The 71,311-nt window shown below is 40.2% G+C and overlaps 3 protein-coding genes and 1 long non-coding RNA gene across 7 annotated transcripts in view; 3 read left to right on the top strand and 1 right to left on the bottom strand.

The window, feature by feature from the left end:
• Window positions 1-11,017, top strand: part of MYLK3 (myosin light chain kinase 3) — a 40,680-nt gene extending 29,663 nt beyond the window's left edge. For both annotated transcript variants that reach the window (XM_059383822.1, XM_059383821.1), the window contains exons 10-13: window positions 6,590-6,718; window positions 7,682-7,834; window positions 8,793-8,925; window positions 9,874-11,017. In XM_059383822.1, coding sequence (XP_059239805.1) covers window positions 6,590-6,718; window positions 7,682-7,834; window positions 8,793-8,925; window positions 9,874-9,933 — 475 coding nt within the window. In that variant the 3' untranslated portion in view covers window positions 9,934-11,017. The remainder of the gene's footprint in view (window positions 1-6,589; window positions 6,719-7,681; window positions 7,835-8,792; window positions 8,926-9,873) is intronic.
• A 5,409-nt stretch (window positions 11,018-16,426) lies between these two features.
• On the bottom strand, window positions 16,427-23,755 carry ORC6 (origin recognition complex subunit 6). Of its 2 annotated transcripts, XM_059383516.1 has the most exons (7): window positions 23,317-23,755; window positions 21,679-21,808; window positions 20,320-20,483; window positions 20,018-20,107; window positions 18,128-18,240; window positions 17,589-17,657; window positions 16,427-16,988 (listed from the first exon to the last, which is right to left on the bottom strand). In XM_059383516.1, the coding sequence occupies exons 1-7, from the start codon at window positions 23,379-23,381 to the stop codon at window positions 16,861-16,863; spliced, it is 759 nt and encodes a 252-aa protein (XP_059239499.1). In that variant the 5' UTR covers window positions 23,382-23,755; the 3' UTR covers window positions 16,427-16,860. The 2 variants fall into 2 exon arrangements, with proteins under 2 accessions (XP_059239499.1, XP_059239500.1); XM_059383517.1 differs by lacking the exon at window positions 17,589-17,657.
• A 97-nt stretch (window positions 23,756-23,852) lies between these two features.
• On the top strand, window positions 23,853-52,555 carry VPS35 (VPS35 retromer complex component). Its single transcript, XM_059383515.1, has 17 exons — window positions 23,853-23,950; window positions 30,117-30,215; window positions 31,497-31,593; window positions 32,617-32,740; window positions 33,319-33,501; window positions 35,471-35,684; window positions 36,910-36,993; window positions 37,668-37,777; window positions 41,681-41,777; window positions 41,884-42,032; window positions 43,762-43,969; window positions 45,320-45,475; window positions 47,253-47,375; window positions 49,457-49,636; window positions 50,146-50,385; window positions 50,853-50,996; window positions 51,584-52,555. Exons 1-17 carry the CDS (start codon window positions 23,948-23,950, stop codon window positions 51,761-51,763), a joined length of 2,391 nt encoding a protein of 796 aa, XP_059239498.1. The 5' UTR covers window positions 23,853-23,947; the 3' UTR covers window positions 51,764-52,555.
• Window positions 52,556-58,129: 5,574 nt separating this feature from the next.
• On the top strand, window positions 58,130-59,575 carry LOC132005761 (uncharacterized). 2 transcript variants are annotated; one of them, XR_009400904.1, is made up of 3 exons: window positions 58,130-58,290; window positions 59,105-59,216; window positions 59,333-59,575. It is a non-coding gene; the product is annotated as an uncharacterized LOC132005761 (long non-coding RNA). The 2 variants fall into 2 exon arrangements; XR_009400905.1 differs by having other exon boundaries at window positions 58,283-58,371.
• The last annotated feature ends 11,736 nt before the right edge of the window (window positions 59,576-71,311 follow it).

Here is a 71,311-nt window from a genome sequence, read left to right as displayed (position 1 = left end):
CTGTACCTTTAGGATCCCTATTACACTGTGTACTGTTTTTCATGAACGGTATGCCAAAGCCCCCAACCCAAAGGCTTCAAAATCACATTCAATCCATGATGTAAAAAATTACTTAATATTTTCCTAAATAACGTCTTATCAAGTTGGGAGACATCTTATATGCTTGCGTTCTTATATGCTATAGCAATGTCTCTGAATCTATTTTATTATTATCATTGCTTGCCTTCCAAAGTGTCTTTTTCGACATTTCTTTCCTAAGCATCAGGCCCCCTTCTCATGGAAGTAAATGCTGCAGTTGTCCTTTGTATCTGTTTATGTATCATAGCCCTTTGGAGAGCCACAAAACATTGCCCTTCCAGGAACCAACGCTCACGTAGGTGGGGCAAACTGAGAATGCACAGCCTCCCACAGTGTGTATGTGGTACCCTCCCAACTGCCAGATGTCCGATTGCCAAATGAGTATTTACAGTGACAAACTGAATTCAGAGCAAGGATTTACCAGTTGAGGCAACTGGATTCTGGGAAGTCTTCTCTGAGCAGCTGGAAGGGAGGGTTGTTATCTGCAGGCAGTAGTATGCTGGCAAAGGTTTATCAGCTCTGGGTGGGGGGGCTGGATGGAGATGGGGTTCGACTTGTAGCCTTTGCTAATTGCAGCTGAGTTCAACCTACCAACACAACATCACTGAATGCAGATTGGGAGGAGATGTACACTCCTGTAATCTTGAGAACCAGCTCCAGCACATGGGGGTGGGGGTGGGAGTGGTGGGGGGGTGTGGGTGATGGGGGCTGGTAGAGGATGTACACCAGGCCCACACAGGAAGGGAGGAGCTGGGGTGGGATGGGGGGGGGGAGGCAGATACAGTGAAGATGGGGGTGTTACTAGGGAGTCCTGAATGTCCTGCTAAGAACTTGAACATTATCCTATCAGGCATCGAGTTACCTAGTGGGGAGGTGAAAAAGGCTGTAGGACAGCCTACCAAACATGTTAGTCCAAATCTATCCCCAAACTCCCAGGCAGTCCATCTCAAACTGTCAGATAAATTCATTAACCTGGTCAAAGGCATCGATGACAATAATTTTGCTGATGGCCCAGAGGCAGAGGGCAAGGCAAGTTCAAGACAATAAACACGGGGAACCACATTGAAGAGAAGGCCACCCACGTGAAACTGCTGGGCACGGGGGAAATGCTGGTGTCTAAAGCACATGGTGCTCAGGAAACCGCACTCAGCAGAGATGGGCTGACAGAGGCACTGGCTCCAGCTGGAGGTAAAAGGAAAACATCGGAAACATCCTCAGCAGTCTGGCAACCTGGCCATTGGGCAAAAGGATTATTTGGCAAGTTGGATTTTGCCAGATTGGCCTGCATGTCCTTCTAAGAGGAGGAATCTGTGGGGGGAATGTGCAGGTTGAGAGAGCCTATTTTATATGCCAGAAGAAGCAGTGTTTGTAGAGAAGAAGGAAAAGCCAATTTCCCCCTAGAATACAAACTGTAGGAAGTAAAGTGGTATTTCTGGGTGGAGCTATTAAAGATGCTGAGGTGTACAGTCTGGGGATGGCCACCATCATGTAGGCAGGGGTGGGGGTCTGGGGGGTTGGCACACACAGATCCTCAGAGGCCAAAACATCCAGCCAGAGGAACCAGTGTTAAACCAGTGGGCAGTGAGACCCATCAGTGGGTCTAAGTAGGGGCCTATGGGTCAAGGATGGGGGCAGGATAGGAAGTATTTTGTTTAAGTTTGGTCTCCAGAATGTTGGGTGCAGGGTTAGGCTTCCTGACTACCAGTCCGGTACTCAGATTCAAATACAAACCTATTTCATCAGATCCTTTGCCAGGGCAAGGAAGTGCCTGCCCCAGCCTCCGTGAGGCTGCAACCTCATATGTGACCCTATGGTCACAGAGTGCCTTAGGAATTTGGAGAGGAGGTCTTGGTGATATATTGAAACAGCTTTGGTGTTAGTTAACTGCCACAGTACTGCTGTGTGACAAACCCCTCCAAACTGCAGAGGCTTAAAGCTGTCATTTATTCTCATCCACTCATTTGCGAGTCATCTGGGGGTGTGGTATGCTGGATCCACTCATAGCCGCTCAAGATAAGGAACCTCGTAAACAGTTGTTAAAATGTACCATTAATTAACGATTACATTGTATGAACTTACAATTAAAGAACTTGTATTTTCAAACGTTATCACTTCCTAATTATTTTACTGCTCTTGCAATTATTGGTGCTTGTTGAAAGACCATGGGATGGCGTGCTACAGCCCGTTGCTTCCCAGCTCTGCATCCAGACATTCATCATGTTTGAAATCGGCCATCATTAAATCAGTATTTATACCACTACAAATGGCAAATGCTGCAAATCAGGACCTTTTTTTTTTTTTCTTAATCAGATAGCTGGTTGTTAAACATTTACCCATGGGCCAATGGTTGGGAATCACTGATTCCTGACCACCAAGGGGACTCGGGCTTGGATCTAAGACGCAGGTCAGTGAGGGCAGAGCTACTCTATGTGTCTCCCGTTCTCTCCTCATGGTGGCGGCGGAGGAACCAGGAGGCAAGCTATAACGGTCTAGCTTGGATGGGCCCCGCTATCATACCCCCTGCATCTCACGTGGCCGAGCCAGTGTCAGTGGGGTGGGGCGAGTGAGTGACAAAGTCACAGGACACAGGATGTGGCTCGGGGGCGAGATGAAGCAGTGAGAACAAGGCAGCCTCTGGGAAAGTGGCTTCTAGGGGCTGAGAGCCTGGGTCTTCGCTCCTCTCTCTTTTCTTCTCTCCTTTTATGCGGGGGCGGGAGGGAGGTTTCAGATCTTTTATTGTGAAACACCAAACATGCATTTTAAAAGCGAAAGTACACTTAAAAACGTATATTTATATCACAAAGCCCTGACCACATCATAGTTGCAAATACATTTGCTAGAATGTGTGTATCTACACTAGTATGCAAGACAAACCGATTTCTACACTAATATTAATATACTATCAGTAGTGATAGATATTTTGTACATTTTCAAAAGAAAACAACACACTGTTTTACAACAAAACCATAATTAAGATCTTCATCAAGGCTTCTGGATCCATTTTCTTTCTTTCTTTTTTTTTTTTTAAAGATTTTTATTTATTTATTGAGAGAGAGGTAGTGAGAGAGAGCATGAGCGAGGAGAAATCAGAGGGAGAAGCAGACTCCCCATGGAGCTGGGAGCCCAACACGGGACTCGATCCCAGGACTCCGGGATCATGACCTGAGCCGAAGGCAGTCGTCCAACCAACTGAGCCACCCAGGCATCCCCTGGATCCATTTCCTTAACCAAAGATTCTTTCCCTACACAATGAATCAAATACTGTATTGTCCTCTTCTTCTTATCGGTCCTGAGATGCTGGAGGACGCTGTGGCATTCCCTGGGGACTTGTCTGAGCAGAGTAGCTGCTTGTTGTCCAGGGGAAAGATGTCCCTTTCAGCTCGGCCGCTTGGCCGTGAGTCAGTAGTTGCCAGGGTCTGCCAGAGGGGGGATCCTGCTCTCTCCTTGCTTCGCGCTCAATGAGGCTACCAAGATGATCCTTGTAGCTCCTTTACTGGATGAAGTTAGGCTGTGTTGGCACAAGCCTGCGTTTATCTGGCTCTCAGTAAATTTGGAAGAGAAAGCTCTTTAACAAGTCACCTCCCTGGTTTAAGGGAAGCAGGACACATTGGCAGGATTTTAATTTTATTCTCAATTGCCTTATCTGTAAGATGAGGAGGGTAATCTTAGAGACTTCATGGGGGCTATTGTAAGAATGAGAAGAGATTACATATATATGGAAAACCTTTAGCCTGGCAAATAGGATGTGTCCATTATATTTTATAAATTAATACTTTAGGGGCGCCTGTGTGGTTCAGTAGGTTAAAGCCTCTACCTTGGGCTCAGGTCATGATCCCAGGGTCCTGGGGTCAAGCCCTGCATCAGGCTCTCTGCTCAGCAGGGACCCTGCTTCCTCTTCTCTCTGTCTGCCTCTCTGCCTACTTGTAATCTCTATCTGTCAAATGAATGAATAAAATCTTTAAAAAAAATACTTTATTTTCTTTTTTTAGGAACAATCTTAGGTTCACAATAAAATTGAAGGGAAGGTGCAGAGATTTTCCATGTACTCCTTACTCCCAGTCAAGCTCCCCCCGCCCCCAACCAGGGTAGTACAGGGCAGTACATTTGCTACCCATGATGAACCTACACTGACATATTATCACTCAAAGTCCATACTTTACATTACCATTCACTCTTGGGTTGGGACAAATGTGTAATGACATGTATTCATCATTTCGGCATCATATGGAGTATTTCCAAGCCCTACAGATCCATTGTTCTCTCACCTCTGTATCCCTCCCTTCCTCTCCCCACCCCAGGCCCTGGCCCCCACTGATCTTTTTAATATACTATCCATAATTTTGCTATCCATAGGTCTCCATAGTTTTGCTTTTTTTGGAATGACATTAGACTCATACAGTTTGTAGCCCCTTCAGACTGGCTTCTTTCACTTAGTGCTGTGGGCTTGTTTCCTCTATGTCTTTTCATGGCTTGATAATTTGTTTCTTTTTAGCTTTGAGTACTACTTCATTGTCTGGATGTACCACAGTTTATTTATCTACTCACCTACTAAAGGCCACCTTTTTTTTTTTTTTTTAAGATTTTATTTATTTATTTGACACAGAGAGATCACGAGTAGGCAGAGAGGCAGACAGAGAGAGAGAGAGAGGGAAGCAGGCTCCCTGCTGTGCAGAGAGCCCGATGCGGGACTCGATCCCAGGACCCTGAGATCAGGACTTGAACTGAAGGAAGCGGCTTAACCCACTGAGCCACCCAGGCGCCCTAAAGGCCATCTTTGATGTTGCTCATTACATTTTAGCTAGAGACTTTCTGAAAGTCCACAAATTCTAAAAACCGCCTTTGGCCACCCCCTTTCCCATTCATCCATCAACTCTCTTCCTAACCTTTATTAATCTTCCTATTCAGAACCATTTTTCTCTTTTCTTTTTTTTAAAGATTTTATTTATTGGGGTGTCTGGGTGGCTCAGTCGTTGGGCACCTGCCTTCAGCCCAGGTCATGATCCCAACATCCTGGGATCAGGCCCCGAGTCGGCCTGCTTCTCCCTCTGCCCTTCCCCTCCCCCTGCTTGTGTGCTCTCTCTCATTCCGCACATGCTCTCTCTCTGTCTCTCTCTCAAATAAATCAATACGATCTTTAGGTTTTATGGATTTATTTGACAGAGAGAGGGACAGCATGAGCAGGAGGTAGGGGCAGAGGGAGAGGGAGAAGCAGACTCCTCGCTGAGCTGGGAGCCCATCTGAGGCTCAGTCCAGACCCCTGGGATCATGACCTGAGCCAAAGGCATCTGTTTAACTGACTGAGCCACCCAGACACCCCAGAACCTTTTTCCTCATTCTTATTCTTTTTGTAATTATGTAAAACACACATGAAACTTATCATCTTAACTGTTTTTGAATTAATTCATTAGTGTTAAGTATTACTCATTGTTGTGCAACCGATCTCCAGAACCCTTTTCATCTTGCAAAACTTAAATTCTGTACCTGTTAAACAGTAACTGGTCACTTTCCCCCTACCTCCAGCCCCTGGAAACCACCATTCTACCCACTGTCTCTGACTGTGACTAGTCTAGGGGTGCCTTTTCAAGGTGGAACCATACCAAAACACAAAAGCATTTGTCTTTTGTGACGACTTGTTTCACTTAGCAGAACGTCCTGGAGGTTCATCCATATAGTAGCACGAGTCAGAATTGCCTTATATAGTAAGACCGAAGAATATTCCACTGTATGTGTCTACCGCATTTTACTTTTGCAGTCATCCATCAGTAGACACTTACTTTATTTCCTCCATTTGGCTGTTATGAATAATGCTGCTATGAATATGGGTGTATGCATATCTCCTCAAGTTTCTGCTTTCAATTCTTTTGGATATATATGTAGGAGTGGGATTGCTGGATCATATGGTAGTTCTATTTTTATTTTTAATTTTTTTTAGGAACTGCCATACTGTTTCCATAGCAACTGCACTATTCTACATTCCCACCAGCGAGGGTTCCAGTTTCTCTACATCCTAGCCAACTCTTGCTATTTTCTGGTCTTTCGTTTGTTTGCTTGTTTTATAGCAGTCATGATGTGCAGTGATATCTCCTTGTGGTTTTGAGTTGTATTTTCCTGATGATTAGTGATCTTGAGCACATTTGCTTTTTCTAATTCTTACTGTCATCTCACCAACCAAATGGCTCACACCACAAGAGCAGGCCTCCACAGACAGCTGCTCTCCAATTTGTGCTTCTTCGTGTGGCTGCATGATGAATAAGATATATTGACTTTCTCTCCTTTTCACGTTGCAGTTGCCTGGAGGAAGAGTGCTGTGGTTTTCTGATTCTCCCTACTGACTTAGGAAAGTCTGAAGTTGGGGCAGAGTTATGATGCTTATGTGGTGATATGTGAGGTCTAGACAACATGGCAGACAGGAAGGGCTGGGAATGTCTAGCTCCAACCTGGAACTAGTCCCAGCCTCCACATCTTCTCTCCGGGCTCACTCCCATGGTCCTCTGCACCCTCTCTTCGCTAGGTACAAGCCTCGGGAGAAGCTGAAGGTGAACTTCGGCACTCCAGAGTTCCTGGCCCCGGAAGTGGTCAACTATGAATTTGTGTCCTTCCCTACGGACATGTGGAGTGTGGGAGTCATTACCTACATGTTGTGAGTGCCCAGGAGCCTGGCTCCCATCGTGGAACAGCCCTTCACAATTACTCTGTCTGAGCAGGGAGGGACTTAGGGTATTTATACACCAACTCTTATCAGTTGTTGCTTGTGTGCTGATGCCGAGGACCTTGGTTCCCTGAAACTTCTGGGCGGATAAAGCAGCTTCCACTGGAGAGAAAGCTCTCTAGCAAGGAAATGCAGGTGCTGCAGTACAACAGAGTGCTAAGGAGAGGAGATGCACAGGGCAGGACACGGGCTGCTGCATCATCTAACCTTGTCCTTCCTGCCCTGCACTGTTTTCTCTGGACTGAGGAAAGCAGAGTTAGGATGGACTGAGATGAGATATGTGCACTGACTAAGCATTCTCATCTCTGTGACCTCTCTGGCTTTTTTCCTCAGAGGCCCAATCAAGTCATGCTTTGCTCCCAGACTTATCATTACAGTGCAGTTGCTACTGTGCATCCCCACACTTTGTTTGGGTGTACTGCATCAGGTGGGGGGAATTTGAGGCCCAAGGCCAGCCAGTTAGAGTATCCTGTCCCTCTGCCCTCACTCTAGAGGGACATAATGAGCCAGTTTTCCTTTGGCCCCCAAGGCCTGGGGTAGTTTCTGAGCTCACCAGGTTGTCTCGGAGACATGTTAAGGTATTTTAAAATTAAGTCAATATGTACCTGATAAATGGACATACTGGACTGGGTCTCAGTTTATTCTTCACTTCAGGCTTAAAGGAAAATAGGTGAGCATGACTGGGGATTTATTCAAACCCTCTTCATGCCTCTAAATTTTCAGTCCTGCCGCTTGTTCCCCTAACAGAACACACTGGACTATCTCCTGTAGAGAAGAAATGGGGGAGCCTCTTGGTTCTGGCTAATGGTCTTGAACCTTGTAAGACCTCTAACTCTTGTTGCATGTTGGCATATATGGCTTCTACACACTGATGGTCCTTTCTCTCCTCTGTAGACTCAGTGGTTTGTCCCCATTTCTAGGGGAAACAGATGCAGAGACCATGAATTTCATTGTGAACTGTAGCTGGGACTTTGACGCTGATACCTTTGAAGGGCTGTCGGAGGAGGCCAAAGACTTTGTTTCCCGTCTGCTCGTCAAAGAGAAGAGGTACCCTTCATTGCTTGTCATTCTGAAGCCATTCTGACCATGACCACCCATCTGGGTGCTGTGAAGGTCAGGCTGATGCTGGGTTTCCTCTGGACCAATTCTGTCCAAGATTTCTTAGTCTGCCACTTCATTGGAGCTAAAAAAGTAGCAGGGGAAGAGATGAAGGAAATCGTTAAAAAAATAAACAACTAGGAGCATAAAATCTAGACAGAGTTTTAGAAAGGACCACACATATAAATTAGTCCTACTACTAAGTTATCACTTCTAATGGGCTAATGTTGAAAGAAAGTTGAGACATGCAGATGTTATTCCCCAGAATAAAGGCCAGAAAACCTTTTGTTGATAATGAAGGCCGACTTCGTTTTCAGCAGCCCTATCCAATTCATGGGTGGAACCATGGAGTTTTATGATAATCAGACACTAAGAAATAATTGCAAACAACCCAGGGCGAGGTCCAAGAATCTGAGCTCTGAGACAGCTATGTTCCTTGGCTTTTCCTATTTTATTCTTTCCGATTGTGAAAAGTTATGAGAGGAAAAATATTTTTAATTCAGATGAACAAAACTGACATTTTTCTCTGGAAGGAGAGACAAGCTTCTTTCAAGGAGAGACAAGCTTCTTTCAAGGCTCATGTTCATAAGAGCAACTTCTTAAGAGCAATTCTAGGCCCAGCTGGCCTTTCTACTCCCTGCCTTGATTCCCCAGCAAACTCTGAGAGAGATGATTAATCACTGGGCTACTTTCCCTCTGTAGAGGGCAGGGGCATTTTGCCGATGACTTTCTCATACTTTTAAGGAGGGGAATTTTAGGCATGAGGAGTTCCTTTTTAGTACGTGGCACAATCTGCCCGAATGATTAATCTGTTCCATTGACTCAGACTTCTTAGCCCCCGAACTATCTTCTGGACAACCAGAAAAGGCAACCCTAACTAAGTTTCAACTTCTCTTTGATTTCACAGCTGCAGAATGAGTGCCGCACAGTGCCTGAAACATGAGTGGTTGAATAATTTGCCTGCCAAAGCTTCAAAATCCAAAGTTCGTCTCAAATCCCAGTTATTACTGCAGAAATACATGGCTCAGAGAAAATGGAAGGTATCTGTTTTTTCTTAGGAAGGCAGAATGTGTCTTTAATGAGTCCTTTGAGAGAAGTGTAGCTGTTTTTACTTACATTTTCATTCTAAATAGATTTAGGAGAAAAAAAAGTGTCTTATGTCAAAACCTGTTATCTTGATTAAAAATGCCACCTACCACAAACATCTGGCATAAAAGTGGCATTAAGTTCATACTTAGGTGGACACTTGTAATGACAGAATGAAGTTTGAGCATATGTTCCCAACGACAATAGTAGTAAAGTGCCTGGAACTTACTGCCTGCAGCTTGAGATCTGATTCCTGCATGTTTCAGGAAAAAGGGCTGGGAAACCCTATTAGGTTTTAAAAGCTTCATAATTTTGTTTACAAACCAAACACTTTGGTTCTATGGACATAAAATCTGTCTCAAAAACATTTGTCCTCCAGGAAATTGGCTTTCCTGCATCTTAATATCAACTCAGATCCTCACTAAAGAACAAAAAACAAAAGCCTTTACTTAGAAAGCCAGCCAGTATACAAATACACATACACATACATACTCTATGAAATAAAAATACCCCAACATTGGCTAAATAGAGTGTGATGCACTCAGATATTTTCTATTCTGTGGTATTTGTTTTCATTCAAAAAAGTGCGGGTCATAACCCACCAATTTGACTTCATGACCCTGTGGTGGATTGTGAATCGCAACTTGAAAAACAGTATTCCAATGGACTCCATTTTTCATATGAAAAGGGCAGGATAACCTATTTTCTCACTTCATACTTGCTCCAGAATGCCCCCAAATCATGTGGCTTCTGCTAGAAGTTTGCCACAAACTTGTTTTCTCCATTAAGTTCTCAGTTTTGAACAAGCCCAAGTGGCTAAACTTGGTTAAGTCCTTTTATTGTTCTTAAAGCAATTGGTCTAAAAATATATTTTTTTCTTCTTTTCTCTCCTTAACGTCAAGAAACATTTCTACGTGGTGACAGCTGCCAACAGGCTAAGGAAATTTCCAACTAGTCCCTAATTCTCAACACTGCGGCTCCCATGGGCCCAGAAATTTTTGAGACTGGTGATGAAGTGATAACTCAAGATTTTTAATAATTCAGTCTTGTACTAATATTGATTCCTCTTATTTCGTAAGGAAATGTTATAGCTGTTGCCTTCCTTCTGGATGAAAAGTGGCTGTAAGGAAAGTGACCTACAAACTTTTTTTTCTGCCTTATAAGATCATACTATGTTGAAATGCTGTGTTTACTTTTCAAGTATAACTACTTTGGGTGATAAGCGTAGGCATGCTTTAGGTAGGTAGGAAAGCTTCTACTTTGTATATGTCAAATTTAAAGTCTAAACTTACTCTGATTAAAGAACTAAATAGACTATTACACGGGGCATGTTATTCAGTGCTATTCCCTCCAGTACAAAGAATTCTTAGAATTTTGATTTGCTCGAGAGTGAGCTGACATTTTACTATTCTACCCTGCTCTTGTGGAAAGCAATGTGGATTTAGGGCAATGGTCCTCAAACTTGTTTTAACTTGTGTTCTCTTTTGAGAATCAAAATATGCATCCTTTAATATTCTTTGAAACTTCAAAATATACCATCTATCCTGGCTAAATCAGAACTATGATTATTTTGAATGTGCTTTTTAAATCTCTACACACCTCCACCCTCTCCTAATTGACCCTGTCCTGGCATTGGTAGTCTCACTCCTGAACTCCCTTCTACAATAAGAGCTTAGGGTCTAGTAAATCTGGAACTGACAGGCAATATGTAAAAGAGGGATAAGAGTGTAATGATGTTCAGCTTTCTGAGAGAAACACAAATGGTATATCATGAGACAATAAACTGCTCTGCTACAGCTTTATTAAGGATATACCACTTTCAGGGGTGCCTGGGAGGCTCAGTGGGTTAAGCCTCTGCCTTCAGCTCAGGTCATGATCTCAGGGTCCTGGGATCAAGTCCCCCCATTGCATGGGGCTCTCTGCTCAGCAGGAGCCTGCTCTACCCCGCCCCCCAGCCTACTTGTGAACTCTGTCAAATAAATAAATAAAATCCTTAAAAAAAAAAAAAAAAGGATATGCCACTTTCAGTGTTGTCATTTAACTTATAAAATTAGTAACAAGAAGTACTTTATTATTTGAAAGTAACAAATGCTTTTAATTTCCTTGCTTCTAACCTGATTTTTGTGCTATCCTCATGAACTTCTCAGGTCAGCAGTTTTAATTACCTTTAGCTTAGTTTTTTCTTTGTTGGTTTTTTTTTTAGTTTTTTAAAAATTTTTTTTATTTTAAGTTTTTAATTACCCATGCAACAGTTTCACAGCCTTTCAGGATTTTTGTTCAAATAAAGACCCTGCTTTTTTTGGCAGAGGGCTTGGGTGTCGGGAGGGAGGCAGAAGGAGGCGAGGGGACTCCTACTGCTGCAGTTCTCAAGTTGTAACTTTTCTCCAGAAGGCTAACTTTTGTCGAGAACTAAGATTTTTCAGTACCAGCGTATCCAGGCCTGCTCCAAGCTGCCCAGCTAGTGGATGAATATCAGAACAGAGAGCTGCTGAAAATCTCTCTTTCATGGGAGAGTAATCTGATTTAAGATAATGCCTTATTTTAAAACAAGCTACTTCTCTGAAAAGGTTTTAGGAAGGCAACCTCTAGAAGGAGCCAGAGTTACCTTATAATTCTGTCAGGTACTGTGATTCTTACATCCCTTGGGATTTCTGACTCTTGGGAATGCTATGAATCTTCTCCCCAGAAAAATGTAGTTAGCTACCTTGCTTGATCTAGAGCACCACTGACAGAAGTATTATACCATATACATCATTTAAAAAATTTCTAATAGCTCCCCTAAAAAAACAGGTAAAATTAATACTTTAACACAGTAAGATCAAAAACACTTCAATTTATAATCAACATAGAAACTATTAATGAGATATTTTATATTTTTTCTTCACACAAATCTCCAAAATCTGGTATGTATTTTACACTTAAAATATATTTCAATTCAGACAAGAGGTTTTCATCAGACATGCTTAGTTTGTATTTAGATTTCATGAAATTTACTGTGGAAACATATACTCACATACTCAAGTTGTTTGAAACACCTCAAAGGTTTTCTAATAATGAGGTTATCCATTTTCACATTTAACTTAAATAAAAACAGGAATTTGGTCCTAGAGTTGCATTAGCCGTAAATTAGCCACATGTGGTTAGTTGCTTCTACATCGGACAGGGCAGATAGAGAGAGAATCCTTTACTTATCAGATTTTATTTTTTCCCCCTGTACGCTGTTATTCTTTACCTAGAATCCCCTGAGGAGGGCTTTGTTTAGGTCAAGCCCACACAAGTGAGAAGTAATGTGATTTTAGCCTCTCTTATCTGAAATTGAAGGGAACTTTCAAAGCTCTAAATTTTTCAGATATTTTTAGTTCTCTACTTTGCTGGTATTTTTAGATTGCAACTGTGCTGGTATCAACTATTTCTAATGGATTTTCCATTTGAATAGTCATTGGAAACTGCCCGGCAGAGAAACTCCAAAAGATAGGACCCACTTTTTTCACCTGTTAGATTGGTGTGCTTGTGGGGGTGGAATGGGGAAATGGAATTCTTCCACTTTCGTTGGGTATGTGTCCAAATAAAAGTCATACCCACACTTTCACCCAGCAATTTTATTTCTAAAAATTTATCCCTCAGCAATACTTGAACAAGTGGACAGAGATTTAGGCGAAATGTTTACTGTAGCACTGCTGCTAATGGCTGAATGAAAACAACCTCATATGCTTATCAGTATGAATTTAGTTAAATAAATTTAGCCACATCCATATAGGGAAATACTTTGTAGCTGTTAAACATAGATCGAGATGTACTGACCACCACCTTTTATTATAGGAAAATTATAGAACATATATATATATATATTATCATCTCATTTGTGGAGAGAGGTATATGCTTATACCTGCATTAAAATTTTCCAGGATATGCAAGAAACTTAGCAGTGGGGTGTGGAGTATGGGTGATGGGGAGAAGGGGCAGTTCCACTTTTCACTTTATAACTTTCTGAATAATTTGAAATTTGGTTTTTACAATGAGCATGTATTGCTTTTATAATAAAAAATGAGCAATGCAATGTCAATTGTGGACCTTGCTCTGACCTTGATTTGAACAAACAATAAAAGGATATTTTAGAGCATCCAGGAAAATGAAATGCTAAATTGCATATTCAATAATACACAGAATTTCAGGGGCGCCTGGGTGGCACAGTCAGTTAAATGTCCAACTCTTGGTTTCAGATCAGGTCATGATCACAGGGTTCTGGGATTGACACTCACACAGAGTCTGCTTGAGATTTTCTTTGCCTCTCCCTCTCCTGTTCATGCTACTTCTCTCTCCCTAAAAGAAATGAACCTTGAAAAAATAATACATAGAATTTCTATTAATTTTGAGAGTTATGATAATGGCAATGCAGTGATAATGTAGGTTAAATGACTAGGAAAAATGGATACAGTTACGCAAATGTGGCAAGATCTTTGTTAACTATTGGGTCTGAATAATGAATACAGGGTTTCATTATATTTTCATTTGAAAATTTTCATGATAGTTTTTTAAATCACTTAAATGAATGCCATGAGGCAGTGTTAAAGAAGTGAGCTTCCACAAAGTCTTCACAAAGTAGTACTGAAATGTACTCACTAGGTAGTAAGCATCCATCACTAGAAATATAAGTGTGCTGGAAAATTGTTGTTTTGAAAGAATTGCTTTAAGGCAATGCCTACTCCCTGACTCCAGTTAACTTAAGAAATAACCATATAAGAAATAACTATGTTCCAGATAATCAAAATAATAACCATTACCTGCTTTTAAGGATAAAGGAGGAAAAAGTCACAAACATAACTTATATTTATTCTTACGGAATTGACAGTGAAAAGGCAATCTAAGAAGTGAGGGAAAATATTTGCTAGCATGTATCTGCTAAAAGGTTATTATCTAGACTATATAAAGAATTCCTGGGACACCTGGGTGGCTCAGTGGGTTAAAGCCTCTGCCTTCGCCTCAGGTCATGATCCCAGGGTCCTGGGATTGAGCCCCACGTCAGACTCTGCTTGGCAGGGAGACTGCTTCCCTTCCCCTCTCTCTGTCTGCCTCTCTGCCTACTTGTGATCTCTGTCAAATAAATAAATAAAATCTAAAAAAAAAAAAAATTAAAAATAGCATTAGCACATGATCCAGCAATCCCACTTCTGAGTATACATCCATCCAAAAGAATTGAAAGCAGGGTCTCAAAGAGATGTTGTACATCCATGTTCATAGCAGCATTATTCAGAATAGCCAAAAAGTGGAAGCAAATCAAGTATCCATTTACAGATGTATGAATAAAATGTGGTCTATCTTTACAATGGACTACTATTCAGCCTTAAAAAGGAAGGAAATTCTGACACATGCTACAAGAATGAACCTCAAGGAATAATGCTAAGTGAAATAAGCATAAGGGACATGATTCCATTCATATGAGGTACCAATCTAGAATAGACAAATTCAGACATAAACAGTATGGTGATTGCCAAGGGTTAGGGGAGGGAGGTAGAGTTGTTTAATGGCTGCAGTTAGCTATGCAAGATGAAGGAGCTCCAGAGATGGGTTGTGTAAGAATATGAATGTACTTCACACTACTGAACTATACACTTAAAAATGGTAAAATAGTAGGGACACCTGGGTGGTTCAGTCATTAAGCAGATGCCTTCAGCTCAGGTCATGATCCCGGGGTCCTGGGATTGAGTCCTGCATCAGGCTCCTTGCTTGGTGGGAAGTGTGCTTCTCTCTCTCCCTCTGCCTGCCACTCTGCCTGCTTGTGTCCCCTCTCTGTGTCAAATAAATAAAATCTTTAAAAAAAAAAGTGGTAAGATGGTAAATTTTGTTAGGTGCATTTTACAGTAATAAAAGAAAAAGTGAATGTGCCCAATTTTACTTGGTAATGAACTGCTTTTGACCCAACGCCAGAAATCTAAATACTGGCACCAAATAAACAAAATTATATACTTTCTTAAAATAAAATGAGGAAAGGGGCTCCTGGGTGGCTCAGTTGGTTAAATGTCTGACTCTTGATTTGGGCTCAGGTCATGATCTCTGAGTTGTGGGATTGAACCCTGTGCCATGAAGGGCTCCACAGAGTCGGCTTCCCCTCTCCTTCAGCTCCTCCCCCTGCGTCCCCTCAACCCCCAACCCTTGCACTCTTAAATAAATAAAATCTTAATAAATAAATGAAGAAAAACCTCACTTACCCATTTCAGATCAAAGTAGTAACAAGACCTACTGTTTAGTGAACACCTTCTAAGTGCCACTTACTTTAGAAATATTACCTTTAATCCTTACAAGGTAGAAAGTATCTCTACTTTATAAATTAGGAAACCGAGGCTCTTTAAGGTTTTGAAATTTCCCTAGGGTGGGTGTGGCAGAGTCAGAATTTAAATGCACTGTAATTGCTTTCAGGTTTATTCCCCTCTACCATAGGGCTTGCTGGACATTAAGCCTGTGTTGTGATTTGATTGTGGCATTTCTTTGACCTTAGCTGCTAAGTATCTAGAATTTACAAAGGCAGGGGAGAAGAGAAATTACTTGTTTAGCACTCCAGGTCTATGCAGTAGGTATTATGCCTTACTTTGAGCAGATAAAATGCAACCACTAGTACTACTGATACCATTCTAAATAGGTTAAAATTTGGATGTAGTCTATTACATTCTTTATGTAAGTTTTTGTTTTCTTTTTACAGATTTTATTTATTTATTTGACAGAAAGAGAGAGATCACAAATAGGCAGAGAGGCAGGCAGAGAGAGAGAGGGGAAAGCAGGCTCCGTGCTGAGCAGAGAGCCCGATGTAGGGCTCGATCCTAGCACCCCGGGATCATGACCTGAGCTGAAGGCAGAGGCCTTAACCCACTGAGCCACCCAGGTGCCCCTCTTTACAGTACAGAAATATTTAATTAGACCATGTATTCTTAATCTTAGTTAAAATCATGCCTGGCATGCCTCAGATCCCCTAGCAACATATCTTCTATAAAGGCCCTTTCCTCTAGTTTTAAAATAAGGAGTATTTAATAAGGTTACATTCTTTAGGATGTGGACATCAAAGAAAATAACCCTCAGTCCATCCAACTTTTTAATATGCTGCTAATGTGTAATTCATTACATGAGGCATTTATATGTCAATTTTTCTCTCTCTAGTCTAACATTTGCTAAATACTTATTCCAGGTATCGTGCTAAATGTCTTACATGTATCAGCTCCAATGCACCTTCAAATTATTCTATAAAGTAGATACCATTTTTAGTCCTACTTATAGAAGAGGCATAAAGAAGTTAATTAATTTGCTCAAGGTTTGACAGGTAGTAAGTCACTGAGTGGGGTTTTAAACCCAGGAAGTCTGATTTCAGAGTGTGTGGTGTGGTGAGCAGCATGGTTCAGCATATGGCTTTTTTCTACTAGCTTTTGGCATAGCAATGACCCCACAAACTGATGACAAGGGCAGCCTGAATGTATTTAAAAATAACATTTATTAACTTAGGTTGTACCACATACTGATTTAGTCAAACCAAGAAACTTACACAAAAATCCAAGTAAAATCCTTAAGACTCCATTCAGCCTGTATTTGATATTCTGGATAGGACAGGAAACTGTCTTTTGCTTAAAAACAAAAGAGCAAAATTGCTTCAATTCCATTTTGTAGGAATGCAGACCTGTGGGGAGCCAAGGCTGTGCCAACCAGGCACTGTGCCTGACATAAAGAATTTGTTGCCCATGTCACCAGCCAGTCTGAGCTCAACCCCAGTGCTGGCTTCTTCGCTATTAAGGCAACAGTCTTAGGATCCTTGTTATAAAAGTTTAAACAAAATTCTAAAGTTCTCATATCTTCATTGAGGTGGCAGATGTACTGTTGGTTTACAATCCAAGGTATTCCAGAAGCTGATATCATTCTGCTGTAGCCTTTTGTGCTTTGGCAGCATTTTCCAAAATTTTCCTTTTCCATTCTTCATAATCCTGTGTCAGATCTTCATCTTTTTGCAGTTTATGTGAGCTTTCTACTACATTCTCTGTTTCTGTGAGAGAAAATTTTCAAAGTGTTTCAAAATTCTTATACTGACAAGTAAACTTATTTGAAGTATCTAATTAGTTAATTAAAAATAGGTACTATCATTGCTAAAATGAAAAGTGGAAACAGCAGCTAACACATCAGTTTTTTGCTTTTAAACTCCAAGCACTCCACAACATCTGTAGTTATCATTCATTAAGCACTTACCTTGTGCTTCAAGATGCTGTACCAATCACTTCAACGGCATCATCTCACTCAACTCTAACCACAATTCTATGAGTGGGTGCTAATAATAATTACAACTTTATAGATTAGGAAATTGAGGCTTATAGAAATTAAGTGACTTTCCTAAAGTTATAGAGCCCGTGGGTGGTAAGGCAGGAGTTGAACCTAAGCAGTTTGGCTTTAGATGTTTTCTTACATAGTAGTTCTATTAACTTCTGTAATGACTGCTTGGAAAACTGATCTTATCAAATGATTTTCCAGATTTATTTAAAACCTAACTCTTGTCAGACAAGTAGCACAGGACTAGTCACTGCATTAAACCCACTGTACACTAATCCCATTGCACTAGTTTCAAACTTTGTCCAGTGTCAGTATGCCTTACCCTTTGCTAGAGGTTCAGCCATTGTTTTCTTTTTCTTATGTGGTGGAGTAGCTGAATCTCCAGCCTCTCCTTTAAAAAACAAAAAACACAAAAGTGTCATCAGGGCTAAATTTTTGCCTCTTCTCAATTTTAGTAGTTGAGCTTATTTTGGATTACATACACAAAAAAATAAGACACCTTGACTGACCAAATATAAGGACAAGGAGAAGGCAAATGCCTTCCCTTTCTTGGTTTCTCTTGTCAGACTGAAGAATCTTTTCTATTCAAGTTTATGTATATGGAGACTGGCATTTAACACTGGAGCATGTTAACAGAGAAACTATTTTTCAGGCAAGGAGTCATACAGTCACAGCTGTTTTAAAGGTTATTAAGCTACTTTATTTGAAAAACAAAAAAATTTTTCACTAAAAACTTACCTAGTCCACATTAAATACAGAATTCAGAGAGCAGCCATTTTGCAAGTTTGAAAATATTAGACTTTTACCAGCTGGTTTACATTTTCAAATGACACACTCTTGAAATACGGTACGAATACTCACTATCAGCCTGCTGTCCAATCTTCTCTAATTGTTTACATAGTCGATCAAATATGGCTTTTTTTACACCAGATGTGGCTACCATTTTATTTTTATCCACCTTTAGCTTTAGAATCCTACAAAAGAATTTGAAAAATTACTGTTCTTAAGACCAATACAGCTGTCTTCTCTGGCCAACCAGATTATTAACTTATTTCCTTTCTGCCCATGTTTTATTAAGAATTCCCAACTGTTTAGTTTTCCCTTTATTCCACACATATATTATTAGCTATAACTATGTAAATCTGCCTTTTGAATTTATTTATTTAGCTGTTTATGGGACTGAGTCAAAAATATACATGAGATCTGTTATATAATAAAAGGAATGCATAGAAGACATTTGCTCTGGTGTTTCATGCCTCAAAGAATTCCTATTAAATCTCAGAGGTTACTGATTTGCTGAATGACAATCACAGCATTTTTAAATATTCAGCTCATTTTAATCCATGAAGCCTACATCTGTACTACAGGGATATAAACTACTTTCCCCTCTCCAAAACCCCTAATTACCACTCCACAACAACTACTGATGAAATATACAAAACAGACTTCTTGTCTGTTATTTAGGATAATAGATCTAGTCAAACCTTTCTTTGTTCAGCATAATTCGGTTTCAAAAGTGGAGTTGTCAATATTGTTTTTTCCAACAGCAGCCACACTCCTCTCTATATACATATCTTTGTTGAATCATGGGGACATTTTCTATGAATGTCAATTAATTGCTTCTAGGTATGTGGCTAAGAGAGCTAAAAAACCAAAATAGGCTGGGTAGTAAGAAACCCATTCTTTAAGGGCCAACTACATTTTATTTTATTTTTTTAAAGGTTTTATTTATTTGTTTGACAGAGAGCAAGCAGGGGAGTGGTAGGAAGAGGGAGAGGGAAAAGAAGGCTCCCCGTGGAGCAGGGAGCCAGATGTGGGGCTTGATCCCAGGACCCTGGAATTGTGACCTGAGCCGAAGGGTGATGTTGAACTATCCGAGCTGAGCCTCCCTGGCACCCCTACATTTTATAAGAAGTTTTTCAGCAAGATAAAACAAGACAACTTTAGACAAAAATAACAATTATTAATATTTCCAAGGTAACATTTCAGTATGTAAAAAGAGACCACCAAATTTTAGATCCAGATGTAAAAATTTATCATTGGTGTTTCGTAAATTATCTGAAACATAGTTGCAATTAGTACTTAAGAAAATATATAACTGGAAAAATCACAAACTACAGTTTCAATGACAGATTTTATCATTTATAAAAGGTGGAGCCTGGGGGTGCCTGGCTGGCTCAGACTAAGAGCATGTGGTTCTTCATCTCAGGGTTGTGAGTTTGAGCCTTACGAGCCATACGCTGTAGAGATTACTAATGAAAATAAAACGTAAAAATAAAAAAAGGTGGACCCTGAAAACAGAATACCCCACTTATATATACAAATGCCATTTGGCAAGCAGACTTTGGCGATAGGGCTTCCAAATTGTCAGCTATATTGTGGGATAAACAAAATCTGGTCATTGGCCACTGTTTCTAATATTATTTTTTTTTAAAAAGATATTATTTATTTATTTGGCAGAGAGAGAGAGAGAGATCATAAGTAGACAGAGAGGTAGGCAGAGAGAGAGGAGGAAGCAGGCTCCCTGCTGAGCAGAAAGCCCAATGCAGGGCTCGATCCCAGGATCCTGAAGATCACGACCTGAGGTGAAGGCAGAGGCTTAACCCACTGAGCCACCCAGGCACCCCTCTAATATTATTTATATAGGAAAATACACTCTGAGTTGAAATAAACCAAGTAGAAGTCCTCTTTGGGAAAGAGAAATCTATTTTTAAATTGTGGACTTTTCTCAACGTTGAAAGGCATACTTACTTGCATGCTGAAAGTAATGCAGCAGTGGTGAAAAGTGGCCTGGATAAGTCGAGATCCAACTGCTGTGTTTGTGGAAGACTGGATTCATAGCTAAGGGAAAGCAGTGTTTGCGGAATTGTTAAAAATTATTTCAAAGAGACTGAAAATGTAAATCAGAATTTATAAGCTATTTAAATGTATGAAATAATGCATTATGTCACCTTACCATATTAGTTATTTTTTAAGACTGAAAATAAAACATCAGATAATTCTGCTTTATGTGTCAGTATAAATTTTCAATTAAGGTTCTTTATGCTTCATACCTTTGCAGTATCTTTGAAGCCATGTTCACTGCTTCTGTACAGCTAAACTGTACAGCTAGGTCTCTTATTCCAATATTTGATTTCAGGCCCAGTAAACACTCAAAAGATTTAAGACAGCTCTGATACATCTTCTTGTTCAAACCAGAAAGTTTAATTAAATAATCCTTTGAAAGAAAAAAATGCACCAATCATAAAAATCATAATCACAATCATTCTATATATTGGTGCCCTTAAACACTTGTTTAGTAAGTCAACTTTTCAAAATTAATTAATTCTGTGGCAAGTGGCTCTATCTAAACATTTAGCTTCATTTAGTCAAGTCAGTAATCCCATCAAGCAGAGCGGAGTACTGCTCTCAAGGGGCTCATACTAGACAGTCATGCATAAGCACAGATAATCTAAAAAACAAGTGTTACTACAGCCAAGCTGTGAATAAAAACCCAGGAAACACATACATGGTCATCTGTTTTTCACTGAAAATGTCAATGTGCAATTCACTGGGAAAAGGAAGGAGGGAAGTAGGGAGTAGAGGTGGGAAGGATGAATGTGTACAGGAAAAGGGAGAGAGGGAAACTGGGAAACAGAAGGATCAACAACTGAGGGAAAGCAACACTGCCTGGGAGAGTCAAGGAAATCTTCATAAGGGATGTAACGGCAAGGCAGGGTCATGTAAGACAAATAGGAGCTTATGGGAAAAGAACTGCAGGTAAAGAAAAATGTTGTTGCATTTACAAAGCTATAAGTCATTAAAGTTCATGGTCTGTTAAGTAAATAGTGTAGCTTGAGGTTAGTGTTCAAGAGAAGCTGGAGAAGCTGACAGTAATGGGGAGTCAACCCATTGGGAGCTAATGGTGTTTTTAATGCCATCATTTAATGGGATATGCACTGTTAAGTGTGTTACATACAGTATATGGTTTAATCCTCACAATCTAGTGAAATGGATATTCTTATCCCCACTTTATGAATGAGGAATCCAAGCTCACAGAGCTAGTAACTAGGGATATTAAAATCTGGTCTTAACATCTAACTGTTCTTGACTCCTAGCTTGTGCTCTCAACCACTGTGATTCTAGAAGAAAAACACACATTAGTTTAAAAGCATGCACTTTAGGAAGATGCTAGCAGCAGCAGGAAAGATGGTCTTGAGTAAAGAAAGAGGTGGCCAAGGAAACGAGATAGTAAAGGTAATTTTCTGCAACTGACAAAAATGATTTTAAAATTCATCTAGATTATATAGGACAATAGCCAGGAAAATTCTAAAACACAAGAATTTTGAGTCTAGTCCAACCAGAAATTAAAAGGTATAATTAAGTTTCAAAGTTGCAGAGGATTATTTAGACATTCAATGGGACCTACTTACTCTGTCCAAGGGGCACTTCATACAGGAAGCTGCAAGGTCCAGACACATGACTGCATTGCTGGTTTCTGTGGTATGTGCAGACAGGCCATTACAGTTCACCTGGGACAGCCGCAAGTACTCCTCAGCTTTCCTGGTTATAAGGGTAACATGCTCACTAAAACTTTTCCAGACGTTTGCCTAACATTTTGGTCAACAATGAATACAGCAGGGTCGATTTCATTCTGGACCTAATTCCTAGGCAAGTTTATAAGGGGATCCGAACAAGAAGCACATCCTTTGGGGATGTGGAACAATGTTTTCTAACACAGAACCAGCCCTGACTTCAGATTCCACTGTGCCCAACTACATTTAAGGAAAAGTAAGTTATTCAATTTTTTTTTTTTAAGATTTTATTTATTTGACACACAGAGAGATTGAAAGAGGGAACACAAGCAGGGGGAGTGGGAGAGGAAGAAGCAGGCTTCCTCCCCTGAGCAGGGAGCAGAATGTGGTACTCCATCCCAGAATCCTGGGATCATGACCTGAGCAGAAGGCAGACGCTTAACAACTGAGCCACCCAGGTGCCCCAGTTCTTCAATTTCTTAAAACAAAAAAACACCTGCTTTCATCCTTCCGTTACTGGGACAAACATAAACTATCAGATGCTGGCAGTTATACCAGGGTTCCTTCTTCCTTTCTTTATCCTTTCCTCTAAATCAGTGGTACTCAAACTTTGGGGCTTGTATAAAGAGACTGCTGAGTCCTATTTACAGAGTTTCTGATCAGTAGGCGTGAAGTGGGACCCAAGAATTTGCATTTTTAACGAGTGATGTTGCTGGTCCAGGAACCAACCACACTTTGAGAACGGCTGTTCTAAATGATTACGGCGTTCAGGAGCTCTTTACTTCAACTCTTTCAACAAGGCCTTTCCTTCCCTTCCGTCATTTAACTGAGCAGCAAGGCATGGGCCTAGTCTTGTCCACACTTCAGCCATTTTCTTTATTTCTTTTATAAAGAAATAAAATAGCTTTATCTCTAACCCTGGATTATGCAAAGGGCTTATTATGCACAAGCTATCGTTCTTCCCACATCTTCCCATGGCTGGCACCTTCTATCAATCGGGTCTCAGCACAAGCGGCAGCCCCCTCCGAGGCCTTTCTAAGATTTTTTTTTTCCAAAATCTTATTTAAATTCTAATTAGTTAACATATATCTAGGAGGTGGTTGTTTTTTAAAGAAGAGCAGACGCCAGAACGTGCTCTGCGCTCCTCCCTCCGTCGACTCGGCACACCACCTAGTTTCGTTTCCCTCCTAGTTCTTGGCGTACGTTTACCGCATAGTGACCTCCCAGAAGGTCTGTACCCCGCCTGTGTGGTTCACCACTGTAGACACACCCTCAGGAAGTATCTGCGAAACGACCGGAATTTCGACTTTCCTCGTCCCACCACCGTGCATCCCACAGAGCCAGCTGTCCGCAGGGACGTCTACAATCACCCCTTCTTGCCAGTTCAGATAAACCCACTGCCGGGACGTTCTTCCTGAAACAGGGCCTGATCCCACCGGGCTCCGGCGTCCCCCCTCACTCGGCGGCGCCGCCGCCCGTCACGCGGACCTCGCCCGAGGAGTCCAAGGCCGATGAGGCCCGCGCCGCCAGACCCACCTCAACACATCTGGCTCCGCGATACCCAAGCGTGCCGCTAGACGCGGGATCAGCCCCGACTCCATAGCGCGGAGAAGCACCCGCGCGAACCGCGGCAGCGCGACGAAACCCGCGCGCAAATGCCGCGCCGGCCAGTGAGGGCCAGGCCCCACCCCTCTGCCGCCTCTGGATTGGCTGGGACGAGAAGCCGCGACCGCTGCGCAAATCAAGCCTAGTCTTCTTTTAGCTCATGCGCACCACGACCGCACGCTCCAGGGCAGGTGAACTCGGACTAGCGGCTCCCCCTTCTTCCATTTCTCCCGTCTTGACAGAGTCCTCAAACGATGTCTTTACTTCCTGTTGGCTCCATCCTGCCGCCGAGAGATACCCCGCTACTCTGCACCTTACCGCCCTCTCTCACACACTGGGGAGAGACTGGCTGGCACCCGGGTCCGTCAGTCCACGGATAAGTGGCAAGAGCCAATAAACACGCGAGACTTGAGTTCCTAGAAGCAGGCCAATCGAAGAGCCCCCAGCGGGTTCCGGGGGCGGGGCTAAGGAGGGCGGGGTTTGAAGAGGCCGCAGCGTCACCTGACCGCGGGAGGCTCCGCGCGGGGTGGGTGCAGCTTGCTGCAGGCTTAGGGGAGTCGCCATGGTGAGTGTTGAGGTGCTGCGGGTCCTGGGCCGACCCTTCTCCCAACCCTTGCGCTCTGCCACGGTCCTGGAGCCTTGCGGGTGGAGTTGGTGCCCCGCGGCCCAATCCGGACTAAGACCAGCCGGGCTTGGCCTGCGGGTTGAGGAGAGGCCGGGGAAGGCCGCAGGCGGGCTGATCCGAGATCGGGGTGGGCGGCGGCTCCTGATCGCGGCGGTTGCCCAGGAATGGGATGGCCTTTCTGAGGGGGTGTCCCGGCCTGTAGGCTTTGAAATCGGTGGAGGCCTGCCGCCGCCTTTGAGTGGAGTCGGCCACCGCCGCGCCTGGAGGGGACGGGTCTGAGAGTCAGGCTGGGTCGGGGGCGTGCGGAGGGCCTGAGACTCGGGGTGGCGTCGGGACCCGCCCACGGGTTGCTCTCTCGTCAGCGTGCGTTTCCACCTTTGTGCTTGATAGTGCTCTATTGGCCCCACGCCCTTTTCTTGTGCAAGAAATACCTGCGGGAGGGTCCAAATGGTGCCCTGGTCTTTTTCGGCCTCGTAGTCCCCTTCCATAGCTGTGTTTGTCAGCGAATTCTAAGGACTCGTTTACGTGAATTTCCTGGAAGTACTTAGACTATTTGATATCCATGAATTCTGACAGAGAGAAAGCAGACTTTGTTTCCTTTAATATTTGTTCATTGGACACCCTGGTTCTCTTATTTGTCTCCCCATTGATGAAATCCAGGTATTTTATTTGCTTGAAGTAGGCATTCGTTCTTGTTAGTGTCTCTTCGTGATGGCAGCAAATCGTGGTGTGGCTGTTGGCCTGTAAACTTGAACTTCCTCAAAATGTGAATCCATGTGCCTGCCGAGTTTCCACAAAGGCAGTTGTCACTTGCATTTCGTTGGCTTTTGACACAGTCTGCCGTGTATAAGTAATGTTTTTGAATGTTGGTGTACTGTATGGCAGTTTTAATTATCTCCTTATTCACTTCGTGTACACAGGTTTCTATAAATCTGTAAGTCTGGAAACAGGCTTCACTTTAGATGTGTTAATGCCAGAAAGTAGAATTAAATATTTGACATGTATTACTTCATATACTATATTGCCATACAAGATGATTTTATTTCTCAGAATTTTTACGATTGGGAAGTGATACAAGGTCAATGTAAAAATTTAACTAGGTTTTGTCTGTTGCTCTACATTTATGAATTGATATTTGCAGTATTTTATAACGGAAAGCACTTAACTGATCTGCCATACACCTGTTCTGTGCTGGATGAATTAATTTGGAGCAATGAGCAGTCCTGTCCTCATGAACATTTTTGAGAAAGGAAACTTGATTATCAGTCTTGTCACAGTCACTGTTTCTGTGACTTGGGCAGGTCATTCAGTCTTCTTTGAGTCTCACTTTTGCATCTGAAAACAACTGTTGGCTTCTTTGGTCCTTCCCAGTCCTAATATTCTGGGATCCAATTCATCAAACATCTTGTATGCCTTCTAATATTGTGGACTGTGCTGGTCACTGGAAACAAACATAGTTTTTGCTGTCAAATAGCTTAAGAGTCTATGGAGGGAGATATGCTTGTGGAACTTAATACAGTCTGAGGATTGCTTTATTAGCACTGTCAGTTCAGTGTTTTGGGGTCATGGAGGGAGAGAGTTCTGCACAGGGGGCTTGAAAAAGACTGCAGAAAGTAACATGTGAACTGATACAGTGAGGAAGGCAAGCACAAATTCTTCAGGTGGAGGGGTGCCTGGCTGGCTCAGTCAGGTAAGCATCTGCCTTTGGCCCACCTCATGATCCAGGGGTCCTGGGATTGAGCCCTGAGTTGGGCTTCCTGCTCAATGGGGAGTCTACTTGTCCCTCTTCCCCTACCCTTGCTTGTGTGTGTATTCTCTCTCAAATAAATAAATAAAATTTTTTGAGACTGACGCTCTGCCTGCTGCGCTAAGGGGGCACCTGTCAGTAAATAAAATTTTAAGAAGAAAAAAATTCTCCAGGTGGAGAAGAAAAAGTGTTGCCTGGAGATGAAGCTGGGAGAAGTAAATATTCATGGTGTGTACCATAGAATTCCTGGGGAAATGTATTGGTAAATGAAGTTGGAGCCCGTTTTGTGTTCAGATTGTATTTTGAAGTTCCCAAGCCCTCATCATCCTTAATGCTCCCTACTTCAATTGTAATTTTGTGCCTTATAATTTTAAAAATAGTACTTTCATTATATGTGATGAAATACTGTATCTTTGTGAGGTTGGTTATTTTTGTTTTATAGTTGATATAATTGTGTTACTAGATTACATCTGCAGCAGATCAGTGAAGAGATGGATCAGCAACTAAGTTGCTAGGATGGGTGGAGGTAATTGCTTATATCTAAGGGTGTATAATAATAATGGTAACACTTACAAAGTGCATATTACTAAGCATGTCCTGAGCTCTGGGTCATTTTATTTATTCCTCATAATAGTAATATAAGTACTCTTATTGCCCTGTTTAGTAGAAGAGGAAACGAATGCACGTTGTTTGAATAAGTGGTTTTATAAGTGATCTGTCTGTGATGGATTACTTTCTCTGAACTTTACAATTATATGAACTTAGGGGGGCTCTTTGACCTGGGTCTCAGGCTAACGTTAGCCTAATTAAAACGTTAATTTGATCTTGGTTCTTTAGTGTTTCCATTTTTCTCTTAGCCATGTAACTGATAAATACAAAGTCATTTGTAAATGGAGGACTACTTCCATAAGTTAGGAGACATAGATTACCTGGCTTGTGTTTAATGAGAGCATGCTCGTAGCAGTTCTTACTGTTCTTATTCTATGTGACACTTCCCAGGAAAGGCATCAAGACACTCTCTTAGAATGGTCACATAATGGCTACATTTATATAATAACTACATTGTCTTGGGAGTAATATCTAAAAATACATTTCTTTATTACAGCTTTAGTTCTTCATTTATAGCTTACCTTGTAATAAGGCTGTAATTTTCTGTATTTTGTATTTGTTTCTATTTTAAACCCAGTTGATACAAAATAGAATTTTGCTACAGTTTTGTTTATAGATCAGAGAATCTATTGGATTCTATACAAATATTTTTGGAATTGTTTGTAGTCTCTTTGTTTTGTTTTTGTTTTTTAGATGTTATTTATTTATTTGCCAGAGAGGGAGGGAGAGAGAGCACAAGGCACAAGCAGGGGTAGCAGCAGGCAGAGGGGGAGAAGTAGGCTCCCTACTGAGCAAGGAGCTGGATGTTAGACTCAGTCCCAGGGTCTTGGGATCATGACCTGTGCTGAAGGCAGATGCTTAAGTGACTGAGCCTCCCAGGCATCTCTTAAGTATCTTTGTAACCACAGTTTTATTTGCTATATTAATGTTATTATACGCAATAGCCAGAAAGTGGAAGCAACCCAAGTTACCCATCAGTAGAGGAATAGATAAACAAAATATGGTAAATATATACAATAGACTATTATTTAGCCCTAAAAAAGAAAGGGAATTTTGACAAATGGTACAACATGGATGAACCTTGAAGACATTATGCTAAGTTGAAATGGCCAGACACAAAAGCGTGTGATTCTCCTTACATGAGGTACCTAGAGAAGTCCGATTCCTAGAGAAAGTAAAATGGTGGTTGCCTGGGATAGCAGTAGAGAATGGCAGGTTGTTGTTTTATGGGTACAGAGTTTCCTTTGAGAACGATGAAAGGATACTGGAGATGAGTGGTGGTGATGACCATACAACAATGTGAATCTACCTAGTGCCACTGAACTGCACATTTAAAAATGGTTAAAATGGCAAATTATGTTATTTTACCACAATGACAAAGTGTAAAAATTTCCTGATGTATCAATTTTTATCTCTAAGTTGGTCATCTGAACTTAATGAAATCCATTGATTCTAATAATTGTTAAATCTTTTGCATCTAGAGATAAAGAGCTGAAGAAATCCAAACCATAGCTTGGTGTCACTGAAGTTCTCAGAGGACTAGCCCAGGATGGCTAGTGAATTTCATTAAGTCAGAATCCTCAGATGCTGGTGTTGTCTTTGCCTCAAAGACCAACATTTTACACTAATAGTTCTGGTATATAAATGAAGATTCCCTTTAAGATTAGTTTAAATGACATAACTTTTTCTTTGAAGTTTGTATATGCTTGGGAAGAAGGGTGGTCACAAGGAAGCACAGGTTATTAGATTTGCTGTAGGAAAAAAATAAAGATACTTGGTATTTCATATTACTAATGTTTTTTCTTTTTCCAAAATTAGATGAAGAAAAAGTTTTCCATTTTTATAAGTGGTTCTAATTAAAAAATGGGTTTTGTGTGTTTTTTGTTAATCTCAAATTCAGTGCTGTTTTGATTGTCTTAGATAATTGAACAGGTTTAACTTTTATGTTTATATGTAATTCTTTGCCTTCTTCCTTTCCATCTCATTGTGTAAGAGGCATTTTACCTTTAATCATTTAAGATTTATTTACTTATTTTAGAGGGGTTGGAGAACCAGTGGGGGGAGGGGCAGAGCCAGAGAGACTCCTCAAGCAGACTTTCTGCTGAGCATGGAGCCCAACTCAGGGCTTTATCTCAGGACTCTGATATCATGAGTCCTATCCCAGGACACTGATATCCTGACCTGAACTGATATCAAGAGCTGGCTGCTCAACCAACCGAGCCACCCAGGTACCCCAAGATATATATACATATATATATATATATATATATATATACCTCATTTAAAAGTGAGCAATTCAGTGGCATTTAGTACCTTTGCAGTGTTATACAACCACCATTTCTGTCCAATTCCAAAACATTTTTATCACTTTCAGAAGAAAACCTGTACTCATTAAGTAGTTATTACCCCACTCTCTCTTCTGGGAACCAAAGTCTGTTTTCGGTTTCTGTGGATGATTTGCATATTCTGGATATTTCATATGGACTCATACAATACATGGTCTTTTGTGTCTGGTTTCTTTCACTTAGCATAATGTTTTTTAGTTTCATTCATGTCACATATATCACTACTTCGTTCCTTTTTATGATTGAATAATATTCCGGTATATGTATTTATATATATGTGTATACCCCAACTTAACCATTCATCTGTTGATTCTTTTTTTTTTTTTTAAGATTTTATGTATTTGAGAGAGAGAGAGAGAGAGAGGGAGAGAGAATGAATGAGTGGGGGGAGGGGCAGAGAGAAGTGGACTCCCTGCTGAGCAGGGAACCTGATGCAGGGCTCGATGCCAGGACCCTGAGATCATGACCTGAGGCAAAGGTAGATACTTAACTGATTGAGCCACCCAGACACTCTTATCTGTTAATTCTTTAGGCATTTTTAAAATTAAATATATGACCTAAACATTCTAAAACCAGCTCATTCGTTCATACAGTGAACGTTTATGAAGCATCTGTTATGTGTCAGGCAATGTGTTGGGTCCCAAGGATATCGAAATGGCTATCATTTATACTTACAATATAATGCATGCTGCAGTAGAGGTGTAAACCGTGTTTATACATGTTAAGGGTCAAGTGGTTAATTCTGTTTGACCAGAAGATCTAATTAATTTTGCAAGCGGTGTTTCGCTGATAACAAAGAGAAGAATATCAAGATATGTTTTGTCCATTATAGCTGTAGATTTCTCAATTTGAAGTGATAAGGTAGGTACTTGAGGAGAGTATGCCTTAATGGTTTTCTTCTATCAGTCACTATTAATAATTTCAATGATTTTATTTCTAAGTTCTTTAGTGTCTTGTTACATATTGCCTTAGAATGTAGTGTTTCATAAACTGGTTTCTTGATCTAAGACTAGACTAAAATGCAGCTGAAAAGTAGTATAGAGAAAAAAGAGGCATTTAGAAATTTGGATAAACTATACCTATCATAAGGATTGTTGTTGGATTCACACTAACACCACATGTTTTTTGAGGCCAACCTGCTACAAGAATGTTGATCAGTTTCTGAGAGAGTAGAGATTCTCTCCATGTTACTGTTCCCTTCAGGATTATTATGCTATTAACTTGGGTGACTGGGTATTGCTCTTGTTCAATAATTGTCAAAAATAAATAAACAGGTTTGAGATCTGGAATGTGCCTTTTATGAAAGCCTTGGAGAAGGGCTATATCTAGAAGTACAGAAATAACAGATTATTTTAGAAGAGAGTGCTAATGAGACATTAATTGGGAGTATTTTTTTATTTTTCAGCCTACAACACAGCAGTCACCTCAGGATGAGCAGGAAAAGCTCTTGGATGAAGCCATACAGGCTGTGAAGGTCCAGTCATTCCAGATGAAGAGATGCCTGGTAAGAATGTCAATATGGGAGGCAAAATACAATCTGTATGTTTTGTAAGGTTGTATAGCACCAGTGCTTCTACTAAATGTAATCTTCAGTGTCTTCTGGCATACATCTTGCATCTCACCTCCTTCAAGCACTGCATGGAATAGTTCCAGCACAGAGCCCTGTTTACTTGCATTTGCATTTATGATTTGGGAATGTCTGTCTTCCCTACCAGAATGGAAGCTCCCCGAGGACAAGAGACCCTTCCTTCTATCAACATACCAATATCTGATTCAGTTACTAGTGTCATTGCTTCTATACTTCAAACCTGAGAAGTACTTGACATATAATGAGCACCTAATATTTGTTGAATGAATGTATTTAAATGCTTTCATTTTGGATTTTTTGGTTTTTTTCTATCTTGAAGTCTGTTGTTTCCATCCTGAATATATATATATATATATATATATATATACACACATTATAGCAACTGGCTTGAAAATTATACTTACACCAATTTCTGTGTTGTCATATTCTAAAAGACAGCATAGGAAGTAATCTGTGTAGAAACTATAGAATTTCTGCATTAAAATTTAAGAAATGGAACCAAATAGGCTGGTACTTCAAGTTCTAAGTTGCTCTGATGATGATATCTTACCTTTGTAAAATGTCTCACAATTTCTAAAGCTTTGTAATATGCTGTTTTAACCAGCAATAACAATATTATATGTATTGTATTTTTTCCTTGCAAAAAAATGTCTTGGAATGCAGAAAATGAGTGGGTATGGAACTTGGTTATTGCTTGTTTCTGTCTCTTTCTGAGTATGAATATTGTTTCCTGTATTTAAAGGCATTGTCTTCATATATGTGTTCAGTGGGACACATGGGCATTGTGAGGAGGAAAGCATACTTAGAGACAGGGATGGTCAATTCAGACATCTCTGAGGAGTCTTTACCTATGACAAAGCCATTGTCAGGATAGTAGCTTGCTTTAAAAGAATTAATATGCCATCTGCCTTGATTACAGGTAAGTGTGAATTAATGGAGTTACTTTTATAGTCACTAGAGATTTGAAAGATTAGAGTTATGCCAGGAAGTTTATAGTCCTAGTTACATAAGACTTGCTAAGCTTTGCAGTCTGGATGAGGAACCATGAATCTTTTTCTTTATAGAGAAGTCAAGGTGAAACTAAACCTGATTGTTATGTGATTGAAATAATTTAAGTGCTATATACTGTGTAACAAATCCAAATTAAATGTTTACTTAAATTAAACATTCCCATCAATTTTCTTGGTATTTCTGTAGGACAAAAACAAGCTTATGGATGCTCTGAAACATGCTTCTAATATGCTTGGTGAGCTCCGGACTTCTATGTTATCACCAAAGAGCTACTATGAACTTTGTATCTTTTGAATGTTGAAGACCATTTTGATCATACTTTTTTCTTGATGAGGCCATATTATATTTCTTCTTGTGTTTTTCTGCTGTTACATTATTTTTCATTGTCTTAACCAAATAGTACTCCTCCATGTAAGTTTTATGAGAAAAAGAAAAACTTAATAACAGAAACCGTTTTTCTATGTTTAAGCTTCTTTGTTGCTATATTTTAATTTTTATTCCCTTCATGAAGGATATTGAGGCTTTTAGGCAGTTGGTTCTTTAATGCTTAGATATTTGTCATGCAGGACTCCAAAATGAAAATGAATTCAGTGATTCGCCATTTCAGAACCCTCTTGTTGGGGCACCTGGGTGGCTCAGTCCATAAGTGTTTCTCTTCGACTCAGGTCATGATCCTAGGGTCCTGTGATCAAGCTCTGCATCTTGCTCCCTGCTCAGCAGGAAGCCTGCTTCTCCCGCTCCTTCTGCCTATCTTACTGTCTGTCTCTCTGTGTCAAATACATAAATAAAATCTTAAAAAAAACCAACAACCCTCTAGTAGTCTGATGGGTAATCCTTATTTTTACTGCTTCGCTTTACTGGACATCTTTAAAAAGCCTTATTCAGTTTTTTAAGCATTTTATTTTATTTCATTTATTTGCTTTTTAAGTTTTTTTATTTGAATCACCTGGTGCTCATCACAAGTGCCCTTCTTATTCCCCATTACCTATTTCATCCATCCCCTACTGACCTCCCCTCTGGTAACCATCAGTTTGTTCTCCGTAGTTAAGAGTTTCTTTCTTGGTTTGTTTCTCTTTTTTTTTCTCTTTGCTCATTTGTTTTGTTTTTTAAATTCTGCATGTAAGTGAATAAAAACACTTATTTTAAAATAAGGAAGGCCTAAATGAAATTCTGCCTTCATTTAAACATGTTCTCTTAAAGGACTAACATTTAAGATACCTGCCCAATAGTGTAATGACTCCAAAAAGTTCCAGAGTATTGCCTAGGTTGGCTTAGCTTTATTTGAGTCCTTAATTGTAATTAAAAGATATGGCTATTTCTGATGAATTACACTACTTGGAAGTCTACCTGACAGATGAATTTGCTAAAGGAAGAAAAGTGGCAGATCTTTATGAACTTGTACAGTATGCTGGAAACATTATCCCAAGGCTGTAAGTAATTGAGAATTGGATATCTGCATTTTCCACTTTGATTTTTAAAAACCAATTTTAAGATTCTTTAATTTCTTAACAAGTTGAGAGTAACTTTTTGGTAGGTATTCTGGGTTTTCTTTAAAGGTTTTAAGGTATAATTAATTTTACTTTTTATATGGATAATTGAGGATTTTTGGAAATAGAAAAAGTAGACATACTCTTGTTTAATGCCTTGACTACTAGAGAAATTAATGTGACATCTCTTACTAGTATGTTTAAAGGTGATAATGATATGTATGTATATATGTATTTGTGTACATATTTATATACTTGTATGTACACATATATTTGTATATGTATATAAATATATATGTATATAATTTGCATGTAAATACATACATAGATTGGGGGAGGGTCAGTGAGTGGGAGTGGTTATATTTTAAATTAGGTATTTTTTCATTGTGCAGAAGAAAACCTGGTCCCTGTCTTGCTTAATATGTTTGGATTCAGTATGTTTAGACATAATCAAATTCTTGACTTGAGTATTTATTTGTTTATTAATATTTTAATCAGATATTCCCTTATAATTCCCCTAGTTATCTGTTGATCACAGTTGGAGTTGTATATGTCAAGTCATTTCCTCAGTCCAGGAAAGATATTTTGAAAGACTTGGTAGAAATGTGTCGGGGTGTGCAGCATCCTTTGAGAGGTTTATTTCTTCGGAACTATCTTCTTCAGTGTACCAGAAACATCTTGCCTGATGAAGGAGAGCCAACAGAGTACGTGATTTTCTCTTTTGATTTAGTTGTTATACTTCTTGTTGTAGAATATATAAGAAGAATAGAAAAGTGTATGGAGAAAAAAAAATCAATATTTCTCCCACCCACAGCCAGTACTTATGTAGCATTTCATGTAGATATTTTCTTTAGCATACGGGGTATGATGCAAAATGTGCTCTTTTAAAAATTGTAGATTCTTAGAACCTGCTTTTTTTCATTAAACATAATTTTATGAGAGCATTTTCCCATTACATTAAGTATTCTTTGAAGATTTGATTTTTTATTTTATTTATTTATTTATTTATTTATTTATTTTTGAAGATTTGATTTTTTAAAATGGGTTATAGGGTGCCTGGGTGGCTCAGTGGGTTAAGCCACTGCCTTCGGCTCAGGTCATGATCTCAGGGTCCTGGGATCGAGCCCCGCATCGGGCTCTCTGCTCGGCGGGGAGCCTGCTTCCTCCTCTCTCTCTCTCTCTCTCTCTGCCTGCCTCTCTGCCTACTTGTGATCTCTCTCTGTCAAATAAATAAATAAAATCTTTAAAAATAAAATAAAATAAAATGGGTTATATTTTGAAGTTATATTTGTGATGAATAGTGACATATCCTTAACTTACTCTGTGAACTAGCTAATTTTCATGTTGTTTCTTGAATGTGTCTTACCAGTTTTTTTCATTTATGGACTGCTAGATACCCTGGATATAAGTGGTTTAAATTATCTCTATACACAAATTACATATTAACTCCAAAACAGAAAAAAACAAAAGCCTTTCTGAATAAGAGCCCTGTCTCTGGTGTGACCAGTGTTCCAGTATCCACGTCCATTGCACTTGTATTTCACATAGGGGTAGATGGTCAGCTAGCTGGTCTGCAACCAACTCGGTGAACTATTTATGTGCAGAGTTCCTAGATAGAGGAAGTTAATTCCTTTTGTTTAAGTTTATTTATTTAAAAAAAAAAAGTGTTCTTTTAAGTAATCTCTGCGTCCATCATGGGGCTCGAACCCAGGACCCTGAGATCAAGAGTCCCATGTCCTAGTGACTGAGCCAGTCAGGCGCTCCTTCTTCAAGTTCGTTTATTCATTTATTTCTAAGGTGTACAGTTCAGTAGTTTTTAGTATTTCTGTATCAGTTCCTTTTTAAGAGGAAAAAATACAAAAATTTACCATGCATGTAAAGTTAAATGGTATAGAAAAGGTAAAAATTTAACAATGTGAGAAGATGGTGAGGTTCTTTGTTTTATTACGATTTGACTGCAGATCTTAAGCATTTAATTAGGCAATCATTACAAATTTTTGAAAACTATGTTCCCTATCCTAGGAGATGAAAAATAAGCAGGAAATACATGGTTTCTTCCCTCTCAAAGCTTATATTCCAATTGAAAACATAAAATGCTCAACAGTAAAATGATGTAGTTAGGGCACATGAGTGGCTCAGAGGTTAAGCGTTTGCCTTCTGCTCAGGTCGTGATCCCAGGGTCCTGGTATTGAGTCCCACATCCAGCTCTGTGCTCACCACGGAGTCTGCTTGTCCCTTTGCATCAGCCCCTCCTCCCCACTGCTTGTGCATACGCGAGTGCGCGCTCTCTCTTCTCTCTCTCTCGTCAAATAAATAAATTTAAAATCTTTTAAAAAATGATTAAGTTAGCAGTACATTTTAAGTATCGTTTTTTTTAAAAGGCTTTCTGAATTAATGTAATTGCTGTGAGAACAAGTTGACCTAGGATAGGGAATGGGGGAAAGTTTTTTGTTCTTTTACACTTGTTCTGTGTCCTTTCCCTGTTATCTTTTTTCTCTTGAGTCTCTTTCCCTTGAAATTGAACACTAAGCCAGTGAATTTTAAAGTTTCTTCTATGAAATATCGGTGTATTAAAGAGACAAGAATGAAACGCACAAAGGTGAACAGTAACAGTAAGATGGTCCTCTAGTGTAAATAGTGTATGTAAAGATTGTTTCAACTTTCTCTTTGCAGTGAAGAAACAACTGGCGACATAAGTGATTCCATGGATTTTGTACTACTTAACTTTGCAGAGATGAACAAGCTCTGGGTGCGAATGCAACATCAGGGACATAGCCGAGATAGAGAGAAAAGAGAACGAGAAAGACAAGAACTGAGAATTTTGGTGGGAACAAATTTGGTGCGCCTCAGTCAGTTGGAAGGTGTGAATGTGGAACGTTACAAACAGGTGTATATCCTTTTACTTGTCACCTTTTCCTATGAGATATAAATTGAAGTCTGATTTTTAAAATTAAAATATTTTTATTAAATAATATTACATTAAAAACCACTTTAAAATTAAAGACAAGTAAATTGAAAGATATATTTTCAGTTTTTATTTGTGGATTGGAAGACTCAATATTATTAAGATACCAATTTTTCTTAAATTGAGATTGACTGTATTTTACTCCAGGTTTACTCTAAAGCTGCATTAAGAATGTGATATTGGGGGTTGCGTGGGTGGCTCAGTGGGTTAAAGCCTCTGCCTTCGGCTCAGGTCATGATCCCAGGGTCCTGGGATCCAGCCCCGCATCGGGCTCTCTGCTCAGCAGGGAGCCTGCCTCCCCCTCTCTCTGCCTGCCTCTCTGCCTGCTTATGGTCTCTGTCTGTTCAATAAATAAAAAAAAAAAAAAAGGAAAAAAAAAGAATGTGATGTTGGTGGAAGAGATAAATAAATCGGTGGGGGGGAGTTAAGCAGAGATTGACAAACTCTTCCTATAAAGGACTCTTCCTATAAAGGAAAATGTTTGATTTTGTTGCAACTACTAAACTCTGTAAACTCTGTAAACAGCTGTAGTGAAAAGCAGTAACAGACAATATGGGAGTCAGTTACAAAAGCAGACTTTGAACTGGATTTGTCAGCCCTGGAAAAGATAGTCCAAACTAGGCTCACATACATATAGTATGTTACTTTTGATAAAAATGTAATCTTAACCTTCTCAGCAAATGTTTCTGGAAAAATTAGACATCTGTGTGCAAACAAGACCCTTGAACTATGACCCATTCTCATACCATACAGAAAAACTCAAAAAATGGATCACAGACCTAAATATAAAACCTAAAACTATAAACTTTTAGGAAAAAAATACAAAGTATATCTTTATAATGTTAGATTAGGCAAAGGTTTCTTAGGACGCAAAAGGCACAAATCATAAAGGAAAAAAAATTCCTAAACTTCATCCTAAATGACTTATTAAGTAGAAGTCCAGAATTTATTTAAATTTTTAAAAAAAATTCTTCTGTTTCAAAAAAATAAAATAATGCTTCTGTAAAATGTTGAAGTTTAATTTAAAAAGTAAGTATGAATTGGAAAAATCTAAAATAAGATTCTCAAATTAATAGCTTAAATACGTTATTAAAGGAGTTTCTTAGGACTTAAAAATAACGTTTTAACTCTTACCTTTTTCTTTTAGATTGTTCTGACTGGCATATTGGAGCAAGTTGTGAATTGTAGGGATGCATTGGCTCAAGAATATCTTATGGAGTGTATTATTCAGGTAAGTGAGGACATTCATTTTATAAATAACTCATTTCGTCCTTCATTAATTTTCATTGTTATGAAAAAAAGTCTTGATAGATTAAAAGAGAAGCTATCCTGAGGTGCCTGGATGGCTCAGTGGATTGAGCATCTGTCTCTCGATTTCGGATCTGGGAGTCCTGGGATCAAGCCCTATGTGGGGCTCCTGGTTCAGTGGGGAGTCGGCTGCTGGTCTCCCTCTCCATCTGCCCCTCCCCCCCACATGTGTATGCTCACCCATACTCACTCACTCTTCCTAAAATAAATAAATCTTAAAAAAAGAAAGGGAAAAAAAACAAGCTGTCCTGATTAAAAAGAACTATTTTCTCATACTGATAACTTGGTCTTTGTATTGATATGTTTTCTCCCCTCAAAATGTGGGAAAGAGAGGCCTCCAAGTTCTCTAGTTCTCACTAGTTTTAGTTTAATTGTAGATGTAGTTTGTCTAGTGGATTATTTTTACTTGGGTTTAATGTTTAAAGAGACTCAAAAGTAATGTGTTTGAATTTAGTTGTATAAGATTAAAACGATTGTTTCCACAAATATGAACTTTACCATAAAGATACATACAGATACATTTACCATAAAGATACCATACAGATTATAATGTGAAATACTTTTACTTGTGTCAATTAGTTATTATTTGATTTTCAGGTTTTCCCTGATGAATTCCACCTTCAAACTTTGAATCCTTTTCTCCGGGCCTGTGCTGAGTTACACCAAAATGTAAATGTGAAGAACATAATCATTGCTTTAATTGATAGGTAAGTGCTTCCAACATTGGAGGGTAGTGTTCTGACCAGGGACTAATGAATTTAAAACATTTTTGTGAATTACTTCTGTTACATCTTTATTATATTAATGATTTTAAGGCAGTTACACTATGAACAGTTTGGTTCTGTAAGTATGAGTATCTACCAGGTGCTTGCCTAGCTTAGGCATGAAGGAGGTTTAGCAGGAGGCATGGAGATCATGAATATTTTTTTTTTAAAGATTATATTTATTTATTTGACATACAGAGATCACAAGTAGGCAGAGAGGCAGGCAGAGAGAGAAGGGGAAGCAGGCTCCCTGATGTGGGGCTCGATGCCACGACCCTGAAATCATGACCTGAGCCAAAGGCAGAGGCTTAAGGCACTGAGCCACCCAGGTGCCCCTAAACATTCTTTTTTTTTTTTTTTTTTAAGATTTTATTTATTTGAGAGAGAGAGAGCATAAAAGAGGGGAGGGTCAGAGAGAGAAGCAGACTCCTTGCTGAGCAGGGAGCCTGATGTGGGACTCAATCCTAGGGCTGGGGGACTTGATCCTGGGACCATGGGATCATGACCTCAGCTGAAGGCAGTCGCTCAGCCAACTGAGCCACCGAGGCACCTGATAATGAATATTTTTAATCTAGACATTTAGTTGGCAATGTCATACAGAACCATTATTTAACTCTTACATATTCAAAGAACAAAATTTGTTTTTTACGGTAATGAAATTTACTTTTTATGGGGCACTAATTTGATTTGGAGTCTCTTTTATCAAGTAGCCATTAGATACAGATGATTAAGAATGTTCAGGTAAAGGGGCACCTGGGTGACTAGTTTGTTATATGACTGCCTTTGGCTTGGGTCATGATCCTGGAGTCCCAGGATTGAACCCCTCCTTGTTGGGCTCCCTGCTCAGCGAGGAGTCTGCTTGTCTCTTTCCCTCTGCCCCTACCCCTGCTCATGTTCTCTCACTTGCTCACTCTTTCAAATAAATAAAATCTAAAATAAATTTTGAAAAGAATGTTCAGGGGGGTGCCTGGGTGGCTCAGTGGGTTAAAGCCTCTGCCTTCAGCTCAGGTCATGATCCCAGGGTCCTGGGATCGAGCCCCACATTGGGCTCTCTGCTCCGCAGGGAGCCTGCTTCCTCCTCTCTCTCTCTCTCTCTCTCTGCCTGCCTCTCTGCCTACTTGTGATCTCTGTCTGTCAAATAAATAAATAAAATCTTTTAAAAAAAAGAAAAGAATGTTCAGGTAAGGGTACCTGGGTGGCTCAGTCGGCTAAGGGTCTGCCCTCAGCTCAGGTTGTGATCCCAGGGTCCTGGGATTGAGTCCCACATCAGGCTTTCTGCTCAGCAGGGGATCTACTCCTTCTTCTCCCTCAGCCCCTCCCCTGGCTTGTGCTCTCTCTTGCTCGTTCTTTCTTTTTCAAATAAATAAGTAAATAATTTTTAAAAATTTTAACAAAAAAGAATGTTCAGGTAATCATTCTATCATTATATTTTTTTAAAAAAGAGTTTTGAAGTATTAAATATGTTTAGTATATGCCCCTTAGGTTTAAATTTTATTTCTTTCGGCATTGGTCTTGGTTAAAAATAATAAACTTGGCTTTCGATAATGACTCTAAAGAGTGTCTGCTTGGCAACTGTGCTGAGTGCTAGTATATAACATGTGTTCTACTCATTAGCTTACACATCATTGACCTTATGAAACCAGGAACCCAAGTGAAGATTTATTTCTGCAAATACTTTGATTCATATATATATATTTTTTTTAATTTTTTTTTTTTTAAAGATTTTATTTATTTGAGAGACACAGCGAGAGAGGGAATGCAAGCAGAGGGAGTGGGAGAGGGAGAAGCAGGCTCCCTGCCAAGCAGGGAGCCCGATTCAGGACTCAATCCCAGGACTCTGGGATCATGATCTGAGATGAAGGCAGACACTTAACCACTGAGTCACCCAGGCACTCCTTTTTTTTAGATTTTAAATACCTAAGTTATTAAAGTCTAAGATGTAGCAGATTCTCCAAATCACTAGTTTAAATCTGGACAGCAAGAATTATATGTGAATTGGGTATACTCTTTTTTTTTTTTTAAAGATTTCGTTTATTTATTTGAGAGAGAGCAAAGTGATCGAAGAGGGAGCAGGATCTCAGAGGGGGAGGGAGAAGCAGACTCACCACTGAGTGGAGAGCCCAATGTGGGACTCAGTCGCAGCACCCTGAGATCATGACTTGAGGGGAAGGCAGATGCTTCACTGACTGAGCTACCCAAGTGCCCCTGAATTGGGCATACTCTTAATGGAAGCTATAAGGGGATTTATCTTTTAAAAATTGCTCTTTAAAATCATGGTTGTCAAATATGTTTGTCCCTTTAATGCATTTTTATCTGTGATCTACTTGATTAAGTTTCAAAGGCTATGGCATAATCAGGCTGTTAAAAATCTTATGTATGGTTTAAAATATGGCATATAGTAAGAATTCAGTGAAATATGACATCATTGACAAAACTGTTCAGTTAAAAATGAATTGACCACTTATACCATACACAAAAATAAACTCAAAATGGATTAAAGACCTCAATGTGAGACCTGAAACCATAAAAATCCTAGAAGAGAGCACAGGCAGTAATTTCTCTGACATTGGTCATAGCAACATTTTCTTAGATATGTCTCCTGAGGCAAGGGAAATAAAAGCAAAAATAAACTATTGGGGCTACATCAAAATAAAAAGTTTCTTCACAATGAAGGAAGTGATCAACAAAACTAAGAGGCAACCTACTGAATGAGAGAAGATATTTGCGATGACATATCCGATAAATGGTTAGTATCCAGAATATATAAAAAGCTGATAAAACTCAATACCCCAAAACCAAATAATCTGACTTAAAAATGGGCAGAAAACATGAATAGACATTTCTCCAGAGAAGTCATCCAGATGGCCTACAGACACATGAAAAGATGCTCAACATCACTTGTCATCAGGGGAAATGCAAATCAAAACTAAAATAGTTCTATCTCTTCATACCTGTCAGCATAGCTAAAATGAAAAACACAAATGACAAGTGTTGCCGAGGATGTGGAGAAAAAGGAACCCTCTTTCACTGTTGGTGAGAATGCAGACTGGTGGAGCCATTGTGGAAAGCAGTGTAGAGGTTCCTCAGAAACTTAAAAATGGAACTACCCTATGATCCAGCAATCACACTACTTGATATCTACCCAGAAAACACAAAAACACTAATTCAAAGGAATACATGCAACCCTGTGTTAATAGCAGCATTCCCTACAAAAGCCAAATTATGGAAGAAGCCCAAGTGTCTGTGGATAGATGAATGGATAAAGAAGACATGGTATATAAGTAATGGGATGTTATTCAGCCATAAAAAGAATGAAATCTTGCTATTTTCAGTGACATGGATGGAGTTAGAGAATATTGTGCTGAGCTTAATTAAGGCAGAGAAAGACAAATACCATATGATTTCACTCATGTGGAATTTAAGAAACAAATGAACAAAGGGAAAAAAAAAAGAGAGACAAACCAAGGAACAGACTCTTAACTCTAGGGAACAAACTGATGGTTACCAGAGGGAAAGTCAGTGTGGGGTATGGGGGAATAGGTGATGGGGATTAAGTAGTGCACTTGTCATGATGAGCAATGGGTGATGTGTGGAAGTGTTGAATCACTGTATTGTACACCTGAAACTAACATAACACTGTTAATTCTAATGGAATTAAAAACTTATTAAAAAAGTGAATTGAGGGAATGATCAGCTCCATTCTGTGTCCTTTTTAAAAATCTTTTTTAATGTTGTAGGAGAAATACCTTGTAGAAAATATAGAAAAGTGTAAAGAATAAATGTCATCCATAATCCCACTACCTAAATCCCTGTATTTGTTGAAATAAAGATTATTTTCTTTTTCAGATTAGCGTTGTTTGCCCACCGTGAAGATGGACCTGGAATCCCAGCAGATATTAAACTTTTTGACATATTTTCACAGCAGGTGGCTACAGTAATACAGGTTTGTATGGGTTTTCTCCTACATTCTCAAAACTTTGAAACTTCTGAGCTGGTAGATCCTTTTGTGATTGTTTAAGATAAATTTTGTGGTTTTCTCAACATTTCAGTCTAGACAAGACATGCCTTCAGAGGATGTTGTATCTTTACAAGTTTCTCTCATTAATCTTGCTATGAAGTGTTACCCTGATCGTGTGGACTATGTTGATAAAGTTCTAGAAACTACAGTGGAAATATTTAATAAGCTCAACCTTGAACAGTAAGTCAAAGTTATATTTTTATAAAAACCCTCATCAAGCACTTTTTAATCCTAGACTTGTGTTTCTTAATTGCTTTTTGAAATGTTAGCATTTGTTAGATTGGTATGCTTGGTGTTAATCAGTGCAGAAAGTAGCAATCAATTTCTTGGTTGTATACCTTGATCAAGTAGTGGCACTCAAGGACTAGAAGTAGTCTATGGACCAGAGTCTCTCCATTTCAAACCCCTTTGATATATGAATGAGTTAGTTTTCAAATTAGTAAGGAAGTTAATAGTTGACCTTAGAACAATGTTGGGGTTAGGAGTACTGACCTTCTGTGCAATTGAAAAACTGCTTATAACTTTTAACTACCTAAAACTTAACTACTGATAGCCTACTGTTGATCAGAAGTCTTATCAGTAACAGTCAATTAACACATATTTTGTACATTCTACATAGTATATACTGTATTTGTACAATTAAGTAAACTAGAGAGAAGAAAATGTTGTTTAAAATACTACAGGAAGAGAAAATACATTTTATTGTACTGTATTTGTAGAAAAATATTCATGTATAAGTCAGCCTGCACTACTCAAATCCATATTCATGGGTCAGCTGTGTTTATGTTAAGCAGTGTTTCTATAGGAAGTGGTTTCCTAGAGATGAGTATGTTTTTAAAAATTAGGAGCATATGTATATTTAAGGTGTGGAAATTAAATTGGCTTAAAATACTTCTCTATTTGACCTTTAATTTTGATACCATCGAGGAAAATAGTCTATTTTGTTGCTAATTGAGAGCCTCAGGGTGCTGTCCTAGTCTGTGGCATCCTCTAGTGGCCACTGTGCGTAATTCTGATCCCTTTATCTTTTCCTCAGCAGTCCCCTCGTTGTCTGTCTTGTATTGCATCTGAACATGGGGTCAAGCTAGTCCCTTTCCCCTTATCCTTATTATTCATAATTTTGCCTCATATAATCTTTTTCTTTTTCATCTCCCTTCTTGTGGTTGAGCCACATTAGGAGGATTTCTTATTTCCCTATAACTCTTTTTATTCTCCATCCCGCCGCCTTTTGGTTACTTCCATTTTTTGTGAACTGAAAAACATTCCAGATCTCGAATGTTAAATGTGAGAGAAAATTAAATCATGTGTTGTTATCTTCTCCCACCAAGTAAGTTTTAAAGTAAAATTAGACAAAGAATTAGAAATCCCTACCTCTAAAGATCTTATAAATGCCCAGGTATGCCTCATCTCCACAGAATGCTCCTGTGAGCTGCTACTTTAAATTCAGCCTGCTTTTCCTTGAGTGCCAGCATCTGATGCAAAAGAAGCAGTTTTTTTTTTTTTCTGTTTTGTGGAGTTGCTAGTTTTGCATGGATTTTTCTCCCTACTTATTTTCATCATGAATATACAGTGTTGATTGGCTGCCTAGCAACCTAACTGCCACTTAAAATGCTTTCCTAAAAATGTCAAATTCTAGACAGTCATTTTAACTCCAGCTGTACAACTGGTAAGATAGTGTTACATCTTATTTTGTATTAACAGAATATTAAGAGGTGAGTATATGTTTGTGTTTAGATAGGCATCTTCATCTTCTCAGAAGGTCATTGGAGTATTTTGAGATGGTGTGATTACCTGACCTCTTTGTTTTAATGTATAAATGAAAACCTTCAAGTTTCTATGCAATCAGTATGTTTGTATATAGAGAAAGTTAATTTTACTCATTAAAGAGCTGTTGTTTTTCTTTTTGTAGTATTGCTACCAGTAGTGCAGTTTCAAAGGAGCTCACCAGACTTTTGAAGATACCTGTTGACACTTACAACAATATTTTAACAGTCTTGAAATTAAAACATTTTCACCCACTTTTTGAGTACTTTGACTATGAGTCCAGAAAGAGCATGAGTTGTTATGTGCTTAGTAATGTTCTGGATTATAACACAGAAATTGTCTCTCAAGACCAGGTAAGAGAATACCAATGTGCTATATATTAGGAAAACTGAGACAACGTAGTAATGGTTTTAGATCCTGAGACTCACACATTAAACAGAAGAAGAGTGTAATTTAATATTAAAAAAAGAGATTATGGGGTGCCTGGGTGGCTCAGTCAGTTAAGCATCTGCCTTTAGCTCAGGGCATGATCCCAGAGTCCTGGGATCCAGCCCCGTGTCAGGCTTCCTTCTTGGTGGGAAGCCTGCTTCTTCCTCTGCCTGCTGTTCACCCTGCATGTGCATGCTCTCTCTGTCAAATAAAATCTTAAAAAAATGGTAATAAAAATTTAAAAAGGTTACGATGAGCTTACTCATTATATAAATTAGAAATTAGAAGTGTATAGAGACATACCATAAGAGACTATTTATCTCAGGAAGCAAACTGAGGATTGCTGGAGTGGAGGGGGATGGTAGGGATGGGGTGGCTGGGTGATGGACATTGAGGAGGGTATGTGCTATGGTAAGCACTGTGAATTGTGTAAGACTGATGGATCACAGACCTGTACCCCAAAACAAAAATGCATTATATGTTAATAAAGTAAAAAATAAGTGTGGGCTACAAAAAAGTAAATTAGAGGTCTATAAAGAGGAAATTACAAAACTATAATCCTACCAGAAAGAGAATAACTACTATTAATTAATAGTTGGTGTATCTTTCTAGACTCTTGTCTGTATGTGTATTAGCATACATAAACCTTAAAATAAGAGGAATTATGTTAATACTGGTTAACTTTACATAACTGGAAACCCTTTTTTTTTAAATTAATTTTTCTGTTAACATATAATGTATTATTAGCCCCAGGAGTACAGGTTTGTGTATCGCCAGGTTTACATATTTCACAGCACTCACCATAGCATATACCTTCCCCAATGTCCATAACCCCACCACCCCTCCCTACCCCCCCACAACCCTGAGTTTGTTTTGTGAGATTAAGAGTCTCTTACAGTTTGTCTCCCTCCCGATCTCATCTTGTTTCATTTATTCTTTTCCTACCCCCCCAACCCCCCACATTGCATCTCCACTTCCTCATATCAGGGAGATCATATGATCGTTGTTTTTGTCCGATTGACTTATTTCGCTAAGCATAATACCCTCTAGTTGCATCCACGTCATTGCAAATGGCAAGATTTCATTTCTTTTGATGGCTGCATAGTATTCCATTACACACACACACACACACACACACACACACACACTCACACCCATCATCTTTATCCATTCATCTGTTGATGGACATCTAGGGTCTTTAACTGGAAACACTTAATAGTAACTTTACATGCTGATGGTCTCACCTCAGTGGATTTCTGCCTCTTATGTTACAGGTGGATTCCATAATGAATTTGGTATCCACGTTGATTCAGGACCAGCCAGATCAGCCCATAGAAGATCCTGATCCTGAAGACTTTGCTGATGAGCAGAGCCTTGTGGGCAGATTCATTCATCTTCTGCGGTCTGAGGACCCTGACCAGCAGTACTTGGTATGAGTTAACTCAGTTATCATACACCTTCATAGCTTTAGAGAAACCATGTAGATGTGCCTCAAGTGGTCTGATGCCCCTATGGTCTTGAGGGTTTTGAAAAAATTGCAACTGAATGAGATAAGTGATATTCATGGAGTTTTACTTTATATAGAAATGCATAATTGTGAGCTTATGGGAAACAAGTTGGTTGCTCTAGTTTCTTTCAAGACTTATTAAGAATTGCAGAAAACCGATTTTCCTTTAGTTGGATGTTCAGTACTCATTCCATGTTCATTTTCTTCTTGAACTGTGCTGCTTTTAGAATTGTCCAGTTGCTTATCATAGTAAAATTTAAAGTATAAGCAACAGTCCTTATATTCATTTGTATTTATGTTTCCAAGGTTTGAAAATAAAAGTTGTATGTGTTTGCCACATTGAAAATATATGAAAAGACTTTAATCAAATGGTCTTTTTCTTAACCTTTTTTTCATGTTAAAGAACAACCAGTTGAGGTTTTCCCTTTCTTTATCATTAGTCTCAGTAAATGTTTGTGAAATGAATAACATGTTGCCTGCGTAGGAATGTTGGTGACTGATCTGGATGATTTATTTTAATGAGAGGTAGCACAGATGGCAGTCTAATTATTGTTTGGGCAAAGTGTAGTTTAACTTGTTGGATTCATAGGCTTATATAATGAGGAACATTTTTATTTGAGGTTGAGTCCTGATTTTCTCCTGTTGACTTTGTTATAGGACATTCTTGTACTCCTTCATAAGCAGGGTGAAAAAGAAGCTGACTTCTTCTGGCAGTGATAGTCTTTGACTTGGCCTGACAAACATTCTGGGCACTCCAGTGTCCCACTCGGTGCACTGTGTGTGATCTGTACGCAGTGATTGGCTGAGTGTTCAGATATTTTAACCGATTCCCTTATGTTTCTGTGCCTACGTTTGTTTTCTCTTTTTGTTGCTTGGAAGTATGCCTTCCACATGTAGCCAATTGATTGTGCCTGTGCACTGAATGACCTTTAAGGGGAGGATCATTAGCTTTGATTTCCCCAAGGGGGAATGCGTTCTCTTCTATTATGTTAGAGAATTTCACAAAACCTGAATATGTCACACATTGTGTCACACATATTAAAAAGTATTTCATGAATCCTTGTGGTTTTTCTTAAACAATCTGACGTTTATTTCACAATGGCTCTTTTAAAGTATATTGCCATTTCCTTTTACTTTAATGGTCATTTTTTTTTTCTGAATCAGGAGGTAAGGCATACCAGCAATACACACATAGCTATTTTGCGTCCTAGTAATAACGAACATTTTCTGAGCCCTTGCGCCCTTTCCTGTGTCAGGTGTTATAACTCTTCACTTGCCTTACTTGATCTTCCCAACAACAATAACAACCACCACTGCGCTTTTCAAATGAAACTTTTACTGCTAAGAGAAGGTAAATAATTTGCTCAGGGTCACTCAGGCAGTAGGTGTTAGAATCTACTTTTAAATAGAAGTCTGTCTTCAGAGCCTAGTTGTGTAACCCTGGACACATTATGCAGCCTCTTTGAACCTCAGCCTTCTTTATTTTTGAAATGGGGTTACTGTCTGTCTCGGTTGTGATGTCAATTACATTGACTCCATGAGATTAAAAAATACAAAGCATCTATTGCAAAGCCTGCTACATCAGATGTAGTCAAAAAATGTAAGGAATAACAGTGTTTAGAGCCCTCATTTGATTTTATAAATAATTAAGCATAGTGCAGGAAAGATTAATGTTTAGGGTTTTTGTTTTTTTTTGTCAGATTTTAAACACAGCACGAAAACATTTTGGAGCTGGTGGAAATCAGCGGATTCGCTTCACACTGCCACCCTTGGTATTTGCAGCTTATCAGCTGGCGTTTCGCTACAAAGAGAATTCTAAAGTGGTGGGTTTACTTTTAAGTATGTCACTACTTTGTTTTCTTTTTTTCTTCTTCTGTGTGTATATTATTTATTATAGAAAATTTCAAACATTGAAAAATAGTGGTATAATAAAATTCCACTTTCAATAAATCATTCATTATACATCTTGTATTAAGTTTTCCTAATGGCGTTGGTAGATTGCATATACTAGCTGAGGGATCACATAAAAACACTTAGAAATGAAAGATTAAAACAGTTCAGATTTCTGCCAAAAGTTTTCCTGTAATTTAAAGATTACTTGAGGGGTACCTGGGTGGCTCAGATGGTTGAGCCTCTGCCTTCAACTCAGGCCGTGATCTAGGGTCCTGGGATTGAGCCCTACATGGGTGTGGGGGTGGTGAGAGGGGTCGTCCTGGCCCAGCGGGGAGTCTGCCTCTCCCTCTCCCTCTGCCTCTCTCCCCTGCTCATGTGCATGCATGCACTCTTTCTTTCTGTCTCGAATGCATAAATTCTTGAAAATCTTAAAAAAATAAAGATTATTTGTGAAACATTGATAAGTTTATGACAGAATTGGCTCAGACTGCCTCAGTTTAAGAATGATTTTACTTTCTTAGAGTCTTTACCAGTTCTAAAGTGATACAGTAATTTCATGCAGAGGTTGCAAGTACATAACAGGTGAGATCTAATTCAAGGTAGTTTTGACTCATGAAAGTGCCTAGCATTGCATTATAACCTTTCTCCAAAACCCTGAAGTTGAATAATTTTATGAATTGTATATATTTTTATGCACTTACTCTTTAAGCAGAATCATGGCTTAAGTCTTCAATAGTTTTATAGAAAATACTTTAATCTGATGTACCTGAAATTTGGACAGTCAGGATAGTGTTAACGAATAAACCTCAGTAAACTTACTTTTCCAAAAATAGAGAACCGTATACCTGCCAGCTTGACACAGCAGCTTTTGGCCAATTTATATTATGCCGCCTGCTCATGTAGTCCCTTTTCTAGCATTCTGTATAGATTTTGGTAACAATGGAATTAGCAACTAGCATTCTCTGTGTGCCATATACTGTGCCAAAGACTACCTATATACTTGGATTATTGCATTTAATCCTTGAAGCAAGTCTATAATGATTACCCTCTTTTAAAAATGAAAAGAACTGATTGCTCTAATAAGAAATTTGGATGGTCAAACATGGATAAACTTTAACCTCACTAGTAACTTCAACAGTGAACCTCTGTTTTAGAAATCATAGTGGTAAAGAGAAAAGAAAAAGAAGGTTTGCAGTGGCAGTGGTGTAATGGGGATTCATTCTCAACTAGTAGTGGTGGACATGTGAAATACTATAGGTTTTCTAAAAAGCTGTCAGTGTGTAAGTAGAGCCTTAAAAGAACTAATAATTCCACTTCTAAGAATTTATACTAAGACATAATTAGGGATTCAGTAAACTGCGTGTGTATAGAGTGTTAGTATTTATTGGTATTACAGATTATGTCCAAAAGGAAATAGTTAAGTAAATTATGCTATATTCAGTGTGTGAAGTATTTTCTAGTCATTAAAGTGATTTCCAGTAACTTAGTATCATGAGGAAAATTGTTAAGACAAAATAAGTGAAGAAAAAGAAATTCGATGCAAATATATGCAGCATGAACCCAATTTAACGCTTCTGGTGAGTTACTACAAAGTAGAAAACAAAACCAGAATAGACATCTCAGTTACATTACATTTGCATAGGAAAAAGGTGTTAACATCAGAATGCTATTAGTGATTATTGCTGGGTAGTAGATTTAGGGATGATTATAGTTTTTAAAATTTATTTGTTTATTTTCCTAATTCTGTGCAGTTGGGATATGTGTTGATTTTCTGATGAGAAAAAAACAAAATGCCAAATATACAAAAATTACAAAGCCAGTAAGCACAAGTGAATATGTGCTTGATTCACTTGTGTGCTTCATAAATGAAATGGAGGAAGAGGATGGTGGAACCTTGAGCTCAGCTTTCCTGCTTTTCCTGTTTGTTCTATAGAAGTTTCATATAAAATGAATATTCTTGAGCAAGTTAATCTTGAAATTAAGGTAATTGAAACTATTTTTTCTCTTTTAGGATGACAAATGGGAAAAGAAATGCCAGAAGATTTTTTCATTTGCTCACCAGACTATTAGTGCTTTGATCAAAGCAGAGCTGGCAGAATTACCCTTAAGACTTTTTCTTCAAGGGGCTCTAGCTGCTGGAGAAATTGGTTTTGAAAATCATGAAACAGTGGCGTACGAATTTATGTCCCAGGTGATGGTCTTTTCTCCTTTCTGTGTTATTTAATCAGTTTTGCTGTGTTCAGTCTCCTGTTGCACTTACAGTGGTAGTGCACATGGATTTTCTCTTCACTGAATTTGTAACTACTCCTTTCCCACTATCTTGGAACTCCTTAATACTATAATACTTAATACTATATTGATTGGTTTGGAGCAGGAAAATAGATCAGTTACTAGGTGCTATAAAGAGATTTAAGATTTCCAGGTGGGTCTTGGGATAAGTGTTTCATGGAGTGAAGAGTTCCTTTATTAATTTCAGTTTGAGAACTCTGGGTTAAACAAAAGATAAAACAAGTTTCCTTGTTGCAGGTTGTCAGTTTCTTTCCTTTATCAGCTGTCTTTTTCCTCTCCATGGGAGGGGTCAGCATGTTGTGATATGAAGCGACTGCAGAGGATCTCACAAGATGGGGGTTTTGGTGGGAAGTACTTTAGAAAGTGCTCCAATCGATGGTAGTAAGGTCTCTTCTCCTCCTTATTCACCAGGCATTTTCCCTGTATGAAGATGAAATCAGTGATTCCAAAGCACAGCTGGCTGCCATCACCTTGATCATTGGTACTTTTGAGAGGATGAAGTGCTTCAGTGAAGAGAATCATGAACCTTTGAGGACTCAGTGTGCACTTGCTGCATCCAAACTTCTGAAGAAACCTGACCAGGGCCGAGCTGTGAGCACCTGTGCACATCTCTTCTGGTCTGGCAGAAACACAGACAAAAATGGAGAAGAGGTAAGGAGGGAGGTCATTCCTGACCATGCTATAGGAAAGGGGATTGTTAAGAGGGAATAGCTGCCATGGCCCTTGTGTGCTAGAGGTGAAACATTTGGACAAAGGAAATAGCTTTGTTAATTAAAAGAAATAAAAGGGACAGTAATGTATAATGTATAGAGAGTCACATCCTGTGGTGAAGCCCCACTTTGAGTATGTGGTAATATAGCAAGTTTATACCACTGTCTTTAAAAAGTATATATAATAAGCATAAAACATTTAACATATAAATATGTAAAAACAAATTATAATTGTAAAGTATAGCTGTGTGCTTTAAAAAAAATGAAGTGGATTTAAATTTGTTTTATGCCTTAAGAGCCACTGTAGGGTTATGTTTATGTCTTTGTGTGAAATGGGACATTTATAATTCATTAATCTCTTTAATAGACTCTCACCCCACCCTCAACCCTTTCACTCTTTTATTCTAGCTTCATGGAGGCAAGAGGGTAATGGAATGCCTTAAAAAAGCTCTGAAAATAGCAAATCAGTGCATGGACCCCTCTTTACAAGTGCAACTTTTTATAGAAATTCTGAACAGATATATCTATTTTTATGAAAAGGAAAATGATGCGGTAAGTAAACTATAATAAAATATTGTTAGTGAGATAATATTTTCCCATCCTGCTCTTCAGAGGTTTGATACATAGAAAAGTTTATCATCTTGGTAATTTCATTCTCTAGTATCCTTTTCTGTCTATAGATGTATCTCTCTAAGAGAAGAACTCATTGTGTGTAAGAAAATTCTCATCTCTTTTGCTCATGAATATTTTATAAAAAATAGTCACTGTCTGTTTGAAAAACACACAATAGGCTGATTGGTTATCAGGTACAAATTTAGAATAATTCCTAAATGGAATATCCTTTTAGCAGTAATACAGTGTTGGTCAAGATTTGTTGGTTAAATAAAATACTGCTTTTCTTTTATTGGTTCATGATGCTTTGTTTTTTATTTATTGTTTTTTTGTTTGTTTGTTTTTGTTTTTGTTTTTTTGGTGAATTGCCAGTAGTTGCTCAAACCAGGAATGATGTTTTCATTTCTCTTTTTATAATTACTTTGGTGACTGTTGAGAGTAACACAAGAATCTCAAAACATTTTTATTGAATTATATTTTTTATATGCTACATGCTTGATTATGTAACTGTACATATTCTCTTGTAGGTCACAATTCAGGTTTTGAACCAGCTTATCCAAAAGATTCGAGAAGATCTTCCAAATCTTGAGTCCAGTGAAGAAACAGAGCAGATTAACAAACATTTTCATAACACACTGGAGCATTTGCGTTTGAGGCGGGAATCGCCAGAATCTGAGGGGCCAATTTATGAAGGTCTCATCCTTTAAAAAGGAAACAGGCTCACCATACTCTTTTCCATGTACATCCAGTAAGGGTTTTATTATACTAGGTTTCCCTTCCATAGATTGTGCCTTTCAGAAATGCTGAGGTAGGTTTCCTGTTCTTACCTGTGATGTGTTTTACCCAGCACCTCCAGACACCTTCAGGACCTTAATAAAGTTATTCACTTCCTAAGTGTTCAGTCTGTCTGATCACCCCAGGTAGCATGTTTGATCTGCTATTTAAAACTCACGTGGTCTATTAAAATAAAAAAGCAGAAACAAACCACCACTTATCTCAGCTACTAATGAAGCTCTTCTTCCTTTATTCCGTTTTGTTGGTTGTGTAATTTCCTTCATTACTTGGGAGTACTAACTTGAAAGTGTCTGTCTCTCTGTTCTCTAGTCCAATTTACGATTAATTTAGAGGAAAGGGATACTGTATGTGAAATTCAGCTTGGGCTTTTCCCTAATTGCAAGATAAGGCCATGTGTAATATTTTCCCTAAAACTAGAATATATTAGTGCATGTTTGAGAATTTTAAAACACCATGGTCAATACCAAAAGCTCTATTTTGCATATTTGGATTCAGTCATCAATTAAGAACCTATGTTGTCCTCTGGGCATATTTATCAAAATAATTTTGTTCTAAATAGTATAAAATAGGAAATTTGTGATCGATATAATTTATGTATAACTTTCATTATTGTAAATTTAAGGGGAAATGCATCATACAATTATGATTTTTTTTTTTTGCACCAGTGGAACAATAAAGTTGCTATTAACAATTTTGGACTTTAACCCTTTCGTGCTAGATGTGTAGAAGGAGCTAGTAGAATGCCTGTGGAGTTTAATAGACAATCTTACATTCAGCATTTGCTTGTTCAGTTCTCAACTTAAGCACTTCTTGAGCAAGGCACCATCTGCTCTTTGGTTTATACCCATTTGCTTTCCTTGGCCTTACCCTGTTCTCCTAGGCATGATGTCTCCATTTAGTGTCTTGAAACAACAAACATTTATCTCATGGTTTTCTGGCTTAGGAATTTAGGAGCAGCTTAGCTGGTGGTTCTGGCTTAGGGTGTCTCAAGATTTTGGCTGGAGCTGCAGCCATCTGACGGTTTGGTTGGGGCTGGCGTCCAGGCTCGTTCACATGACCATTACCTGGAGGCCTCTGTTCCTCTCTCCTTGTGGGCCTTTACAAGGGCAGCATGAGTGTCCTCATGCATAGCAGCTGCCTTCCCTAGAGTGATCTAAAAGAGGCAGCCACATGCCTTTTTATGATCTGACTTTGGAACATACTGTTGTTTTTGCCCTATTCTGTTTGTTAGAAGGGAGTTACTAAGTCTAGTTCAGTGGTAAGAGGAATTAAGCTCTACCTCTTGAAGTGAGAGGTTACAAATTTATGGGCATTTTCAGATGACCGCCTCACTTAACACCTCACCATCTGTCCCTCCCCCTGCCATTGATAGATGTCTGGCACTTGTTAGATACTGTGGTCTGAATGTTTGTGGCTCCCTCCACCCCCCCAAATTAATGTTGAAAACCTGACCCCCAAAGATGTTGAGTGGTGGGGCCTTTGGAAGATGCTTTGGTCATGAGGGCAGAATCTCATGAATGGCATTAGTGCCTTTATTAAAAGAGGCCGCAGAGAGCTTGCTTGCCCCTTTCCACTTTGTAAGGACAGCACAGGTTGGCAGTAAGGAGCTTGGGGAAGGGCCCTCACTCAGCCATGCTAGTGTCTTGATCTTGGACTTAATAGCTTCCAGAACTGTGAGAAATAAACTTCTGTTTATAAGCTACTCAGTCTATGGTATTTTGTTACAGCAGTCTGAACAGACATCAGGTTTTATAGGAATAAGTGTCTATAAAGTTGTAGTATTGGTGCCGTTAAAATCTATCAAGTATGCTTAGCTTTTCTGTAGAACCTGTTCTAGCAAACCCTTTCTGTACGTTGCAGGTATTCACTTTACTCTAAACCTGATTGTGGAATGAAGTTGACATGTTCATTTTATTCACGTGTTCCGTGAAATACAGCTGAAGGGTAAAGATTTGACTTGAGAATACTTGAATTTGAATTCAGAAAGGTTCGGCGGTAAAATAATGTTAGTATAGGGTATAAAGTATTTCACATTTTTTTGGTGAGGTGAAGAGGCCAGATTTAAGAAACCAAAGGTCTTCTAATTTTTTTTTAACCAGAGTTTGGCTAATCTTAATTTGCAGATTTCTTTTTATTAAACAAAAGTTGAGCACCTGCTGTGTGTTGATTTTTCTGATGCATAGGCGCTGGGTATAAAGGTGAACAAGATATGGTCCCTAGCTTTGAGAATTTTCTTCTGGTATGAAGACAGACCAGCAGTAATAAAATATGATATTTCTAGGAGAGCACAGAAGGACTTTCAGGTGGTAGGAGTATTGGAGTACAGCCTAGAGAGGGTTTTATGAGTCTTCATGTGACTTCAAGTCACAGGGCATCAGCCTTTTTTTTTTTTTTTTTTAGCCTTGTGACACTAATTCTTGACTTGCAATCCCATATTTTATAGCTAGAGCCAGGCTGTCCAGCAGTGTTCCATGGACTGAAGCAAGTTAAACTCTTAACCTGTCTGTAATGAGAGAAATGCAAAGAAAATGTGGACTAAGAATTAACACACACCAATTTGGCAATTTTATGTCTAGAATCTAATGAATTAGGGCTTGTTTTGTAGGTCTGCTCCCCTGGTCCTTTTTCTTCATTTTTGGGTTTTGAGAGAGAGAGAGTGCACAGAGCAGGAAGTGGGAGGGGCGCAGAGACAGAGAATCTTAAGCAGGCTCCACTGACCATGGAGCCCAACACTGGGACTCAGTTACCACCTTGAGATCATGATCTGAGCTGAAATCAAGAGTCAGATGCTCAACTGACTTGAGCCGCCAGGTACCCCCAAAATACTGGTTCTTAATAGACTGGGGAGAGCAACCCTTCATAGGTGGAGAGAAGCACTGAGCCTAGATTAGGCCTGATGTTGAATGGGGAATTCCAAGACTCGGGAACGGTCGGTACACATCTAGGAAGGTGGTGTAAGTGGAACACCTCCCAGAACATGTATATGTTATACACAATTCAGCATCCACAAGTAGAATAGCACTGGTTTGCACTGTGTCTTCCAGCTTTAAGTTCATCTTGTACTTAAGTGGTCACTCAGTATTTTTTAAATTTATTTATAGAGAAGAGGGGAGGGGCAGAGGAGAAGGAGAAAGAATCTTCAGCGGGCTCCATGCATAACGCAGAGCCCAATATAGGGCTTGATCTCACAACACTGAGATCATGACCTGAGCTGAAATCAACAAGAATCAGACCCCTAACCAATTGAACCGCCCAGGTGCCCCAGTATTTTTATTTTGACTAAGCCAGTTCCCCCCCTACTGTTCCTGTAGGTGGCACTATGTTGCTGTGACAAAGACCAGAGGCTCTGTCTGGAGTGAGGTAGCTTGGATTTCAAAGCCCACTTGGCTAGCTCTTTTTTCTAGGTAACTTACTTAACCTCTGTGGGCTTCGGTTTCTTCATGTGTAAAATGGGACACTTTTTCCTGGACCACAGGGTTGTCATGACCCTGTCTATATCAGTTCTTGGATATAATCCATATAAACTTTGAATGGTATCTGACTTAAAATAAGCCCTCAAAGGTTAGCTATCAATTCTTACTGGATATTAAAAATATTTGTAAACGTAGAAGCACAAAATAAATGTTCTTGACTCCCCTCCCCCATATCTTTGGTGTGCAGAAGAAGTTCTGATATAATGAAAGATAACAGGAAATTTAAGGCTATTTCAAGATCGGAAAGATTGACATTTTACACCAACTGGGCTGCCATACTGAAGACCCTTTGGGAATGTATGTCACTGAAGTCGAAGACCCAACTCTCCACATTAGCTGCTAATACTGCTAATTAAGTGATTTTACTGTGTATGCCTGCAATGTACACAAAGTTTTAATTCATAGCAAAGGAAACCTAATCACCAATGGAGCACCTCAGGAGAGCTGGCCCTAGAGTAATGCTTACTCTGAGGTCCCAGAAATTTAGAAAATGGCACTTTAAAATGGTACTTGGGAAATGATTTTGGTCAAATATAGTGAAAATGTAAGAAAGGGTAACAGAGATGGGAAACAGGATGAGCTGGCTAGAACCGTGGGGAAAGCAACAGGTCTTGTCCTCAGCTATTTCTTATAATACCTTATAATTACCCAAAGACATTTTTAAAGATGCCAAGCTTGGGCCCCCCCTCCAAGCCCATTAAATCTAAAAAGGTATTTTTTTGAAAGGTGCTCCCCAAATGGTTTGAGAACTCCAGCTGAAAGTGAGGCAAATTGCACGAGTGCTATAGAGTGGGCTTAGCCTACCCGCCAAAGCTTCTGATTTTTCTATAGTGAACGTGGATTACTTGGACAAAAGATACAAGGAGTTTTTTGTTTGTTTTTGTTTTTAAAGCTCAAAGGAAAGTTCTTTTTACTGCTGTTTTTTCCCCTTCTGTCTCACTTAAGATTCATTTCTGCTGCAGCTGATTAGTTTCTTTGGGTCTTATCTAGATGTGCAAAACAGGGATAAAAAACTTTAGTTTTTGCTTATAAGAGGTAAGGACCAAAAGAATTAGCCATCATAGAGGTTAGAGCCAACGGGCTTTTAACCCCTCACTTTCCTACAGAAAAACAGGTGCACAGAGGTGCTGTGATGTGCCAAGATCACACAATGTGTTAAGTGTCTTAAAATTAAGAGTGGACCCTCAGTCCGGACTCCTGGACCAGCTTAAGGAGCACCACTGTGAACGTACCTTACTTGTGGTTGCTCATACAAACCCTTCCCTTTGCTGTCTGCCCTGGAAATGCTGGGGGCATCTGTATCACCTTTCCACTGGGCCTTGAATGTGGACATACGATCACATCTCCAGATGAAATTATGCTTACATTAAATCAGCACATACACTAGCACAGGTCCAGGCACTGGGAAAACATCAGCAAACAAGACAACACTCCTGCCCCCTTAGAGCGTGGTAGAGTCTAGTGAAGAAGACAGAGAGACCTCAAATACAGTGTCAGGCCGTGACAAGCATGAGTATAGCCCGGGAGAACTGGAGAGTGGGAGGGCTGCTATTTGACATGGGTGACTGAGGAAGGCTCTCCCGGGGGTGACAGCTGAACTCAGGGTGAGAACAATGGGTGGAAAGACAAAGGTGCCTTAATAGGACTTGCTTCCTTTCAAGATTTCATTCATTTATTTGAGATAGGGGAAGAGAGAGAGGGACGCAGAGGAAGAGGGAGAGGAAGCAGGCTCTCCACTGAGCAGGGAGCCTGACATACGCTCCATCCCAGGACCCCAGGATCATGACCTGAGCCCAAGGCAGATGCTTAACTTACTGAGCCACCCTGGCGACCCCCTCTTTTTTTTTTTGGTTAAGATTTTGTTTTTTAAATTAGTCTCCACACCCAATCTGGGACTCAAACCTACAACTCTGAGATGGAGGGTTGCATGCTCCATCAGCTGAGCCACCCCTAGGTTTGGATCCTTCCTGACCATACTCAAGACTGTCACACCTAGGGTACACTTTATAATGATAAAAATAAATCATGTGAAAGGCACAATTTACATTGCACTGTAACTTTTAAATTTATTAAATATAAGTATTTAAAACAGGTATCAGTATTTGTAACCTAGTTTTGGCATCTCCATTTCTTTTCCCTTTGAATATGTGGGCCCTAAAATACCTGGAAGCGGTGTGGGGTTTTCCCTCTGCCACTAGCCCAGCAACTCAGAACCCGCCGGTGTCCCGGGCTGTCCCCCACACCAGCGGATTTATGTCGAGCCTCTACTCTTCTCACTGCCGTGGTGACAGAGGGGAACCTGTCATAGCTGATGAGGACGATATTGAAGACCCAGGCGGTGCACAGCAGCCACAACTGACAGTTTCCTCCTGAACTTCCACTCCCTGGTCAGGACATAAGGGACGTCCAGCAGGATGCAGAAGCCGCCTATAGTGCCTGCCGCTGGATTGCTCGTTCTGTCCTGGCCTGAGGTGCCCCAAGGTGCCCCAACTCTTGAGGGAGACTTGCAAGCCCCGGGTTCCCCACTCCAGGACTGCACAGGTGCCGCCGGCCCCCAGGCCCCGGGGCTGCACTGACCCACCAGCAAGTCTGCAACGGCAACTTAAGGAAGTTGCCGCTGGAGCGCACGCTGTGGTCCACGGTGAGGGCCACCACGATCAGCGCGTGGCCCAGCACCCGCAGCGCCAGGAGCGCCGCCAGCAGGGCGGCCACCCGCGCGAAGTGGCAGGCGTGCAGCCTGGGGTGCAGCCCTAGCCGGTGCCTCGGCCCACGGGCACACGCGGTCGGTGGCAGAGATGACGCGGGGCGGGCTAGGGGAGCTCGCGGCAGTGGGGTGCGGGGCAGGAGCGGGCGCGGGCCCAGGAGGTGCGCGAGGACACAGAGGGAAGAAACGCGTTGGAGAGGGGACCTCCTGCAGCCGGAGCGGGGCCGAGACTAGGCCCAGGCGCTTGGGGTTGGGATCCGGGGTGTGTAGGATAGGGACGGTCCGTGGGGCGGGGCAGGAACGCTGGGGGCCGGGCGCCCTGGCTGGGGCCTGCTGGCAGGTGGTGAGTGGGGCCCTGCTGGTGAGGCGTGCTGGGTGGGAGTGGGGCCTTGCTCTGGGAGCGGGCTGGGAGGAGTCGGGGGCACTGCTGGAGGTCGGGGGTGGTGGGGAGGGGTCCCGGCGAGCGGCTCTCGCTGCGCGGGCTCCCATCTACGAAGGCGGGGAGAACTGAGTCTTCCCAGTAACTTGTTACTACTGTTCCGAACCCCCCCGCCCGAAAAGGAATAATTTTGTTTCATTATGTTTTATCATAAGAGTAACATGTACATGTGTAAAACAAACAATATAGAGGGCATCAAGTGGAAGTAAAATTTCTACCACATCTCCTCCTTCCACTTTTTAACATTTTGGCTTAAGTCCTTACAGGCTTCAGACCCTTTTTAAAAATAAGCCCCTGCCCCCACCCCTCACCCCACCCCCCACAACTCTTTCCTCCCCCACAGATCTAGACAGACAAAACAGAAAAAACACACAGAGAGACAGAACACCGCACAGATTTGCAAAAACAAAAATGGGGTTTGGCTGTTCCAACGTATAAGCTGCTTTTTCTCCCCACAAAATAATAAATCTGGACATTTTTCACATCCATATAGAATACAGATCACCATTATTATCTTTAATGATATCGTTTTCCCATCGTATGGTTGAGCATATATTTGCCCAATCTGTTTCTAAGAAACTGTGTTTCTAAGTTTTGTTTGGTTTTGCTTGTGTATCTTTTCTCACCTGTCCCACAGGTTCCTCAGGAGAAACTAATTGCTGGGACAAAAGGAATGCAGGATGCCAGGTTGCCTCTTAAAAGTTGTTCCAATTTATCGTTGAACCAGCCACTTCCACATTTTAACAGTGGTATGAAACTGAGGAAACCTCATTTAAAATAGAGGCAGGATACCGAAAGGGGAGCTTTCACCCCCTACCAACTCTAGGGCAATTGCAGATCCCAACTCATACCTTGCATTTTCCAGCAGGAAGAAGCCTACTTTACTACCCCAGCACGCAGGAGGAAGATTCTTTTTCCTTGCCCAACTACAGCCCAGCCAAGGAGAAACTGTCATCACTCTTCTCACTTTCCTCCAATGGACTTTGGTCCAAAGCCCTGGCCCCCAACTTCCCTTTTCCTCCCTATAATGTTTCTCTCCTTTGTTCTCTGGACCAGCCAGTGGCTTTGCCATGGCTTTCGTGTCCAAATTGCAATTTCTCTGCCATTTCTGAATAAATCCATTTTGCTGGTAAAATAACTGGCTGCTTCATTTTCAAGGTTGACAGTAGGTAGTAATTGTGTGGGGTCTTAGTTTGGTCTCCTAAAGCTCCCTACTTCTCACCCGGGCCCCTTTGTTTCTCCAACATAGAAAATCCTACCTTGTGGGGAACTGGCTCAGAGCAGGCTACCTGTAGGGTACCTGTTGTGACTACAGGATTGTCACGGGGGAGAAGCAGTCTTTCCCGAGAGGGAGTGATAATCCCTAGGTGGTTGGGAGACTACCAGTTAATGCTTTTATCTCCTGGGTTGGGCTGAATTAGGTTGCTCCTCCCTGAGGTTTGGTGTGTGTGTGTGTGTGTGTGTGTGTGTGTTTCTGGAAGGCTGTGTATGAAGAGGGGGTGTGTATAAATTATGCAGATGATACCTGTTTTGTCTGTCCCGTTATTTGCTTCTTGCAGACCAGTTTGTTCTGGTGGTGGGAAAAGCAGCCCAATGTCATGGATATAAATTCTTGGACCACAGAGCAGAGATGGGCCCTTGGGGGTCACTATGGTCACTCAAGCTTTTTTTTTTTTTTTTTTTTTTTAAGATTTTTAATTTTTCTTAGAGAAAGAGTGCATGGGGGTAGAGGCAGAGGGAGAGAGTCTGAAGTAGACCCCATGCTGAGCAGTGAGCCCGAGGTGGGGCTCGATCTCACAGCACTGAAATCATGATCTGAGCTGAAATCCATAGTCAAATACTTAACTGAACGAGGTACCCAGCCACCCCTCAAGTTTTTTGAATCACAATTCACCTAGAAAATACTGTTTACATTATAACCCAGTGTGTACATACACACACACATACACATACACACACTGAGCACTTGTGCATGTACACGCATATTGGTGAGGAAACAGTTTAACAAAAATAGTGACTGCCCTTAGAATGATAAATTCTGGTACTTTTGGTTCTACTGTATGTTTTATTTTTAGTTTTTAAATGCTGGTCTTGACCCACTACTTCTATTTCATGATCCTCAACTGGCCATCAATCTGCATTTGAAACACAGTAATCTAGTTAATCTAGTTGAACCCGCTCATTTTACATGTGGGGAAACAGGCCAGAATGCGAAGAGACTCAATCAAGGATATCCAGGGAGTTCTGGTTGAACAGAGCTGGTTCCAGACTGATGCTGACAGACATGGCCAGTGGGGAGATGACTGTCCCTCTCAAAGATGTATGGGAATCAATAGCTCTGTTATATGCTAGCAATAACCAATTAGTTTGTTGCAAAAAAAAAATCCCATTAACAATGGCAACACAAGCCACAAATATTTATGAATAAACCCAACAAGAAATGAGCAAGAAAAGTGTGAAGAAAAAATGTTAACTTTATTGACTTAGAAGAACCACTAAATACATGTAGAGACAAATGTTTCCTCATATTTAAGACCCAATAGTATAATATATAAATATCCTTCAATTAGGAGAGCCTGGGTGAATCAGTCCCTTATGTGCCTAACTAGATCTCAGCTCAGGTCTTGATCTCAGGCTCGTGAGTTCAAGCACGGCATTGGGCTCCACACTTGGAATGGAGCCTACTTTAAAAAAAAAAAATTCTTCAGTTAATCTGTAAATTCAATTAAATCCCAACTAAATCCCAAGTTTGTTGAGCAAAATTCACATCAGAAGGAAAAATGCACAAAAATAGGCAAAACATTTTTGAGAAAAATGGGAGAAACTTGTCCTATTGTGTATCAAAATATCATAATATAGAGTGTTAAGGAATCAAAAAATATAATAATGAAGCAAAATGGAGAATTCCGGAGCATGTGTATATGGAATGTAGTTTATGAGACCCACACATGACTTGTAAACATACAAAATCACTAGCAGTCAAACTAAATGCAAATGTAAACAACAATGAGATAGCTTTTGTAGCCCATAATGATTGGAATCATTTAAAGTGATTGGTAAGAGCTGTGATTGAAAAAGATGCAGGAAAATGGGCTCTCGCTAATGGATGGCAGTATACATCGGTGTCAAAAGGCAAAAATTCCCATAGTTTTTAACCCCGCAATTTCAGTGCTGGAATCTATCAAAATAATTACATGTGTATAAAGATATATTTAAGAAGATGTTTGTTGCAACCTTTCTTATAATGATGAAGTGCTGGAAGCAACCTAAATGTCCATGGATATAGAAGTGAATAAATAGGGCGCCTGGATGGCTCAGTCGGTTAAGCCACTGCCTTCGGCTTGGGTCATGATCCCAGCATCCTGGGATCAAGTCCCACATCAGGCTCTCTGCTCAGTGGGGAGCCTGCTTCTCCCCATCTCTCTCTCTCTCTCTCTCTCTCTCTGCCTGCCTCTCTGCCTACTTGTGATCTCTGTCTGTCAAATAAATAAATAAAATCTTAAAAAAAAAAAGAAGCAAATAAATAAAACATGATCCATCCTGTGGCAAATTGTAAATTTGGTCCCAAATCCTTCCCTTCCCTGCATCTGTGTTCTTAGGATGTGGTGTTGCCAGTGGCCCTGACCAAAGTTGGAGTCTGCGTCTCCACCCTTTGACTCTAGTTTGGCATCGTGACTTCCCTTGGCCAGTGGCACACAACACACTCAGATGCTTGGAAAGCGCTTGTGCCCTGGGGCCTGTTCTCTTGGAACCCTGACGTTGCTGTGCTAGTGAACCCAAGCCGGCCTGCTGGAGGATGGGAGGCCATGTGGAGAACCGGAGCACACTGGCTGCCTTTGGAATATGGATGAGGCCACCCTAGACCATCCAGCCTCTGAAAGACCTGCCTGCTGACCACAGGTACATGAGAAAACTCCTCAGATATCAAACTGGATCAAACCAGAAGAACTGTGCAGCTGGTTTTGGAAACCACAAAGTTTTGTAGCCATAGATACTGATACCCAGCCATACGATGAAATACCAGGAAGCAATGTGAAACACTGAGATGAATATACGTATAGTAGTAAACCGACATGGGAAAGCTCCCAGAAACTAGTTAATAAGAAAAAAACCAAAGACCTTGTAATTCTACAAGCTATCTTATAGTCCTCCAATAGGTTCTCTTTTCTTCCTTTTAAGCTAGCTATTGTGGTTTCTGTTGTTTGTAGCCAAATAATTTTATTCCTAGATGTCCGTGGTAAAACAAGTTTGGAAAACCCCGTGTAAAATAGTTCTCTTCAGGATGCGTTCGTGGCTCAGTCGGTTAAGCGTCTGATTTTGGCTTGGGTCATGATCTGAGGTCCTGGGGTTGGGCCCTGCGTTGGGCTCCCTGCTCAGTGGGGAGTCTGCTTCTCCCTCTCCCCCGGTTCATGCTCTCTCTCACTCACTCTCTCTCTTTCAACTAAATGAATAAAATCTTTAAAAAAGGAAGAAAAAAGATCTATATGCTCAATCATTATTTAAAAAAATAAAATAGTTCTCTTTACTTCAGGATTTATCAGTGAATCCTTTCAAAAGGGGCAGTATGGGCAGCTGTCCATTGTTATTTGACATTAACAAATTTCCCACCTTGCCCTAATGTCCAGAGAGACTAATGGTCTGTATAAACACACTCTGGGAAACTCTGTCCTATTTGTACTTGTGACAAATGAGCATGGCTGTGAGGATTCTGCCATTTCTACCTGCCACTTTTCTGGAAGCCTTTCTCATTGGTGTGTTGTGCTGAGTCAGCTGTCCCACTTTCTACAAATTTATTGCCAGGAACCCATTATAATTAAAGTCAATAGAAAATGGTCTTTGCTTTAAAAAAAAAAAAATCCACTCCCCTAATTTTCCACATTAATATTATTCCTCATGTAGGTGCATAAGCATCCCTTTATCAAATGTGCCACATATCAGGGCAAAGGCGATCTGTTTCAGAGAATAGAACCAATTCACATACTACCCTACACAGAACTTGGTGAAAAATTCATATTTGGAAGTAAGTCACTTCTTGGCTTGCATGGCACTGACAGAGAAGTATTAGCAGAGAGATAAAAGGACTCAGAGCACGGGGCTGGGAGGTATACCAGCAACTGGACTAGGCTGAGCTTCATGCTGTTCAGTTTGTCCATAAAATGAGAGTGGTAATAGTGACATTCTGATGCTCAGGGACATTCTGATGCTCAGATAAGTTAATGGGGGTGAAAGTGCCTTGTGAAGGACAAAGCACGGTATCTGTAGGTATCTGCCTAGGTCCTCTCACTCTTAAGAGGCAGAGACCCACACTGACCTAGCTAAAATGAAATAGAAATCTGTGTATTTGCATAAATGAAATATCCATGAGGATTTTAGCTTTAAGGAGGGTTGGATCCAAAGAGTTCCAACAAGTCTACTTCTCTCCATTTTCTGTCCGTTTACTGTTTTGACTCTTACCATAGAGGGGATATGAATGAATAAATATGCCCATGAGAATGAGTGAGAGGTTCCACGGTCCTCACCACTTACGTCAGGCCTTTGCTAACTGATGATACTTTCCAGGGACTTAGGCCCGTGAGTTTGAGACCCATAATTACATTCAGCATCAGGCAGAAAGGAGCGCCAGTCCAACCTCTGCCTCGTTCCCTGAATGTTGGTTTCTAGCCAATTCCTCTTCTTCTCCTATCAGGAAGTGAGGGCACCGGGCATCTGAAAGACAACCTTTTATTTGGGGAGGTGGATAGGAAACCCATGTTAGGGCCATACTTCGTAAGTATGGATGGAACTGAATTGAGTGTCCTCATCTAACCACTGGCTCAGGTTGTTAGGGTTCATGAAGCCTGCAAAGGAAGGACTTTTGACTTTCCACTTGAGGGAAAAGACAATTCTACAGATGGAGGAAGGAAGGGTGGAAGGGAGGAAGGGAAGGAGGAGGGAGGGGGCAAGAGGCAAAGGCAGGGGAGCCTTGAGGGGCTAAAGGTACCTACAGGCAGGGCAGGGCAGGCTGGAGGGAAAGCAGAGGATTTCCCTGAACAATTTCCTTTTCTTCATGCCTTCTCTGCTCCTCCAGGTTTCTGTGGGCCCCAGTTTCCAGTTTTTAAACTTATTTTTATGACTATAAAAATGAAATACGCTCATTGCAGATAAGAGAAAGCACAGAAATTATAAAGAAGCTGAAAAGCACACCGTGATACGTGATACCACGGACTGTGACCCAAAATTTGAAGCCCAGGCCTAGAGACCCAGTGTGACCTTGGACCTGCCTACCTCTGACCTCCTCTTTCTGCTCTCTGGGCTGACTGCACTCTGGTCACATTGGCCTTTGTCCTGCCCCGGCCTGCCTTTCTGCACAGCCCTTGTCCTGCTGCCCGAGTACTGTCTGCTGTGCCCCATCAGTTCCTGGATGGTTTTTTCAAATCTTTTAGGTCTTCAGTCAAATGTCAAAGGCCCAGTTCTTTCCTGGCCACCAAGTCACTTTCTAACATCACAGAACTTACTTTTTATAGTCTTTATAACTACCCAGATGTACATTCTTTTCCCTATTTTTGGATTTTTAGTAATTTTTAGGAATGCTTCCTCCTCTCTCTCTCTCTCTGCCTGCCTCTCTACCTACTTGTGATCTGTATCTGTCAAATAAATAAATAAAATCTTAAAAAAAGGTCTCTTTCTTGATTTGTCTCTCGTTTTTCCCCTCTGCTTGTTTGTTTTGTTCCTTAGATTTCTTAGATTCCTTTAATGGGTGAAGTCATATGGTATTTGTCTTTCTCTGATTTATTTCACTTAGCATAATATAGTCTAGATCCATTCACATCATTGCAAATAGCAAGATTTCATTCTTTTTTAAGGCTGAATAATTTTCCACTTGTATAAATTTCTACTATATATAAATTTCCACTATATCTCTCTATATAGAGTACATATATAATAAATAAATAATTTTCCACTATATATATATACACATATATACATATAATCTCCCATCTTCTGTATGTATTCATCTATTAGTGGACACTTGGAGTGCTTCCATAATTTGGCTGTTGTAGATAATGCATCAGGATGCACGTATGCCTTTGAATTGGTGTTTTGTAGTCTTTAGGTAAATACTCAGTAGTGCAATTACTGGATCATAGGCTAGTTCTATTTTACATTTCTTGAGGAACCTCCATACTGTTTTCCAGAGTAGCGGCACCAGTTCGTATTCCCACCAATAGTGCAAGAGGGCTTCTTTTTCTCTACATCCTCACCAATATTTGTTGTTTCTTGTGTTTTTGATTTAAGTCATTCTGACATGGGTGAGGTGACATCTCATTGACATCGCATTGTTTTGATCTGCATTTCTCTGATGATGAGTGCTGTTGAGCATCTTTTCATGTGTCTTTTGGCCATCTGGATGTCTTCTTTAGAGAAATGTCTGTTCATGTCTTCTGCCCATTTTTAAGTGGATTATTTGTTTTTTGGGTGTTGAGTTGTATAAGTTCTTTATGGTTTTGGATATTAACCATTTCTTGGACATTTCCTTTATGAATATCTTCCCAGATGTACATTCTTTATTGGTTCACTTGTTTAACTGTGATTTTCTCCAACTAAAATGGAAGTTCCATGAGAACAAGGACATCTATCACTGTGTTGTATCTTGTGCATAATTGGTACTTACTTAATATTTTTGAATGACTGATCAATAAATATTTGCTTCACAAAACTTTTCCATACACCTGAAGTTGTATAATCTCAGTTCAATAAGGGAATGGATTATGGAAGTCATTTTCTAAGTGGAGGAATGGAGTCTCAGAGAGGCGGAGGAATCTTCTTGAGGTTACAGAGCCTAAAACTCAAGTGTCATCATGTCCAATCCTCCATGGTCATTGTACCTCCTGATACTATACTTTAAGGTGAATATGAAGGTTTTTCTATTTGCTTCTTTTGTTCTCTTGGACTATCTTCCCCATACCAAAGGAGAAACTGATGATGGGGTGGTTAGTCCTTTTCACAGGAGGCTTAGTCATCTTTCTGCATAGTCTTGGACAGAGGGCCTTTAAATGAACTTGATGTAAACAGCCCCATGAGAGGTGGAGGAGGAGGAAAATCTTGAACAGATATCTAGTTCTTCATGGGGTGAGTCAAACCACAAGGTCAAGCCTGTCTTAGATTCACTGATCTTTGTGAAGATGTGGGCATGGGTTTGTTCTTGACTTGTCCAGTAGTGCAGAACCTGTCCATTGATTATCCAAACAGCCCACTATCATTTCCTTTTTACTCACCAGAGCTCACTTCCACTTATACAGGTGGAAATATCGAGGGACTGCTTTGTAGGGGTCCTTTGCAACATGGGTATGTAACCTGACCTAGCCGACCACATCCTAAGGGAAGTTTCTTGGGGAGAATGGGAGCTCCTAGAAGATAATGGAATCCAATCCAAGATAATAGAGGTGTGAGGGAGGGGGAAATTCTCTGTGTGGTGATGTGATTCCTTGGAGATACTTTGGCTGTCTTGCAACCATGAGGGGAACATCATCATCTTGGTTAGGACAGCAGGATGAAAAGATGGAGAGAGCCTGGACCTTAATGACCTTATTGAGCCACTGAACCAACCCTTAAAAACGTCCTTTTCCAGATTTCTTGGAAAATGGGAGAATAAAGGTCCTTTTTGTTTTAGGTATTTGGGGTTAGATGTTCCCTGCCAAACTTGAAACTGATAAAATATCTTAAAAGACATTTCTGGGAGGGTATGTGCTATGATGAGTGCTGCGAAATGTGTAAACTTGGTGATTCACAGACCTGTGCCCCTGGGGATAAAAATACATTATGTGTTTATTTAAAAAAATTAAAAATTAAATTAAAAAAATTGGAAAAGAAAAAAAAAAAGACATTTCCAATTTCATCTCAGAGAGTCCTGCATACAAGTTGCTGTTACTAACATGGAAACTGGGTTTTCCTAGACCTTACCCAACTGTAGACTGGAAGAGATCCTATGAATGGTAATAACCAGTACTTTTTCACTAGTTCTGGTCCTCACCAGCATGGAGCAGCACCTCCTGTAGTCACAGTCTGCCTTTCATCCACCACAAAGTCTCGTCCAGCTATTTCTTATACTGTGGGGCCGTCTCCGGTGAGTTCGAGAACAGTCCCATGTTTTTCTGCTTTACCTCCTTTGTTGTATCTGCTTCTTGTGAAGCCTCTTGATGGTATATCTTCTCATTGTCATTCTCTCCTTGTTGATGAAGAAGAACACTGAAATGGGATTAAAGAGACTTGTTTCCCATTTGGACTCTGTTGTTGACAAAGTGTCCTTGGATGAACCCCTTTCCCCTGCTAGGTTCCAAGCACTATCTGAACCATGATGAGGTAGGTAGATGATGATATCATCTTTCAGGTAATGTCTTAGCAGTGAGGCTGGGATCCCAAACTCCTATCCTCAGAGCTCAGGTCTGCAGTGTGTGCCAGCTGGGAACATGGTCCATATGTCACCTCCCTAAGCTGATGCATGGATTTAGGCTCTGCCTTCATCTGCCATGCCAGTAGGCAGAGCCAGGGCCTGCCAGGAGCTCTCTGAAAGTGGGTGTTTGCACTGAGGAGATTTGCTTCTAGATGGGGGGCCCGAGAGGTGGTGGGGAGGGAAGTGTGTGGGCAGGTGGCTCCTTCTCTACAGTGAAATCAAGGACACGACCACTGTTTGTGCTAGGAATGCTTGTGGTGGGAATTTGCCTCCTCAAAGTTTCATTCTAATCCAGATCTATATATGGAGTAGGCATTTACTGGGGCTGAAGGGAAAGGGCAGAGAAGGGAGCACACCAGGCAGAGGGAATAGAATGTATGATGGCCCTATGGTGGTGGAGAGTGTGATGTTTGAGCACCTGAAAGAAGTGAGTGAAGGAGATGTGGAATTGGGTTGGAGGAGGCAAAAAGTAGCATGCATACGGTCCAGCTGGCCATGATCGGATGCAGAACCTACCTGTGAGACCAGTGGGGAAGTTCTGAAAGGCCTGAAGGAGAGAGGACATGACTGGACCTGTAGTTTGGCTGCAGCAAGGAGAAAGGGTAGAGCAGAGCCAGGTGGATGTGTGGTTCTGGGTGGTAGGCTAACACAGTCACTTACAAAGTAGTCATCATCAGGACAGTAAGGTACTGACACCTAGATCAATGGAACAGAATAGAAAACCTAGAAATGGACCCACAACTATATGGTTGACTAATCTTTGACAAAGCAGGAAAAAAAAAATAGCCAATGGAAGAAAGACAGTCTCTTCAACAAATGGTGCTGGAAAACCTGGACAGCGACATGCAGAAAAATGAAACTGGACCACTCTCTTACATCATACAAAAAATAGCTTCAAAATGGGTGAAAGACCAAAATATGAGATAAGAATCTATCGAAATCCTAGAGGAGAACAGAGACAGCAACCTCTTTGACCTCGGCCATAGCAGCTTCTTACTAGACACATCACTAGAGGCAAGGGAAACAAAAGTAAAAATGAACTACTCATCAGGATAAAAAGTTCTGTACAGCAAAGGAAATAATCAACAAAACTGAAAGCCAGACTATGGAATGGGAGAAGATATTTGCAAATGACATATTGGATAAAGAGTTAGTACCCAAATCTATAGAGAACTTATCAAACTCAGCACCCCAAAAAAACAAATAAATTCAGTTAAGAAATGGGCAGAAGACACAGATAGAAATTTTTCCAGAGAAGACATCCAGAGGGCTAGCAGACATATGAAACGATGCTCAAGATCACTCATCTTCAGGGAAATACAAATCAAAACTACAATGAGATGCCAAATGCCAGAATGGCTAAAGTCACCAATACAAGAAACAACAGGTGCTGGTGAGGATGTGGAGAAAGGGAAACCCTCTTACACTATTGGTGAGAATGCAAACAGTTTAGAGGTTCCTCAAAATGTTAAAAATAGAACTACTCTACAAACCAGCATTTGCACTACTTGATATTTACCCAAAGGCTACAAAAATACAAATCAAAGAGGTACATACACCTTGATGTTGATAGCACATTATCAACAGTAGCCAAACTATGGAGAGAGCCCAAATGTCCATTGACTGTTGAACAGATAAAGAAGGTGCAGTATGTGTGTATATATATATATCTATATATATATATATAGGTATATACATATATATATTTGAGTATTGCTTGGCCATCAAAAAGAATGAACTCTACCATTTGCAATATCCTAGTTGGAGCTAGAGTGTATTATGCTAAGCATAACAAGTCAGTCAGAGAAAGAAAAATATCATATGATTTCACTCATATATGAATTTAAGAAACAAAGCAAAACAAAAAAAATATGGGAAGGGAAAAAAATGATTGAGGGAAACAAACCATAAGAGGCTCCTTTTTTTTTTTTTTTTAAGATTTTATTTATTTATTTATTTGTCAGAGAGAGAGAGAGAGAGAATACAAACAGGGGGAGTGTCAGGCAGATGGAGAAGTAGGTTCCCCGCTGAGCAGGGAGCCTGATGCAGGGGCCTGGGACCGTGACCTGAGCCAAAGGCAGGCACTTAACCGACTGAGCCACCCAGGCACCCAAACCATAAGAGACTCTTTTTTTTAAAAAGATTTTATTCAACCATTTGACAGACAGAGATCACAAGCTTGCAGAGAGGCAGGTAGAGAGGGGGAAAGGCAGGCCCCCCGCAAAGCAGAAAGCCCAATGCGGGGCTCGATCCCAGGACCACTGGGATCATGACCTGAGCTGAAGGCAGAGGCTTTAACCCACTGAGCCACCCAAACACACAAACTGTAAGAGACTCTTAAGGATAAAGAACAAACAGAGGGTTACTGGAGGGAGGTGGGTGGAGGATGGGTTGGATGCGTGATGGTATTAAGGAGGACACTTGTTAATGATGAGCACGGGGTGTCGTATGTAAGTGGTGAGTCACTGAATTCTACCCTTGAAAGCGATATTGCACGTTTGTTAACTAATTAAAATTTAAATAAAAATGAAAACAAACATTTTCCTGGGTGTGTCTGTGCAGGTGTATCTGGAGGAGATTAACAGTTGAACTGGTAGTCGGCTTAAAGCAGATTGCCGTCCTCTGTGGGCCTCATCCAATCGGTGGGAGGCCCAAACAGAACAAAATGCCAAAGAAGGGAGATTTCTCTCTCCCTGGGTGACTCTTTGATCTGGCATGTGGGTCTTTTCCGACCTTGAGACTTGGACTCGCCCTATATCTCACACCATCTGCTCTCCTGGTTCTCAGGCCTCCTGCTTGTTGAGTAAAGATTTTGGGACTTCTCAGACTCCATAACAATGCAAGCCAGTTCCTGAAAATAAACAAATATAAATAAATGTCCTATTGACTCTGTTTCTCTGGAGAACCTTAATACAATGTCACAGTCAAAATGCCAAAATGAACTCGGAGGCCTCCTCTATCTCCAGAATTTCCAATCCTACCCTGTGGAAGCTCTGAGACAGTTCCACTTGTTGGCTAATGCATGGGTTTAGAAGGTATAGCTCTAGAACTGCTATCAGCTGTGGGCTCTTTTTTTTTTTTTAAAGATTTATTTATTTGACAGAGAGAAATCACAAGTAGACAGAGAGGCAGCCAGAGAGAGAGAGAGAGGGAAGCAAGCTCCCTGCTGAGCAGAGAGCCCGAGATCATGACCTGAGCCGAAGGCAGTGGCTTAATCCACTGAGCCACCCAGGCGCCCCTCAGCTGTGGGCTCTTAATCACGTTGAGTCTTATCTGCTCATCTCTAAGGAAGGATAGTACTAGAGCCATGCTTCCCATATGTGGCTGCTCAGTGCATCATCTAGGGGTCTTTAAAAAAAATACTGACCCTGATTTTCTTCCCCAGACATTCTGATTTAATTGGCATGAGGTATG

Source organism: Mustela nigripes, chromosome 17, assembly GCF_022355385.1.
Source record: "Mustela nigripes isolate SB6536 chromosome 17, MUSNIG.SB6536, whole genome shotgun sequence".
Classification (NCBI taxonomy): Eukaryota; Metazoa; Chordata; class Mammalia; order Carnivora; family Mustelidae; genus Mustela; species Mustela nigripes.
Note: the sequence above shows the minus strand (reverse complement) of the source record. Positions and strands in the feature narration are given on the sequence as shown.

What these genes read in the sequence shown, in the direction of transcription:
- ORC6 (XM_059383516.1), bottom strand. Translation starts at nt 23,381, where the DNA reads ATGGAGTCGGGGCTGATCCCGCGTCTAGCGGCACGCTTGGGTATCGCG. An exon ending in GCGGAGCCAGATGTGTTGAG is followed by an intron (nt 21,809 to 23,316) that starts GTGGGTCTGGCG and finishes CCTTATAACCAG; the next exon opens with GAAAGCTGAGGAGTACTTGC. An exon ending in GATTGGACAGCAGGCTGATA is followed by an intron (nt 17,658 to 18,127) that starts GTGAGTATTCGT and finishes TGTTTTTTAAAG; the next exon opens with GAGAGGCTGGAGATTCAGCT.
- VPS35 (XM_059383515.1), top strand. An exon ending in ATCATTGCTTTAATTGATAG is followed by an intron (nt 37,778 to 41,680) that starts GTAAGTGCTTCC and finishes TTTCTTTTTCAG; the next exon opens with ATTAGCGTTGTTTGCCCACC. An exon ending in CAGACAAAAATGGAGAAGAG is followed by an intron (nt 50,386 to 50,852) that starts GTAAGGAGGGAG and finishes CTTTTATTCTAG; the next exon opens with CTTCATGGAGGCAAGAGGGT.